Source organism: Lagopus muta, chromosome 10 (genome assembly GCF_023343835.1).
Source record: "Lagopus muta isolate bLagMut1 chromosome 10, bLagMut1 primary, whole genome shotgun sequence".
Classification (NCBI taxonomy): Eukaryota; Metazoa; Chordata; class Aves; order Galliformes; family Phasianidae; genus Lagopus; species Lagopus muta.
In genome coordinates, this window is record NC_064442.1 from 1175039 (window position 1) to 1230017 (window position 54979).

The following is a 54979-nucleotide window of genomic DNA, read 5'->3' on the forward strand; positions in this document are numbered from 1 at the left end:
TGTGGGAACAAACATAAGGAAGATGTTTTCTCTCATTTACTGCTCCCAGCATGGAGCAAAATGACCATGCTGAGCCCCACAGCCCCCCCAGCACCATGGCCTCCGTTGCCCAGCCTTGCACACTTACACACCCTTGCACACATGTTGTTTGCACCGGCTCTGAAGCATTGTGCCCCATTCCTGAAGTTCCCCATCAATGCAAGTGGGAGGCAATATTTGGAACAGCAGCATTTTTACCACTTCTTAGCTCATTTTTAGCACTTTAGCCTGTTGTCTCGTGGCGAGGAGGGAACAAACCCAAAAGGCTGCAACCAGGCACAGAATCACCCAGCCATTGGATTAGGAGTTGCACCCGCTTGTTTTGTTGTTGCTGAATTAGAAATACTTGAGAGCAAAAAACAAACGCATTTCCAATTCCCCTTAAAGAGAAGAGCTCTGCCAATAAACAAAGGATTTCCTTCTCATAAGGAGATTATACAGCCAAGAGTCTGATGAAAGATTACCGAGTTTTATTCTACCACTGAGCCTCCCCACAAAATATCAGTGGATCCCATAACAAGAGAATACCGAGCTGTACAAAACAGCCATCCTGCGATGGCCTTCTAAACAACAACTCTGTCTGCAGAGATAAACCACGAGCTGGGAGCTGGGAACTGTGAGAAAGGTTAATGCAGTTAACATGGAGCTAATGACATTAGCCAGCAGAACAAGCCCCTAATTCCCAAGCCACCCAGCAGTGACCTCTCCCAACAAAAACCCCATTTTTCCCCATTGGTGACCGAAGCGGGAGGCTCAGGGTGGATGGATGGTGCTTAAAACCAAACAACATTTGGGAGGTGGTTGGGGCAGAGGGCGCCGAGGCCCAAATTGTCCAAATGGAGATCAAATGGGCTCCTGCAAAGCCTTGGAGATGCTGCAGGGAAAACTTGCTGTCTGTGGCGGACACTGGAAAATCCTTCTGCTTGAATGTAGTCCTGCTCCTGCGTGGAGCGGTGCTCAGCTGGAGCTGCTGGGATTAATTAGCACCAATTAGCTGATGGATACAGACCGCGTGGCGCTGCAAACTGGGGCAGCTGGGGAAGGGGGGGGCAAAAGGAATCGGATCTGATCCTGTGGGTCCCGTGGTGCTGCAGGATGTTGTGTGGTCTGCAGGAGTCCCAGCAGCAACAGCACCAATGGGTGTGCAGAGGGCAGCAATGGGCCCTGGGCTCTGCCCTGGAGCTGGGAAAACAGCAGCTCCAAACCCAAACCACCAGTCTTTAGAGCAAACTGGAAGGGATTTGAGTGCATTTGGGACTGAAATTTAACTCGTAATGGGTGGCAGGGGTGTTGCTACTTGCTTTTAGTTGTGGTTATTGGTGGTGATGGTTTTTTAACAGAGCTTGTTCTCCTCCTGCAGTGTGCACCACAGTGCTCCTGGGGTGCTCAGTGCTGGCACAAAGCAAGTCACATCCCTTGGACACAGTGCAGGGAACCAGCAGCACACATCCTCCATGTGGGAAGGGCTGCTCAGTCCCAGTGCTGCATGCACTGCTCACTGTGAGGGGGCTGAGGTGCTCATGCAGGGCTGGGCTGGAGCACACAGCACAAAGCTGGCCTTCACTGCAAAGAGCTGCTGAGCAGGGCCGTTGCTGAGAGGGACCCCAAATCTTGCACCCAAAAGGGTGCTCCCACCTCATTGTGTCCCCAGGGAGACGTGCAGAGCTGGGGCAGAAGCCTGCAGTGCCACCAAGTGCCCTTGAGCTGGCCTTGGTGTTATCTGCAGACTGAGTGTGAAGCAGGATGTAGTCAGGTTCCCGGATGAGATGTGCAGCAGGATGCAGGCACAATCCCACGAGCTGCAGGGCCCCCAGTCCCAAGATGCATGCACCAGCCCAGCCTCCAGCCTATTCCTTGCTGGGATAAAGTGCCACTGGGGTGCTGGGCAATGGCCACACAAGCCCTGACCCACGATAGCAGATGGCATGGGGATGGCAAGGGGGGGCTCATGCAGCCAGACACCAGGGGACTCTGAGGTCATCCTTGTGGGGAGCAAAACCACAGCCATTGCTATTGCAAAGCAAACCAACTCTGTTGGCACTCAGGAGCTGGGCTAATTAATGGGAGCCCCTGTGCCCCCATCTCACTGCATCTGGAGTCCAGCAGAGCTCCACTGCACTTCTGCCCTCCCCTCTGCACCGCTCCCCTTCCCCTCTCTGTATCTGTGGGCTTCATTTGCTGTTGCTGCTGAGTGGTAGGAAGGAGAAGCTGCCTTGGTGCATGTAAGCAATTACAGCATGTCATTGTGGGGATGGGAGCTGCACGGCTTGGGCACGTTTGTGGCTGCAGGGCTGAAGGCTGTGTCTGCCCCCAGTGCAATGCATCACTTGCTCAAGGGAAGGTCTGCAGAGAAATAACGTGGAACCCATCCCAACTGTAAGTCTGGAGAGGCTCCACTGTGCCATTACTCAGAGCTTGGCAGGCTCTGTGCTGGGGCCAGCTGTGAGGTTACAGCCCTGCCTTCCAAATGATGACACCCATGGAAGGACACAGCCCACAGCACCAGGCTGTGCGTGGGGGTGCATGAAGCAGAGCTGTGAGGATGGATCCACCAAGAGGTTCCTTGCCCCATGGAAATGAATGACAGCTCGCCTGCGGCGTTGAGCCGGCCAAAACCCAGCACTGGATAAGTTAGATTGAAATTATTATATCATGGATACTACACGTAGCCTGGGCATGGCAAATTGACCCAGATTATCCCCGGAGTTACTGCAGCTGTGAATTATACGGAGGTTAATGTTTGGATTTCAGGCCAGATAATTTATGGCAAAGTCCAGGGATGGGTTTTTATCTGCTGCTGAAAGTTCATCTGGAATAACAATACTTGGGAGAACCCAGCGCTTGGATGCACAGAAATCCCAGGCCCTTCTGCCTGAAAGCAAAGATGTTTCCATTTAAAAGCACTGTTAGAAAGAACAAACATCTCCCTATTAGTGACTGAGTTCTCCTCTGCTCTGCCGCCGTCATCTGGTTTGGATTAGGGCTGGACACGGTCCTGCTCTGCCACGGCAGTGAGGAGGGGAGCTTGGAGCTTGTCCACTCACCCCAAGTCTGAATTGAACGTGGCACACAACTGCAGGCGAAAGGGATTCCAGTGGGCACAGGGCCATGGGACAGGGTGCAGCTCCTCCCCCTGGGAGCCCCTTCTGGCAGCACAGTGCCCTTCCAAACCATGGGAAACCACCACGATGGGCAGCAATGACCCTCAGCAGAGGGATGCTGTGGGGTTTGGGGGATTCCTGCTTCCTAGGGGAGCTCAGGAACGGGAAGCCTCTGGATCCAGCTCCAGTGTTTCTTGTGCTTGGTGCTGACACAGCGCCTGCCCGGAGCCGGATCTTGCCATAGCTGCTAATGTGATAACGTGATAAATTGGAAACACTTTGCAGAAGGAGACAGAGGGAAAACCAGAGAACTTGTCCTGTCAGCAATGGCGTTCAAGCAGCACCTCAAGGAGACAGATTCCTCCAGGAATATTCATCCCTACCTTAGGACCTGCTTCACCCCACCACTGTGCCTGCAGGAGCACCTGTAGGTTGACCTGGAGGCTCATCACAGTCCCAGATGCCAGGCTGAGCATCCCTGTGCTTTCCTGCACTGGTCTCAGACAAAGGACAAGGAACCCTTCTTGAGACGTCTGCTGGCATTTTGGAGGGAAGGGGCTGCCAAGTTTTGTGCAGGAAGAGATTGTTGGTAGGAAAGAATCTAATTCAGAAAACTCAAGGCATACAAGCAACAGAGGGAGATCGGGTTAAAGCCATGCACTGATCTCCAGCCTCAGCCTCTCAGGCCTTGGGTGCTCTGGGACCCATGGGCTGTGGGTACATCTCAAGAGCTTCCCAGGTCTCATTCCTGCCCCATAGGATGGATATGCAGCCCTGGGAGCAGCACACAGAGATGAAAGTTGGGTGCCATGCAGAGTCCCCACTGAGGACCCACACTGACCCCCATGAGCTCATTCTTTACAGTTCATTTGTTTGCATCCTCCCAGCTGAGCTCAGGCAGACAAATTTGGGTTTGAACAGAGCATGGATTTAAGGCTGCTCTGAGCCCTCTTCTGCTGGGGAAAGGCGTGTGCTGCGTTTGGACAGACAGAGGATCTGTAGCAGAGGGGAAAGTGGCAGGAGTTGGGAGCTCACCCCACAGCAAGGGGTGTGGAAATAGGACTCCATCTTAAGCAGAGAGCCCTGGCAGGAGTCCTGGCTGCGGGAAGCCAGCCCGGGCAATGGAAGGAGGGTTTTCCATAGCTCTGTTGTTTGCTGAATGTGTTGGGCAGTTACATCCAATATGCATTATAAAGGGAAACCCAAAACGCATGGCCCATTTGCGCTGCAGCATCCCCGCGCTGTGGGGCAGGAGGAGGGAGATGAGGGCGGCCCCTCCTGCCCAGGGCCGCTCGGAACCGGGGCTGCAGCACCGCCGAGCCCTGCTGGGGATCCCCGGCTGCCCCCCATCCCGTGAGCTGAGCACAGCCCTGATTCCAGGTGGCGTTGCTGTGTTACCTTCCTACAGCCCATCGGTGGGGCAGAACAGCCAACGCGTGCCAGCACGGGGCTGGACCAGGGCACGCTGCAGCACCTTTGTGGGGCTGAGCAGGAGGAGAACACCGCATTTTGGATGCTGAGCGCGCACGCCTCGCATTTTTTGTTTCCCAGCCAGCGGCACTGCAGCACCCTTAGGGTCCGAGACTGGGATGCACTGGAGCATTCTCCGAGGGCTGAACGTGGGGATAGCAGCGCTATGGGGAGGGGCTGAGATGCGCATCCCAGAGCCCAGCCCGAATCCCCGCAGCATCCGCGGCCGCGTTTGCCCCCTAGCGCCGGCAGCCGCCCCTCACAGCTCCGCGCTGCGGGAAGGACCGGGGCTGGGGCTGAGCCCTCAGACACCGCTGTTCGGATGTGCCTCAGTTTACCCGGACAAAGAGAGCTGCTGCCTTCCAGCGCTGACTCTGGGCAGACAAGGGGTTTCTGAGATGCTTCGGACATGTTGCTAAATGAGAGGCAAGGTTTAGAGCTGTTGTCTGCAGCCCCCAGCAGCAGTAGGTGATGCTGGTACCCGATACATGGACAAAATGCATTAGCTGCCGCCTCTACGAGCATTTTGGAGGCTGCTTGACCTCTCTCTTGCACCAGAAGTGCACCTATGCGTGATATACGTATTTTGTGCAGCTCCAAAGATGTGTGGTCACATCATTCTGGAAAAACCCAGTGAGATCTTGCTGGAAACGTGGATCAGGGGTGACGGTGCAGAACACCGTGGGGTGTTTCACACTCCCCTCTGGCTTAGGGCAGCTCCATCTCCCCCTGTACTCATCCCCAAGACTGCAGAGGGAACACCTGGATGCTGGGCGTGACAGCAGTGCGGCGCCAGCTGGGAGAGAAACAGCTCGTTAGGCTGAAGGTGCTAATTGGCAGCTAATTGCTTTAAAAGGGCGGGGCTGGGGGTAAGGGGAGTGCTTTGGTGCTGCGTGGAGCTGTGCTGCTCTGGAGGTGAGTAGTTCGGGTCTGCTGCTTGGAGGGTCCCCGGATGCTGCAGAAGTGACTTCTGCACCGCATCTCCCAGCCCTGCTGGTCTGTGCTGGGGGCAGGGGGTGGGAGCGAGCTGCTGGCTCAGGCTGCTCGGGGTTGGAGGGTGCTGCTCGTGGGGCTGCAGGTGATGTGATGGTGGGTTTGACCCTGTGGGTGTATCTCTGCACCACGTGTGTCCTTATGCTCTGCGGGATTTCTGTGGGGTGAGAAGGTGCTGCTGGCCTCAATGATGATGTCAGGCCAATGCAACTGTGCTCCCTGCAGGGAATACCTTTTTCATATCCCCACGTGGGACCTCTATCCCTTATCTTGACTGGCTCTGAATTAGCTATAAATCTCTGCTTTCCTGCCTCAGGTACTGCTTGTGAAGCAACCTCAGCCTGATGCTGGTTGTGCTGTGTCCCCACAGCCATGGGGGTGAGTGGGGTTGGGACACCTGAGCAGGGGCTGTGTGCCAACTGTGCTGTGCCTGTGCATCTGTTCTGCAGCTGGAGGCACTGAGTGGCCTCAGGGTTGGCACCCCTCCTCCCAGCTGGGTTCTGCTCCAGAGGGCTTTGGGGTGGGAAGAGGTGCAGCACTGCTATAGCCCTGCAGCTCCTTGGAGGATGGCTCTATGCTGCTTCCCCCCCTGTGTGCAGGGGAGAGCTGCCTGCAGGCAGCAGGGGAGCTGGCATCCTCATTTTTTAAGTCTTATTCACCTTCCTGTGAATAAACTTGGGAGGCTTAATAATGAAGTTGTTTTTTTGTGAACCTGTGGATGTGTGTTACATGCATAAAGAGTGCAGCTGAAATGGTAGAGTCAGGAGCAGCCTCCCAAATGTTTGGAACTGCTGTGGAAGAGCTTCTTTTTGGGGTGCTTCCAGCTTTGCTCTGAATTTTCCCTTCAGGGGACTTTGGAGGCTCCTCTCACCCTTGGATCAAAGGTATTCATATTTGGGGCAGATCCACTTACTGCTCAGAAGAGTAATTGGAAGGGGGGGGGGGGAAGGGCTGTAAAGGGAAAAATGCTGTGAGAGATTCCTCCCTGACTGCACCCCGATGAGATGGGGCCTGGGATGGGCTGCCAAGTGCTGCAGAGGAGAAACCACAATCCTCATTCTGGTTTGATGCTTCTAGCAGGCCCTGGCTGGTATGGCAGCAGCAGGGTAATTGAGAGCACCCCAAATGGCTTTCAGGTGTGGGTAGGCAGCACAACAGGGGCTATAACACGAGATGAAAGGAATGGCTTCTGTAAATGGATAACCTATACATCGTGCTTAAGGGAAATAAAGACTTGGACACACAAAATGAGATTCCTATATGATAGGACTGTGGAAAAAGTAGCTGATGGAGTAATCTTACACCTGAGAGGTCCTGCAGTGATGGATATAGCAGGGGTTCAGCATGGAGAGCCCAGGGATGGAGTGGAGCTGGGGTGCTCCAGCATCAACAGTGTCTGATGGGCACAGGTGGGCTGTGGCACACATGGGCAGGGATTTATTGGCACCTGAGTGCATCAAATTCCCATGTCTCCATCCTGGAGTCCTGTGGATCTCTGGTGTTGGGGGAGGATGACTTTAAAGTGTTGGCTGAGTCCTTTGCTCTTCTCAAGCATGAGTGCAACATCCAGGGATATCGTGACATCAGTCTGGTGCTTTTCCCCTCCCCAAAAAAACAAGCAGGGCTGTGTGCCCTGAGCTGCCCACATGCTGCAGCACATGTGGCACCTGTTTTCCCAGTGGCTAAGAAAAGCTGCAAACTGTTATGCTCTTCTCTCTGCAGTCTGCAAAGCTGTACTTGCATCCCCCTCTCCCAAGAGCTAAGTACAGTTAACTGGAGCCAAGAGTGGGATGGGTTCTGCTCAGGCATGGGGAAAAGCAGTGGGTTCAGCAGGTGGCTGTGCTGCTCATAGCACAGAGAAAGGAGGAAATCTGCTGTAACATGGGAAGTGCTTGCAGGAGGTAGAAGTGCCCTTTGCAGTTCTGTATGCCAGGGCATTTTCTCTATTGCAGGGTGATGCCTCTGTGCACCCATCTGTGGCCCATGTGCTCCTAAGGCTCCCAGCATGGTTTTGTAAGTGCTCCATGTATGGTTGCTACAAATGTGGCCCACAGATGGCACATAACGATGTGCTTCTCCACCTTCCTCTTGGAAGCCCTTTAAACCTGCTTGAAGGCAGATCTGCTCACCTTGGTGCTTTTATCATAGCGGTGCTGCACTTGGTGTAAATACTTCCTATGAGCAGGGAACAGAAGTCTGTACGTTCCAAGCTGTGACATGGAACAGATGCAGTGGGTGATGTGCAGCACCGTCTGCTGGAGGAGAGATAGAAAAATGAACCCATCCCTGCTCTGCCCTCCCCAGGCAGCAAGGATGAGAGCCAGCCCATGCTGGCACAGCCCTGCAGCATGCTGGCCGCGGGCAGCTCGGGCAGCACAACATCTTGTTCTCATTACACCAGGGCAGGTTTCTTGCTGATGCTGCATCCTCCCCGTGAGCCGGCATTTCCGTGCCACTGAGTCATCCCCGACGCTGGAATGTGGCCATGTGTGCACCGCCCTGCACAGCCATGCTCTCCTGGCTGTGCCCTGTGAGGAGGGTAGGAAATAAGAAATGTTAATATGGGGATTGTGAAGGTGAAACATTGCTGAAATAATGTGTGGGGGAGCTGGAAAAGGAAGCTGTTCAGGAGCTTCTGTTAGCAGGTGGAACGGGGTGTGAGCACAGACCATGTGGCTGTGGGCATCATAGCAAAGGGCTGCCTCTTTCCCATCTGGTTTTGCACTGATTGCCATGGGAAAAGCTGAAACCAAAGTAAAAGTGAAGACTTGGTTCTCCCTTGGCTTTAAGCATGCAGTGGGATTGAATTAAATTCCTGAACAGGAGAGAGCAGCTCCAGATCGGAGTGGTGCTGAGTGGCTTCACAGCAGCCCTGTGCTGGGACGTTGGAGTTTGTATGCTGGGCAAGGAGAAGGGAAGCAGCTGGTTCAGCCAGGCAGTGAGCACCTCAGCATGAAATATTCCTTGTCTACCCACATGATCCACAGTGCATGTGTGCAGATGTTGAGACAGTGCCTCAACGTGAGCCAGGAGGACGGGGGCTGCGCTCAATGCCTTCGCATTTTCCTTTTTCCAATCTTTCTCTGTTCCTCTAATTGGAAGCCTTGGGCTGGCATTTCCTGCCCTGCAGACCATGCTGTATGGCACAGCTCTGCCAGACAGGCAGCCAGGAGATGGCTCAGCACTGCAGTGAGCAGTGGGTCGGCGTCCCCTGCGAGAGCTGCCTTCCTGCTGGATGCATTCAACCTTCCTTCCCTTCCCAAAAAAATAATCTGGGAATGTGGTGGCGTTCAGCTCTGTAATAAAGCATAGATTTCATTAACAAAGAAGCACCTTATATGGGCTGTTTTCTTTCTTAAAAATCAGGCTTGTAATTCCTTGGCAGAAGCAGGGAACTTTGCACTAATACAATCTGTGCTGGTTATAGGTGTGACACCAGAGGCTGTCTTGGATGTCTGTGCCTTTCCCCATGCCACATCTCCAGCACCACTGTTGAAAGCCTGCATTCTCAATACCAGGGCATGTAGGTTTTGTTGATTTCTCTAATTTCTAATCCATGCTATTTCCAGCAGAGTCCATTTGTTTTCAAAGCAATGGCCATAGTGTCAGCAAATGCCACTTACCTGGCTTGCCTGTGCTTCAGGCTTCCTACAACAGAAAAGATGGGGCTGTTGGGGTGGCCCAAGGTGGATGGGAGAGAGGAAACTTTAAAAGCCTGTAGCAGTGTGTGCACCGTGGTTCTTGCCCTGTATTTATTATCAGCCATGGGGGGGAAGAGTTGAGCACCTTGCCCTCAACTTGTGCTCTCCAAGTAGACGTGAAGGACACTGGATGCTCTCCCAAAGGGCTGACTGCTTGTGGTTTGCATGTTGCTGACCTCCCCCCTCTGTGTTCATGTTAATGCTGGTCCATGAGGTAACCAGGAGCTGATGCCCCCAGCACAGGGATGTGAGGTCCTGGCTGTTGCTGCCTGCAGGGCAGGGATTGAGATGTTTGCACTCCCTCAGCACTGGGCCAGTAATGGCCTTAGCAGAGCACAACTGGCAGAGCCCAGCGCTCTCCAGACACCCGGAATGTGTCACATCTTTCTCCAGTGCCTAAAAATGGCTCATCTCCTGGTTCTTCACAGAGGGCTGTCTGCAGGGCGCCAGCTCTGCTCTTGGACTCAGGTGAATGGGCAACAGCAGGTCCAATTTGTTGGCCTGTCTGGTTTGGAAAAGCATTCAAGACACTTGGATGAGACACTTTGTGAAAGCATGAGGGCTGGTTGTGCTGATCTACCTGCCTCTCTGGGTGAGCAATGCACTTATTGCTATGTTGAATTGACTCAGTCTCTCCAATCCCAATCCATCTCTCCAGTTGCCCTGGAGCAGCGTGAGGATGCAGTCCCCATCTCACCCATAGTGACTTGCACCCCAGCACTGCTCCTGGCTCCCAGTGAGCCTCAGATTTGTGCTGTTTCCCTTCGCTGAAGCTTCTGAATCCCCTTAGAACTCACTTTAAAGAAAACTGTTGTGTGGTTTTCCTTTAAGAGGGGGGGAAAAAGCATATTTCTGGTTTCAAAGTGGAAAAAAACTTACGTCTCTTTTGCTCTTCCTTGTGGCCTGGGTCTGGGAGGACCTGGAGCATCACTCCCAAAAACCTGCCCTGCTCTGTGCTTTGCCAGTGGTTGGTGCCCCTTGTTCCATCCCTTGGGTGCTTAGGGGACGTGCACAGCACCCTTCTGCCTCCCCGTTTTGCAGCAGCAAAAAGGAAAAAGTTTGGGAGTCTATTTTTTAATTCCTTCTTTGCAGACGATTCCGTGCCCAGAGTCGCTTTCCTGTTGCATATTTTCCCCTCCAATATGTTCAGCAGCGTATTAATCAAGCACTCCTCTGATGTTGTGATTTTTATGGGCTGCCAACTGCACAAAGCCAGTTTGGCATCCTCTCCAAAGAATGAGTTTGAATGGCTTTACCGTTTGTATTTCAGACTGAGCTGTGTGTCACTTCAGTAGAATTAAAGTGGGGGGGGGAAGGGGGATGAGCGCCAGAACTCATATTGCACAGCAGCTCTTTCCAGACTGAGAGGAATCTCTGTACTGTGGGCAAATGGAGGCAGCAGAAGTGTGCAGCTGTAAATAGAACTTTCGTGGAGTGGGAGATAATATTAATAATAAATAGCTGAGCTTTATGCAAGAGGGTGTTTTTTTTCCTGCTGTGGAAAACTTCCCAGGGGAAATATTCTGGGTTTATTGGAGAGATGTTTGCATACTTTCAACTAAGTGGATGAAGGTCTGATGGAGCATCGTCCTCTGTGGAAGGCCGTGGGATGTGGTGCTGTATGCTGGCCCCATGGCTGAGCACCCAGCTCTGTGGTCCTGGTGATGGGGTTTACATGGACTCCATGTAGGTCAGTGCAAAAGTGCAGTGCTTGGTGTTCAGCGGGTTTGTGGCAGATGGATTGCTTGGGATTCTCGGGGTTTGTTCATCTGGAGTGAGAAATAAAGAAGGAGAGACTAAATAAATGGAGAAAATAATGCTAGGTAAGCAAACAAAGAAATTCCTCAGTAGCAAACAGTACTTTTTTTTTTCTTTTTTTTTTTTGAGGCTAATGCTCTGCAAATGCTGTGTTGGAGCTGCCTGAGCTGTGAAGTCACTGGGACAGCACCTGGGGAGGGTCAGCCTGGGCTCTGGCTGGGGTGAGTGGGCTTAATCCACGTCAGGAAGCTGTGGAGCAGTCTGCTGGGAGGTGGATGTTTACAGCAGGGGGCCAAGAGAGCTCTGAAACGCCCAGCAGTGAGCATCCTGGCTGCTGGGGCTCTGCAAGATAGATTGTAATCACATTGGTTAGGAGGGTTTTTGTAAAAAAAAAAATCAACCTGGCACAGTGCTAAGCCCAGGTGTGGAAGTGTATCCGAGCTTGGAGAGCCTTGGTGCTTGTTGTGGGAGTGCTTGGCTGGAGTGTGAGCCTGGTGGCACAGAGAGGAGCCTTCTGGCCAGGGCTGATGAATACAGCAATGCTGATGGAGTGCTGAGGGCAGAGTTCTTTCAAACACTGCACTGCTTCCAAGCTGCTTTCCAGAGGTGAAGTTATTTCCTTGCATTGCTTTGAGCCTGGAGAACCAGGAGGGTCTTCTCCCTGTCCACCCTCCCCAGCTGTGCCCAGGGTGCTCACAGCTGCTGTGCTGGGTACCACAGACTATGGGGTCCCTGTGTTGGGACCCCAACATCGCTCCCCACACTGTGCTGCAGGGAATGCTTTGGTTAGAAAGGCAATGGGTGAGGAGCTGAGTGCTTGGAGCCCTCCGGATGGCTCCCTGGGGCTTTTAGCCTGTCTGTCTGAGATCTTCCTTCTTGCTGCCTGCTTTCATTTCCAGCCTCGTGCTCTCAGACGACTTAAGGTTTCCTGGCCTGGTGCAGAGCTGCTAATCCCTGGAAGAGCATGGCTTTGTGTTTACATCAGCCTTTGTTTTGGACAACCGACTCTCCAGGGCTCTGAGCTCAGCCGGCCACATGACAGCCAGGCGTGGCAGCACCACGTGCACCTCATCCCCCCATCCCCAGGTGATCACCCCCTGCCCACCCCTGAGACCCCCTAAAGGGGGGTTGGGCTTTGTGCTGAGCACCCCCTGCCCCATCCCTCCCCATAGGGGAGGAGCAGCCTTGGGTACCACGTTGCTCTCATCCCAGGCAGTTCACTGTAGAACACACCGTGCGACCCTATCAGCCCTTCCTCTGTTTGGATTTGGGAACTGGGGGTTTTGTTTTCATTCCTGGCCTCTGTTTACATTCCTTGTATCCTGGCTTAGTCCTTCTGTAGCTCACAGAGTGGCTGTGTCCAGTGAATGACACCCTCCTGAAGGTCAGGAGAGAGGAGGTGGGAAGGCTGAATTTGGGGAAAAACTGAGCACGTGTGGGAAAACATTGGGAATGTGTGGGATGAGTTGTAAACACAAGGGGAAGTAAGTTCAAGTTGTCACCACACCGGGCTGTGCTTTTAGCTCTGGAAGGATTGTGGGGTGGGAGCTTCAGCAGTGACCCAGCTAAGATTTAGGGGTGGCTGCTGAAGTTTATTTGCAGGATTTTCCTTGTAAGAGGTGCACAAAGCCTTGCTCAGTTCAGGATGGGACCTGGGGTCATCCAGCACTGCCTCCTGGCTCTGAGTGAGGGCACAGTCAGCACAGCTTTCTCCTATCCAGATTTCTTAAGAAGCCCATCCAGGGTTGTTAATGTGGGGAAGACATGAGATCTTCCCTTTGGGAATGGCTGAGAAACATTGTGTCACTCCCTGTGCAGCTCTGCAGCCAAGTGAGCTTGCTGCCTGGATAGAGGCTGCCCTGCTTGCTCTCTCCTTGCTTCCTCCCCGCCTGCAGCAGCACTGGGTGAGGTCCTGCTCTCTGCAGGAAGGGCTGAAGGAAGCAGAACGCTGCTCAGGTGCAGGTTCAGTGCTGGGATTTGCTTCCCTTGCTAGAGGGATGGGTTTAACCTCAGGAGCGTCTGGATGCAGAGCACTGATTACAGCGTGTGTGGATCTTGGTTTGCACTTTGTCACGTGTTGGCCTTGCAGGGGCAGCATGAGGTTTGGGCTGTAAACCTGTGGCACCTGAGCCATGTGTCTTCATGGGGCTGCAGCTGCCCTCCCACACCAAAAGCTGTTGCTTTGCTCTGATTTCAAGGCAAAAATTTCCCCTCTCACTTTCTCCATCCATTTGTTCCTGGCTGCTGGAGGGCCCTGAGGACTCCATGCCACTCACGTGGGGTTGGGTTTGGTTTTGCAGCACAGTGCAGTGCCTGAGCAACCAGCAAGAGCGATGCTGTGTGCACCTGCAGGTGCAGCATCCCTGCTCTGAACACCCCTGCCTCCAGCAGAACCCAAAGTGAAGAACCCCATCATTGGGACTCGCTGAGAGCCAGGCACAGATCGCAGCACATCTTTTCCTAGTGCTCTGCCAAGTGGCTGTGCGGGGCTGGGGAGGGATGTTTGTTTCCAGCCCCACTGGTCTCTATTGGAGATGGCTGTTTTGCCCTCCCCAAAATGCTCCCATTGCAGCTGGGGTAGGAAAGATGTCAGAAATAAAGTGATGGCAATGAAAAATAACCTCCATCAGCTGCCTGGGGCTGTGTTCTGCCCCTGGGCACTGCTTTGGTGTACCCCCCCCCCCCCCCTTCACCCTTTCTCTGCAGGCTGAGATTTTGGAAAGCACTGAGTTGGATAGACCAGAGCTCAAATTGCACTGGGATCCAAGAAAAAGAAAAGGAGAATAGCACTTAATGTAAGCCCAGTTTTTGGCTTTTTACAGGATTAATATCATATGATGAATAGATGAGATTTATCTGCTGTAGGCTTTTTGGATGTTAGAGTCCTGCTGCTGAGCTTGCAGCTGGAATATCACGGGATGTCCCATAATAACTTTGCTTTCCTCAAATAACATTTTTGCATGGGGGTGAAATGCCATTATTTCCCTATTTCCTTGTTTGTGTTTTCCCATCTAGCCCTTCCACAGACAGCTGTTTACATTTTGGGAGCATGACATCAGTGTTAGCACAGCTCTTCTCCTTGAACCCTCGGCACTTGTGCTGGGGAAGCAGCACTGAGACGCAGTGATGTGCCGCAAATGGCTCCAACTCAAGCTAATGAGAGACCCCAGGAGATGTGCAAGCTGCTGGTGGACAGCTGATGGAACAGAACAGGGCTGAAGGAGAAAGATTCCCCAGCTCAGTGCAGGTTGGAGGGGAAAATCCCAGGTTCAGCTCTGTAACCATGCTTTGGGGATGAGCAGCAGTGCTGCTGGGTCAGGAGATGCTGCAGCACCTCTGCTGGGCTGCACGTGCTGGGGCATCCCTGGTGCTGTGTGAAACACGAGGCTCGTGAGCAGGGAAATGTCTTGTGCTGTTTCTGACGCCCTGGAGAACGGCATTTGTGCCTGGGAGAAGCAGGGATTGCTCTGTGCTCGTGTTGTAGATCTCTGCTTATTGATGGAGATTTTTAGCGTTACGCTCTGCTCCCTAAAAACCCTTAACTTTCACCAGACCAACCCTGCACTCTGCTCCCTTCATCTCTTGCTGCCCCCTGAAGTTCTGTTTTTTTTTTTTCCCTTTCAGATTAAGGTATGGGAGGGACAGCTGGCAGGCATGGTTAAGAGCTGAAAATGTTTGATTTTGTCCAACAGCATTTTGCTGTGGGAAGGGGTGCAGTGCAAACAAGCTCAGAGCATCTGCATTTATGAGACAGTTTGGATCCCACTACTGCTTTGATCTCTGTTCCAGACATGTGTCCTCTCCCCCTGGTGCCCCAGAATGTATATATATATGGGATGGAAGGGGGAGTAGGAAAAGGAACTGCTTCTCCTAGGCACTCCCTTGCTTCTAGAGGAGTATCTTGAGGAACTACTTCTGCAGCCCCCAGGCTGTCTGCCAGAGAGTTGGCAGGCAGGGATGCTGCTGGTTGGAGCTGTTTCAGATCTTCCCTATCAGCTGGGTGGTAAGAGAAGTGTTGGGCACACCTTGGTCTGGTGGAGCATGGTCTGTGCAGGTAGCAACTCCCTTGGATTGGAAGAAAGGTTTGGAGGGGACTTTGGGGTCTGAAATTAAACCTGCAGTGCTGAGTGCATCCTCCACAGGTCGCTCCCAGATCTGGGGAGGGAGGAAATATCACCCAGAAGATGTTGTGTAGTATGTTTTGGGCTGTCGAGCCCACCTGGAGGTGTCAGGGCTGTTGATGACAATTCTCAGGGAAACCAACCCAAGGGACATGCAGAGTCAAAGCATTCCGTAGTGCCTGGGAACAGCCCAGGAGATGCTCCTTGGTGCACTGCTGCTTTGCTCCCATCCCCCAGTGGATGTAGTGCCTGAAATGGGGTGACAGCACAACAGTGCTGACACCACCATCAACAGTGGCCCCGTGCAGACTTTTTGCCTCCAGTCCCATTGAGGCACGGGGATCCTAGAAGCATGCCATGGGAGCACAGATCCCATCCAACACAGCCCCAACCCTGACCCGATCCCTAAAGGGTGCCGTGGCCGCGTGCAGGCTGTCCCCTCTCCTGCTGTACCTCCTCCAAGCCTCACTCGTCCCTCCCACTCCCTCCCAATGCTCGTCTGCTGTCAGGGAGCAGGGGAAGGCTGGGGATAAGGAAAGGGCTTTCTGAGCAGGGCTACCACTCTGGCTGGGTGTCTCCGGCAGATGCGCGGGGCCGGGGAGCCCCTGGTGCTCCCATGGACCTTCCCAGCAGGATGCTCCTCGCCTGCTCCCTCTGCCTCCTGCCCGGTAAGAGCCCGCTCCCCTCTGTGTCTGGGAAAAGAACTCCTGCTGGCTTAAGCAGAGGGAAGGAAGGTGTTTGGGAAAGCCCAGCTTTGATGGGGCTGTTGGAGCAGGAGGGAGGGAGCCGGGTGCCTCGGAGGCAAGCAGAGAGTTAGTTAAAAGGATTGGAGTGCTTCCCCATCGGGGGTGTGGGCACAAGTGGGATTAGTCAAGCAGCTTTCTGGAGTATAGAACAGAGGAGAAATAAGTCCCCTAGACAACAGGACCTTTTTACCTTGGGTTAATTTTTGCATCCTTCATCTAGCTTATAATGTAACTTACCCTGTTGTGTGCGAAGTTGCTATGCAGAAGAGAAGTGCCTGGGATTAAAGAAGTGAAGGTCTTTAGGTCTGTGTCTTGCTTATGGATGTGCTCCTGCAGCTCTGCTTGCCTGGGATGGGGCAGAGCTCAGCCCATTGCTGCCTGCTTGCAAGAGTCTCCATCCTGCTGTGGTTGCAGCTGGCAGCTTCCTGCACACAGCCCAGGCTGGGGCTGCTCAGCTTCAAAGTGAAGAACAGAGCTCGCTCCCACTACCAGGAGCACTGCCGGCGGCCGCGCATCCCCGGCAGCACCGAGAGCTAATGCCACTGTAAACATTTCTAAACATCCCAATGGAAAGCAAGCCAACACTTTCTTTTTTGTTTTCCTTTTGTTTTTCTCCTTGCTAATAGTGCTGGATGATTTCAAGCCAGCCGCGGCGGGGCTGCTTTTCTGTGCCTAATGGGGACCATGTGTGCATGGCTCGCATGGCGGAGGGCGCGGGGCTGCCTGCGTGGAGCTGCGGGGCAGAGCGCTGCGGCCGGCCGTGCTTACGTGGGCAACAGAGTCCCTCAGTGAACTCCTCTTAAAGAGCTGCTGCTCGTAGAGCTATTATAGAGTGAGCTCAGGGCTGTGGTAAATCTGTGTTTCTGCTTTGGGCTGAATAAAAATCAGCCCTCGGGTTGAGGTTTCTGCCCGTGGGTATCGTTGTCTGTATGGTGACTGAGGGGGATGGTGCTGCTGCTGGGGGTGACAGAGATGCAGGAAGGGTTAACACTGCTTCCATCACGATGTGGTGGTCTCTGAGCCCAGCCAGACCCAATGCTTCGTGGCTGTATTTCAGTGTATTTTGCTGAGGACTAACTCAAAACAAGCCATGCGAGGGCACTGAGCTGGGATGTGCGCTGTTGGGAACTGTCCCTTTGCTGTGCAGGCAGCCACTGAGTGTTCTGTTGGTCTGCAAGGCATTCACCTGGGCTGGGAGGCCCTGAGACACCGCCATGTCCCTGGTGCTGGTGGGCATGGGGCATCCTTCAGGGGTTACTCAGTACTGGGGGCATCATGGTGCCCGGGGGCCACCAGTGCCATACATCCTGTGGACAAATAGCTAAAATCCAGGCCGAGGGCTTGCTGCAATAAATCCTCCAGGCACAGGCTGTGTTGCAAGAGAGGTGATACTTACACCATGGGGACTTGGTGTCTGAGCAGATATGAAGATAGACGACTTCTTCAGGAAGTCATCCTTAGATGCAATAATTTCTGTCATTTCACAGCATGCATTTGTTTTCTTGCATTAGTTTTCTTGTTCAGAGAAGGCAAGTCAGCTCATCCCTTCACCAAAGAGCCACCAAATGGTAAAACTCTCATGCTTGCCTTGTGGGACATATTTGGGGTGGTTCAGGTGGGGTCACAGGGGACCTCCAGCAGTTGTGCCTAAGGCTTTGCTGATGGGAACTAAATGCTATGTGGCTGCAGAACCCAAAGATCAGGGCTAGAATGTCCCACACCTTGAGTCCTCCATCCAACAGCCAAGGTTTGGCCACTGGAAGTCAGTGGGCAACTTGAATGTGGGAAGTCAATCTCCATCCCAGAGCCTTATGATGAGCCTCCCATTGCTCCCTAAGCAGCTCCCCTGGGAAAGGAGCATTTGGAGAGCAGCTGATATTCATCCCCCATGGCTAGTTGTGTTATTCCTGGTGAACACATTGCAAATGAATAATCAGTGTGTTCCTCGATGCTGTTAAACATGGTCTGCTGCAATTAATGCAGCCACACAGCTCCTCCCCTGCTTTTGGGGGGCCAGAAAGCTGAACTGTGGAAGCACAAGGTACTGCTGTAGCTAGTGCCCTGGGGCTGTTTGTGAGATGTTTTGTGGGTAACCAGGAATGTTACAACACATGCATCTGTGATGACTGATCTTCTGTTCATCCCCAGTATTCCCTGGCTCTCTATCTGTGGCAGCCACCGAGCTCCGTTTGTTTCCTAATAACTGATGACAAATGCTGGCTTTGAGATAGAGACCTGGATAGGAATTTGGTGCTTTCAGTGTTTCATTCTGCAGAGTTTGATAGAGGCTGAGGCTGGAGGGAGGCATAGGAAAACGTGGTCCACCCTGTTTCTCCTTGGAGCCTGCTAGCTTTTGCCCAAATACTCCATATCAACCTCAAAGTCTTCTCTAAGCCGATCCAGAACGTAAGAGTAAACAGTATGTGTGACAGATGGATTGCAGAGCAGTGTCTGATGCCACCAAAGCCCATGCGGCAATGGGGATCTCGTCATGGGAGCCTGGCTGGCTGCCCTGGACGTGCTGGGGTGGTGTGGGTCACAGTGGTTCAGTGGCAGTATCTTGTGTGTGCAGTCCCATACTATGGAGGTTGTCTTTCCTGCATGGATTTGGGCAATAAGGAAAGGGATTGGTGCAAGGACAGCTCTTGGGCTAAAGAGCCCAGAGGTTGGTCTTCACCCTATACTTCCACATTGTCCTAAGCTGTGACGGCACTAGCTTTGGGGGTGCCCTCAAAGTAAGAATGAATTTATTCTAGCAGCTCCTCTACTCAGCTCTGATCTCCTCAGATTGACAGTTTGCAGCAAAACAGCGAGCAGCAGCCACCAACTTGGGGCACTGTGGCAGAACCTTCACCCACCCCATGGGGACCAGGGGTAGATAGGTTGATGGTTGGACGATGGGTGGATGGTTGGGCTAGATGATCTTAGTGCTCTCTTCCATTGCTTATGATTCTATGACCCAGCTGGGGGCACAGGCACAGATTTGGGCAGGAGGAAGGTGCAGAGACCGTGAGAGCATCCCTGGCACAGGAGTGGCTCAAAGCTGCACAAGGAGGACTTATTTTAATTCTTTCTGGCAGCAAAGGTGCCTTTTTTTCCCAAGCATTGTTCCTCAAATGTGCTTTATTTCCCCCCCCCTTTCATTATTTGACCTGACAAGAATCAAAAAGTTTCAACTCAACAGAAGTTCCAGTTCGGAAAGGAGGTATTTGAGGCTTCCTGCCTTGGCGCGATCGCAAGCAAAACATGTGGGTTTTGGTCACATATTTATGACAGTGATGTCACTTCTGACAAGAAAATGAGGCTGAGCTCTCTGGGTTGCTAAATCTCCTTGACAACCTTTCAGAGAAACTTCCATTAATTTAAGCCGGCTTAAATCTTGACACATTTATTTTCTTTCTTCCTACCTCGAATGCACCCACATCTGTCTGCTTTCCTGAATTCCTTCCCTCCTGTGTCCACATACCAGCAGTGTTGCCATCCATTGTCTGGAAGCTTTCTTCCTGACCGGTTTGTTTTTCTGCCTGGTACCTGCTGGAAGCATGGGGCATGCTGGCCATCAGAGCCCACATCTATCTCGCTGCAGCTTTGGGAGCCAATGGGTTTAAACTATGGGATTGGGTCAGGGTTAGCTGCAGTCCCTTATGTCTACACAGACATTATTTATGTTAAAAAAAAAAGAGCTTTAGGGTGCTTTTAAAGAGCAGGAGCAGCAGATTGGAGCCCTAGCAGTGCTGCAGAATGGGGTTTGGGCTCCTTGGGTGGGTGGTGGTTTTTGCTGTCCAAGCACAGCTCTGCTGTTGTGGTCTCTTTCTTTCCATCCCTGCTATGGGACTCGGTGGAGACATTTGAATATGGAGAGAAAAAGATCCCAAACTGCTGAGTTCTAATACCTCAATCACTGGGGAGGCATCCCAGGAAAATGTGAATGCTGAGAGCAGCAGAGCTGCACCCCTCCCAAGGATTTCAAGGGGATCAGTAAGGATGGGAGGGAATGTTTTTACCATTCCTTTCCTTTTTTCCCCTTCTTTTCCAACCCTAAATGCGATCTAACCAAGCTCAGCTCCCAGTCTGGCTTCCCCCTTCATATTGCCTATCATTTGGAGCAGCAAACCCCACAGGAAACTGCTTTTCACCTTCACTCTCTGCATGCATGCATTAATTGGCCTACCTCACATTTCTCCCTGTTTCTCTCTATTCAGAGACTTTTGTGTTCTATGAATTGCTTGCACTCTCGGTACTTTTTCTTCTCCAGGCTGCCTCTTGCAAACAGCTCAGTTGCTCTTTATTTCTCCAGGAGCCCAAAGCTGTGCAGTGCATCAGAGCAAAGAGCCATAGGATGGGTGTCCCCAACTTCTCCCACCATTCCTGCTCCCCATAACCTTCTGCTTTCGTGCCAGCTGCACTGACAGAAGAAAATGCTCCTTCAGTGCAAAGCTGGAGGATGTTCTCACCCCCTGTGTGCCCTTCTGTCCCTCTGCCATGCTCTGTGCCTGCTGCTCGACTCCTGCATGTCTCCAGTGGGCAATGGTTAACACGAAGGAGGTTTTGATTTGTTTTGCAATGTTAAATCAGGTCAAACTACCACAAAATGTGCTGGCTCTCATTCTCCCCAGTCTCCTTTTTTTTTTCCTTGCTTTCTAGAATTTCTTTTTGTAGGATTATAAAGCTTCTTACCTCAGCTCTCCGTTGGCAAGGCTGCGTTTCTCTGTTTATCAAGCCAACATTGCCAATTTGTCACTATGACTGCAAAAAAAAAAAATAAAATCAGGTTTAATCCTAACATTCCTACCTACAAAAGCACTTTCCATCCTAAATTTCCTGCCTGGGAAGCAGTTTCCCAACCTCTCCTGTTGACAACCCCTTTGTTTCTGTATGAGTACTGAACGTGACCCTTCTGCTGCCTCTAAAGCTGCCTTATGGGCAATGCCAGGATCCTTGATTTGTGGCAGGCTCAGTGGTCCAGCAGTTACTTGCTGCCTGGAGGCCAACAAGCTGGGGTGTGCTGAGTGCCTCCCTGCAGCACAGCCACACCAGCTGTAGAAAGGGGAGATTTTGACTGGATATAAGAAAAGGTTTTGTGTTTTTGTGGGTTGATAATAAGGATAGTGAGGCACTGGCATTTGTTGCCCAGAGAGGTGATGAATGCTCTGTACCTGCAGACACCCAAGGTCAGGCTGGAGGAGCTGTGGGTGTCCCGTTCATTGCAGGGGAATGGGGCCAAATGGACTTTACATGTCCTTTCCACCTCAAGCTGTTCTATAATTGTTCTCCCTGGCATCCCCCTGGTGGCATCAGCTTCTGGTTGCATGTGAGATGTGACTCTAACTGTTGTCTCTTTGGTGCTGCAAAGCCCCTGGAGAAGGCAGGAGGTGGTCAATGGGGATGGCTGTGTGCTGGAATGCAGTCTCACATCTACATCCTTCAGTGGCTGCAGGAGGGGTGGGGTGAGTGCATCTGGGGTCTCAGCCTCCCTTCGATTGCAGGTCGTCAAGGTGATGCTGTGCCACCAAGCTGCTGTGATGTGATCAAACTAGTTTTTTGCCATTCTGGACAATGGTGTTGGGGTTGGAGGCAATTCTGGAGAGCATCTGTGTTCGTACTGGGGCAGGCTATGTGGGATATCCGCATGGATGGGGCTCCACACAGCTCTGGTTGACCTCTTCTGGGTCAAGGGTCTGACCACCCTTGCTGTAACAAGTGCTTTCTTTTTCCATCTCTGCACTGTGTTTAATGGGATCCTTCTCTCCCCAGGGCTCAGTGACACCTTCAACATCGACACCAAGAGGCCCAAAATCATCACTGGCTCTAAGGATGCGTATTTTGGCTACACAGTGCAGCAGCATGACATTGGGGGCAAGAAGTGGTGAGTGAGTACTGAGAGGAGGGGTCTACAACACCCTATGGGAACGTGCCTATCTCCTGCTCCTCCCAACCTGCCGATCTGGGGCAGGCATTGCTCAGGCTCCATAGGGTAGCAAGGTTTGGTGTTGCAAGACTTAAGCAAGGTTTGAGACTGGAAAATGCAAGATTTAAGCAAGGTTTGGTGCTGGATCCAAGTTATGTGCACAGAGCAGGGTTTGCAGGTGCTGCAGGGGCTCTCGTCCCACTCCAGGCAGGTTCACAGCTCCCCAGGGCTGCTCAGCCTCCAGCACTTGTTGGAAACCCATCTGGGCTTTGGGTTAGGGCCATCCCATCTATAAAATGTTATAGAGTTTCCACTGAAGAAGCGATGTCTGCAGAAATTATCAGAGCTGCCTGCTGCAGCTGGGATGAGTTTTGCTCAGGTATTGGAGGATGGGGTAGAAAGATGTTGCAGTCCAGGAGGCCACCCCATCCCCATGGCAGAGCTGGGTTCTGAGCATGTGATGTAGCCCCCAGGGAGTTCATGGCTGGGTCTCCTCCAAAATATGGTCATGCCTAGCACTGGAGCATCCCTATTGGTGCACCCCAGTGGTCCATGAGCAGGTTTTCACATGGCACTGGGGACCCTTTCCATCCTCAGGACTCTTTCCCCGCTGTCCAACTTGCACTTGAACTTAAACCAGGAATTCCTTCACCCTTTCTGTGCTTGAAAACATGGCTATTTACCCAAAGCAAGGCTTTCTTGGAAGGATAAGGAATTTTGGGCAACCTGCCAGCAGGGCTGATCATGGCCAAAGCCACCGGAGCAGGGAGTGAGCACAGCCATGAGGCAGCTCCTGTAAATAAAGGACGTTCCAGCAATTCCCTCAATGCACAGCCTGGGAGCAGCTCACTGTGCTGCTGCCTTGCTGGGAAGATCTCATGCATGGTCTGGCTCCATGTGATGCTGGGGCACATGCCCCTGCAGCACAGCTGCTCTGAGCCCAAAGGAATTGCTCTTTTAGCCCATTTTCTTGCCTTAAACTCTCACAGACTGTCTGCATTCAGGCCACAACCCAAACAGAAGCTGTGCTGCTGAATGGAGGTGCAGCTCTCGCCCCACCAGCAGTGCCAGAAGGGAGGCAGAAACTTGCCAAAAATGTGAGGCTGGGGCTAAGCCTAGGAAAGAGCTGATCAGAGACTGCAGTTCTTTGAAGCAGATAAGGAGCAGGACAAAATGTCTCTGCCATCACATTCCTACCTCTGCTGCTCTACTTCTATTTTTCTTTTACTCCTTCAAGTGCCAAAACCTCAGCGGGGAGCAGTAACCAGTGAGGATGGTGTGTGCACTCAGGTGCCATCCTGTTCCTCCAGTGACAAAGTGACATCCATTTGAACCCTATTGTAGGGGTCCTGTGTTAGTATGGGGTTGGGCTGGGTGCTCTCCATGGGTCCCTTCCATCCCCTCCAATTTTGTGACAGTGGTAGCAGGGAGCCAGCCCAGCTCGCATGTTCTTCTCCCACATCTCCCATGTCAACATCTGCCAGCACTTAGCTGTCGTTTTCATAGAATCATAGAGTAATCCCAAGTTGGAAGGGACCCATAAGGATCGCTGAGTCCAACTCCTGACTCCACAAATGACAAAGTTTTTCTCCACCGCATGAAGAAATAGATGTTCTCTGCCCTGGGTAAGCGTAGGCATATACATAAATACAGTGTGTATTAGAATGGGCAATTACATAGTATAACATGTCTATTAAATGTGCACGTCATTAAAAATGAAGCCATCGTGACTCACTCTGGTTAAAGGAGAAATGACTGAACAAACAAAATGTCTGTAGTATGAACCAAGGACACAGAGAGCCATGTGATAATCATTGCGCAGAGTCTCAGCCAGGCTGGAAAGCTGCCAGGTGCAGAAGGAATGGGAGTGATATGGCAGAACTGTGGCTAGTGGAAGGCAGGAGTAGAGGCAAGCAGCACCCAGGAGCTCAGAGGAGTGAAATGGCTGTGTCTGAAATGTAGCTCCTTCAGGAGCAACGGCTCTGACAGCGCTCAGCCATACAGCTGCCAAATATTGGATGTGGAATCTGAGGAGTTTGGCACCTCTGCTCCAGTCTGAACTGTTTTAATGCTGCTTTTGGCCATCGTGGATGGCTGCAGGAGGATTGCAAAGCAGCTGATGTATGTGTGAGCGAGAGTATAGGAATATTTATGCGTGCGTACACAAATGTAATTCTGCAGGTGTATTTGGAGTTGTGGCACTTTCCCTCGCAGTAGCATCCAGACAGCTTGCACGTGGGGCTATGACAACAGCTCTGATAGTGGAAAACCTGGGAGGAAAGAATCCCGATTATTAAACTCTGGGGGAAGAAGCAGTTGGAAATGCGCTGCTCCAGGAGCTCTCTGCTTTGTGGGGTCACGTTCCCTGCTGGCAGGCAGCAGTGCCTCCCAGACCTCCCTCTTGCTGCTTCTCTCCCTTTTTCACGAAGCTGGAGGTGTGAGCTGTGCTCCAAGTGTGCAAATGGAAAAAATGACAGCAGGCTCCCAAATCTCATCCCAGTGTGCGCTGAACCAAACTCTGCGTGGATCTGGTGTGGGTCTGAGCATCCCACAGCCCTGTGCTGGTGCCTCAGGTAGTGTTGTGATACTCACTGGGGTCAGTGCTTCCCCTTGAGACGTGGGCAGAATTTTGGGGTTGATAGAGGTGCTTTAGGGGTTGGGTGATGGCAATGTCCCGAAGAAGTGAGCTGCTCCTCTTCTTGCACTGTGCCATGCAGTTTAGGAGTATTCAAGGTGTGGATAGCATGAACCCATACAGGCTTGTTGCTGTAGGTGCATTTATTTGGGAAAAGTAAGGATGTTCAAGCACGGAAATGGGGAACTGAGCATTGGCACAGGCAGCTCAGGGCAATGGTGGATTCACTGTTCCTGGAGGTGTCCAAGAACCATGGAGATGTGGCACTTGGAGATGAGGTCAGTGAGCACAGTGGGATGAGTTGGGGTTGGGCTTACAGATCTGAGAGGTCTCTTCCAATCTTAATGATCCCATGAATCTCAGCAGGCACGTGTATATCAAATACGGACCAGAACTGCATGGAGTTCAGAGGGAAATGTTGTTAGAGATCCCTTTCCCAAGTGCTTCTCTCAGCTCTCCATCACTTCAGCATCTCTGGAGCTCTGTGATGCAGCAGGCCCAGCCCTGCCGCCAGATGTTCTGGATTACCCCCTGCTGGCTCCAGCTGGATGTGGGGTGGGGGCTGGGGCTGCAGCCTCACAAAGCCCACCCTGATGAGATTAGCACTGTGCTGCCGACCCAGACGGGACTTTCCACTGCACCACCTGGGAGGGATTTATAGGGAAAGGCTGAAGGCAGGTGTCTGCGGCAGTGTGCGCAAGTGGGGAGATGTGAGTGGGCTGGGGGCACTCTGTGTGTCATCTGAGTGTGCTCCCAGCCAGAAGCCCCAGCTGCCGCCCTTGGCTTTCCATCATGATATTCCAGACACCCACATCCTTTTCCCCATCTAAATAAAAAATGTGAGGCTGGGAGGAGGTGGCTGTGCCACGGGGCAGCAGGAGCATCGCTGCTTGCGTGCTGAGTGTTTCTAGCTATCCAAAAAAATGAGGCATGAGGAGAACTGGCTGTGGAAGTGAAACATTGTGAATAAACATCCATTAGCCTTCTGAAGCCATAAAAATAATAAATATAGCATTCTCAAGCAGGCTGGGAGCGGAGCTTTGCTGATGCTGCTGGCGAGGTGGCGTTGTCCCAAGAGCATCACCGACTGCTGCAGCTCGTGCTGCTCTGAATCCTGTGTGACATGCAGTGCTGCAAAGCTCTGCTCTGCTGTGGGGTTTGGACCTACAGCAGCAGAAGGGCCTCTAGGGATGAACCCCCCCCCCAGTGCCCACAGAGAGCAGCCCCAGCAACAGACGTGACGTTTCCAGTCTGAGCACTCGTGAGGGAAAAAGGAGGAGGGAGAGGAGAGAAAAGTCTGCTCGGTGGATTTAAAGCTGTAATTGTGCTGATCTGGAAAAACAGTTAAAGGGTTTGCTATTTCCCTACTACTGCGAGGCTTTCTTGGCTGCAACTCTCCTGTGGTTTGGCCAGTGCCCGAGTGCTGGGATTATTTTGGTGAAAGGGTACATAGCTGCAGAGCATTCCTTCGGCGCGGGGAAACGTCTGCTCCTGGCGCTCCCTCCCACCGTGCCGGGAATGGGGGATGTACTGCAGCCCCAATCTACTCCTGTGCTCAGTGGGCTTTAACTGTGAGAACCCCAGGGCTCTGCTGGTAGCGTCGCCAGGCTCCTCAGGGCTGTCCCAGGGCTCCATGGAGGACATGGTATGTTAGACATCCTTGGAGAAAATCTTTAGACTGGTTCTCACCAGCTCTAGAGATGGATGGCATCAATCACAAGCTTATGCCCTACCATTTGTATTTATTATAATAATTATTATTATTATTTTTGTTTTGAAAGCCTTTGGTTCAGCTGAAAAACAGTCCCTTGTGATCCTTGTGGCAGGTCTTGCAGAAGGGAGGACGAAGTCCTCCTGCAGTGCTCATGGGCGCATTCTTTCAGCCTACCTCAAATCTGGGAGGAAAAGAGGAGCTATAGATACCGTGCAGCTGATCTTTATGAATGGAGGTGATGTTACTCCCTCCTATCCCATATTGCTTGACCATAAAAAGGCTTTTGTGGTCATTTCTTTGGTGTTTAGGATTGGGTGGTCTCGGAGCGCTGCACAGCAGCAGGGTGGAGCCAGTGACCTAATGGTGGTTTGGGAACCCCCAAGAGCATCGTTTTCTGGTGATAATGGGCAATTAGGGAAAGCGAGAGGCAGTCAATGAGAGCCAGTGTCAGAGATCAGGGTTTGCTTTGGAAACTTCCAGTAGAAATCAGTGCTGGGGTCAGGATGGACGTGGTGCCTGATGCCCCAACCAGCCACCCCAAACATCATGGTGGAGACCCGCAGCCCAGGGGCCTTGCCTGTAAACACTCCTGGGTTGCCATAGCCCTGCATGAAAGGAAAAAATTACACCAGGAAAAACAAGAAAGTATCATTATTTCTGACCACAGTATTCTGCGAGTTCCTCAGCCGTGTTCTGCAACACACCCATCGTACACTATTTTAGGGAGAACTCTGCTCATTTTGCTTCTTGCAATGTCTACAGGACTGCTGTGGCACAAAGGACGGCTGCATGGCTTGGTCTTTGGCCCCATGTCCTGTTGGAGGCCCCTTGCCATTGCAAGGCTACAATGGGTGGAGGTGGCGGGGCCATGGGATGCACACGGGGCTGTGCTGGGTATTTAGGAGCATCCCCTCCCAGATCAACCTGAGCAGCTGGTTGGACTGCAGATGTGTTTATCTTTCATTTTGCAGTGAGAGGGCCAGCATAGAGAAAAATATCTCAAAGTCCCTTCCCCTCCTGTGTCCAGTCCAAGCTGCCACAAACCAACTGAAAGTTTTCCACTGCTGAACTCTCCCTTTCCCGAACCCCTTTAATAACTTCTTCATCCAATCCCATCTTGAATAAATTAAGTACAAGTGAGTTTGCCTTGCAGGAGATTAAGTGTCCCATTGATTGAAAAATCCTGTGAAAAGCATAGTTTCTTCTCCATTCCTTCCTAATCCCTGCATTCCCAGATCACCAGTGACACATACCTTCTTTTCCTGACTTCTTTCCATTTAATCAAAACGTCCTGGGGGGCTCGGAATGAGCTTTGCAACCTCTCTATGCTGTGTGGGGAGTCGCTCCCTTAAGTCATAAGGTCACAGGGGGCTCCCAGGCATCCTTAATTTGAGGTGCAAAGCAGTGATCACACTTCTGCCTGGAGAGAGGTGAAAGGGATGAGCTCTGCGACACGTTCTCCATTGGAAGAATGGGTTCTCCAACCCTCAACACCTTCAAATCACAGCTGAATGGCTTTTGGGAGGTGTGCTCCAGCCAAGCATTGCTTCCTGGGTTCATTACTGAGATAACCTGCATGAATTAATGTCTGTGGTACAGGAAATTACACTAGGTAGTTTGGCTAAGGGGAGAAAAAAGAGAAGCATGGTTTGGCACCGAGCAGCTGGGACTTCAGTTGTTCCAGACACCGCAGTGCTGCTGTCTTTCAGGTTTTGTGCTACCACCCATGTTCCCATGCAATGAAACCGTTTGAAACAGTGCAAAAAAACCCCACCAAAACAAAACAAAAACCCAGCAACAACAACAAAAAATTCCTCCTTGAATGCTCAGATTTGCATTGTTTTGGTGTTTGATGTGAGCCTCGCGTGGTTTGCAGCCATGGCTCGTGCAAGACCATGAAGCAGGACAGAGCATGGGTTTAATGGTCTGATAAAAGCACAGATCCAGAAATTCAATTCTTACTGCATCATCTGAGAAGACACAACGTGGGCATTTCCACCAACATCGCTGTTTTCAGCTTTTTTCCCAGGGAAGAATGTTAGAAATATGTCCTCAGTCATGTTGCTCTGAGCGGTTTATGCGCTTCACATTAAATTCCTTTTTTTTTCTGCTTTTGTTTTCTCCATAAGGACCGCATGAAAAGGAAGGCGAGGGAGGCGTCGTTTGGTTCTTGTTTGCTCTTAAATCTTCCTTTATTAGCCAAAGCATGATGCAAGGCTGCTGCTCTGGGCTTTGCAGAGGGCTTTGCTTGCTTAGGACCACTGGGAGTGCTAGGGGAGAATTTGAGGTGACCCAGGGTTGCACATGGGAAGGGATAGCAAGGTGCCCTCATTGGATCCCAGTCATTTGAGATAGAGCATTTTAGGAAGTTTTGTCATTATTTTCTTTATTTATGGAGGAGAAGAAAAAAAAAAAGAACTGTTTAGACCACAAGTTTACAAAGCAAGATAAAGGGAGGGGTTGGTAACCTGCAAGCTGGCATCGCTGCCTTGGGGAGACATTCCCCTGACCCCACAGCCTGCGCCATCACCTTCCCAACAGCAGCAAAAGCCTCCTCCTGAGCTGCCAAGTTTCCACAGGAGTTTGACAGCTTTGGCTAATTAATCCCTTCTATTTAACCCGAGAGGGAAAACAATGCCATTGTCTTGGGAAGGCAAAAAATCTGTTTTGGTGAGCTTCTCAACCCCTGCCTGCATTTCCGCTACATTTAGGGCAGTGGCTGCAAGTATTTGGGCTTTCTTTGAGCCTGCAGGCGTGATGTAGGGCTGGGCAATGGGTGGGATGGGCTGCCCTGCCATCACCGCTGTCTCTTGCTTTACAGATTGCTGTCGAATGCTGGTGATTATTAATTAACAGATAATGTGATAATGGTGATATGGGAGTATTAATTAGCTCAGAGATGCCCAGGTTGGATTTTCCCATGGGGAGGGTAATTCCTGGGCTGGGGAGCACATATCCTGCAGTCCCAGAGGGATCCTGGACACACTGCACAGGTGGGCCACCAAGGTGAAGGTGCTCCAAGTTCCTGTTAAATCCCATCTGTGTTCAGCTCTTGGGTAACGAAGAGCAAACAAATGAGGATCATCCTTTGGGACGCCTCAACATTGACTTCTTCTCATCTTTTCTGTCTTCCACTGCAACATCTTTTCGCATTTCGCATTCGTTGCCTTCTCTTTTTCTGACTGTAATAATGTGTGGGCTAGAAGCAGAGAGACACAAGCAAACTCCTCCTACATGTCCAGGAGAAGGTACACAACCTCTGGATGCCATTGAGCGTGGTTCCAGATGGTTGTTATTTTATCCTAATTAATCTCCTCGTTAGCAGCGAAGCTGTAAGACAGGAAGTATTTCCGTGGGAATCCTTAAATACTTCTTAGATTTTGAAGGTTTTCGGTTGGTGAGCAATCCCATTTAATAGTGATGGAATAAAAGAATGATTGCTTACTGTCTTTGTAGAGGCAGTGTTTAAAAAAAATTACCGAATCTGGCCTAACTGGGAACATCTGTGCTGGAAAACAGTGGCTTTGCCAGCTGTTGTGTAGGGCAGCTCAGAACAAAAGAGGTCCTGTGTGTTCAGCAATCTGGATGGGGATGGCTGCATCCACCGATGGGTTCTTAAAACAAAATGCAGTGGACTAGATTTATTTTGGGCTAACACGCTGGGAGCAGAAGGTGCCAGAAACCCGTGGTTCAGGTTATTTTTGAACTGGCCTGGAAAAAAAAAGGGATGAATTCCTCAGGTCCTGCTCTTCTCCTCCTTCGGTTTGCTGCTTTGTTCCAGTCTGGTCAAGTCCACAAGAAAGTGAGAAAAATGCCTGCAATGTCCCAGACGAATCCCACAGCCTTTCTGGCACTATGTGTTTCTATCAGCTGATAAACCTCTGCTTATTTCAGTGTACAGATGGATGCCCAGCATCCTTGCCTGCCCCTGAGCTGGTTACCACCGGACCACTGTGGGCTGATCATAAGTGAGCAACCCCAGCATGGAGCAAACCTCCGGAAAATTCACTTTTTTTTACCTTTTTAGTGGAGAATATTCCCCATGCACCTCAATGTGAGTCACAGTTACCTTTTCCTTTGGGTATCAGGCAGTGCTTCCCAGCAGCACTAAGGCACATGGCCAGTTTGTAGGTTTGCATGGGACTGGTGGGGACCGGGTCTGATTTTGCAAGAGCCAACAGATGAAAATGTTTTGACCACATCCTCGCACGGAAGGATTTCTTTGTTTGTTTTTTTCTTTCCATTTTTCTGACAAAATGTCAGCCCTGAGACACTGACAGGTGCCTTTTTTTGCAGGCTGGTTGTGGGGGCCCCCTATGAGACCAATGGGCAGCAGAAGACAGGAGATGTCTACAAGTGCCCACTGACCAGCGACGCTCACAGCAACTGCACCAAGCTCAACCTAGGTACTGCATCCCAGGGCACGAGGGGTGCTGGGTCATTATTTCAGGTGCTTGTGTGACTCCTGGCCATGAGCTTTAAGCACCAATGGGATGAAATGAAGCAAGTCAGGATGGAGTTAAATAGTTGGATTTAGTTAACAGAGCTTAAATTGTTTGATTCATTTGGTCAGGAGAAAGTCAGCAGTGGGTAACGACCACCTCACACACCAGCAAAGAGCAGGATGTCCCAGGCTGGGGGATGAGTTCCCCATATTGCCCCATGTCAGTGGGAATGTGAGAGCCTGGGACTTTCCCAGGGTCTTGAGAAACATCTCTGGGGCTTAGGGGCAAATTCTCGGGTGGTTTCACAGCAGAGCAGGAGTTTGCACTTTATTTATCATCATTATTCATCTGAACTGTTATGGGTTCCTACCAGAGCTGATAAGAGAGAAGGATCTTTGGCTCATCCACAGTGCTTGATTGATTGGAAGCAAATAGGGTTTAGTTTGAAAACATTGTGGTTTCTTATTATTATTATTATTTGTTTTGTTTCTTGAGAACTTCAAGATTTTTCCAGTGAATAAATCTCTCGTGTAAATCTGAATTTTGCTAAAAAGCAAGCTTTTTCCATTGGAAACAAGTTTCAAATGAAAAAAAAAAATCCGTTCAGAGAGCACCCTCTATTTTTATTATTTTGACTACTTAGCACTGAGGCCACCTGAGTAAAAGCAAGCCCAGGGCTGCCCTGCAGTGACACCAGGCATTCCTGCATGGCCAAGAGAAGGACAACTGTTGGCTGCCACAGGAGCCAGCAAGGCTGGCAGGAGCATCGCCCCGTTGTCTCCATCATGCCCATCATTCCCGTTTTCCCCAACATTCCCATCGTCCCCATCATCTCCTTTGTGCTCATCATCCCCATTGGTCCCGCTTTCCCCATCATCCTCATCATTCCCTTTGTCTCCCTTTTCTCCATCAGCCCCATGGGCCCCACCTGGGTTCCCAGCCCAGGTCAGTGGGCATCAGTGAGGGTTAAGTATCCTCAGCTTGGGTGGAGGTTGTTTGGACGAGCTCGTGAAGCTGCACTGGGGGAATGAAAGGGTTAGACGGTGTTTTTGTCAAAGCTAAGTGCTATTCATGTTAACCAAAATAAAGGGTTGCCCCATGGGCCGTTCCTGGTTTCTGGACTGTGACATGGGAAATGAAAGAAAGGCACAAATATAAATGCATGCTGGCCCAACATTAAAGGATGAGATGCTAGAGCTGCTCAGAGGGGTTTCTCTCCTAAGGACTTCCTACGTAAGAGTCTGTGACTCACAGTTTCATTCCCAGAAGACGTTTCTCTTTGTTTGTTATGGCAAGCAGGAAAAAAAAACAAACAAAAACACCTTATCTTGACAATCTGCTTCAAAAACAAAAGGGAAAGCACAAACTCTGCAGCTCTCCGTGTCCCTGGCACCCATGGCAGGGATGCTCCATGCAGGCAGGCAGCAGCTAACCGTGTCCTCTCTCCAAAGGAAGAGTCACTCTGTCCAACGTGTCCGAGCGCAAGGACAACATGCGCCTGGGGCTGAGCCTGGCCACCAACCCCAAGGACAGCAGCTTCCTGGTGAGAGTGGGGGGACTTTCTGCTATGCACATGCATGAACGCATGCAGATAGGCTTGTGCACGTGTTTATATGCATGTTTACAAAGATTTGCACGTGTGCAAATGCTTTCCCAGCTCCCAGCGTGCCCTGTTGGTGGTTCAGGATCTGGGTGGCAGGCAGCTGCAAGTCTGCATGGTGGTGATGCTGGTGGGCACGGTGATGCTCCAAGCGATGCTCTGATCTCCTGCTTTCCCACACAATGAAAAAGTGCCATTCCCAGGACCATCCCTGATGCTGTCTCCTGTTCCCCCAGGCCTGCAGCCCTCTCTGGTCCCACGAGTGTGGCAGCTCCTACTACACCACTGGGATGTGCTCCCGTGTCAACGCCAACTTCCGGTTTGCCAAGACAGTGGCCCCAGCGTTGCAAAGTAGGAGAAACTCTTGTGTGCCCTCTAACCCTCCCTGCGTGGGGTTGGGACTTGATGTTCTCTAGAGGTCTCTTCCAACCCCTACAATTCTACTGTGATCCTATGCTTGAAGCTAGCATAACTTTGTGCTCCCTGAGCACTTCGATACCACTGAGCAAACAAAGCTCTGTTGGTGCTTGAGAGAAGGCGAGATAGCAAAGGAAATTATTGCAGGGCAGTGATTCAAAGGGGGTTACGAGCACAGACATCTGGTAAACATTTTCCTTCTGACTGACACCCGGGGAAGACAAAAATACCTTATTCTTCCAAAAGCAGAATGAAAAAGCATCCAGAATATTTTATCAGCGCAGCTCAGAAGGCAAAATAGGGAAAGAATTCAGCACTTGGCCACACAAAACAAAGAGCTCATTGACTGGAAGCTAAATAACCTGGCCCCAATTTGTAGATTCAGGGGCATGATTTGATTCTGAGATATTAAACAAGCTTCCTGGCTTTCCTGTGGGTGGTGGGAAATTGCAGAAGGCTGTCCCAGGGTCTCAGCTCTGCAAACGCTCCTTTTCCTCAGCCTGGCATAAGAAAAAAACGGGGAGATTTGGGTGGTGGAGGAGTAGTGTGGATCCCAGCACCAAATTTCAGGTGTTGCTTCCCTCGTTACGATCAGATGCTTCTTGCTCTCATTGCAAATGGGTGTTTTATAAAGAGGACTGTGTGATACAGGACAGAGGGCCAAATCTGAACTAGAAAATACACTGTGGGATGTTATTCAGACTGCTATTGGCAGGGAGGATGCATGTGGCTTCTTTATGCCCTGTTGGAGTGAATACACCCAGAAGGGCTTTATGAAGGATTGAAGTAAGATGTTTTTTTTTCAAACAAATCATCAGTACCTGATGGTGAGGAATGGGGCCGTAAATCCCCACTCCTCAAGGGCTGCCAAGGCCTTTCAATGCCGCGCTGCGTATCCTTCACAGGATGCCAGACATACATGGACATAATCATTGTTCTGGATGGATCAAACAGCATATATCCCTGGGTTGAAGTTCAGCACTTCCTGATCAACATCTTGAAAAAATTTTACATCGGGCCCGGCCAGATCCAAGTAAGCCCTGATATGCTGCTGTGTTGTGGCTTTGTGCAAAGTCTCTGCTTGGACAAAACGCTGTGATCTGGCACTGAGCGTTGGATGCATGCGTCGCGATGCTGAGCCCATGGAAATAATGCTCACATTAATGTCCCTCAAGGAGCTATAGGGAGCACAGACGACCAGGCACGGGGAGGATGAAATCATATGGAAATGTAGGAGCACTGCCCTGGGCAGATGCAATCGTGCAATTATTTATGCAGGGATTTTGCACAGCTCTGTGATAAGGAAAGGAAGGAGAGAGGTGTTATGACCACTCCTGATTCCTCAGCACTTTGCACAGATAACCCCCAGTGGGTCTTATCTGGAGATGACGTGGTTCTGCACTGGATCACAGCACGGCTGCATCATCCCACACCTATATACCCAGAGTGGGCAATAGCAGGCAGAAAATGGAAACAAAATTGAGCATTATCAATGGTCCCATAGGGAGAAAACTGGAGCAAATAGAGATGTTGAGGGTGGCTGCAGGCTGCTGGGGAGGTTGGGTCCCAGCGGGGCTGGGGATGCTCAGCTGCTGCCTCCACTAATGGAGCACAATGAGCAGTGAACTGCTGTGTCAATGTTCTGAATGGCTTTCTCTTCTGTAGCTGAGCAAAACTCCAAACAATCTCAGATCCAACATTTCTGTTGTCACTGCTAGCCTCAAAACCTGGCAAAATACCCCTTGATTTTTTAGTATTTTCCTTTTCCCTTTTTTCTTGGCCCAACTTCTGCTTGGGTTGCTGTTCCCAGCCTATGCAACACGAACACATCATAGATCTGCCACTCTGTGGGGCTGGGAAATCATCCCTCGGGTTGCTGTGCCCCACTATGCAGCAAGCTGTGCTGTGACCTGTCCGTGCTCTCTAGGTTGGAGTTGTTCAGTACGGAGAAGACGTGGTCCACGAGTTCCATCTGAATGACTACAGGTCTGTAAAAGACGTGGTAGCAGCTGCCAGCCACATAGAGCAAAGAGGAGGGACAGAGACCAGGACTGCCTACGGGATAGAGTTTGCACGGTAAAAATCCCTCACGTTCACCTTCGTTCCCATGAGCTTAAACTCAGTGTCTTCTTCCCTTCTCTCCCTCGTCGCGCTCCATCTCTCCCTGCAGTCTGCAGAGCGCGGGCACAGGGACGCAGCCGGGATGCAGGGGACGCGCTGGGGTGGCTGTGACCCCTGCGGTGACTCTGAGCAGCCCAGGGCATCTCTTCAATTGCAGCTCGGAAGCATTTCAGAAAGGTGGCCGGAAAGGGGCAAAGAGAGTAATGATTGTAATCACAGATGGAGAGTCGCACGACAGCCCAGATCTGGAGAAGGTGATTGAGGACAGCGAGAAAGACAACGTCACCAGATACGCGGTGGCTGTGAGTACTGGGCTGCTTCGGGACAGCTGTGTCCATAGCATGAAAAGACCTGATCTTCACATCCCTACCTCCACCCCAGGTGCTGGGTTATTATAACAGAAGAGGAATCAATCCCGAAGCCTTTCTGAATGAAATTAAATTCATAGCGAGCGACCCTGATGACAAACACTTCTTCAATGTCACGGATGAAGCGGCGCTCAAAGACATCGTGGACGCCCTGGGGGAAAGGATTTTCAGCCTGGAAGGTGAGCAATGCCTTCCCTGCCCTCCCCAGATTCCAGCCCAGTCAATAGGAGCTAGAATGGCAACAGAGCATAGATGTGGCGCCTCCACTCGATGCTCGCGCCCTAGAATGCCCTAGGTTGAGCAAACAGGGGTGAGCTTTTTGGTTTTCGCCACTGAATTTATCTCCATTTCATAAGGAAAGGGCATGCTGGGACAGGCCATCGAAACTGAAGATGGAAGGCTTTCACTGAATATAAAAGAAAGAGGATTTTGGTCAAACAGTTCCTAACCTCCCCACCAGCTGTCTCAGCCAGCCCAGTGCTTCTCCATGGCACAATATCTCACTGGTTGAGGAATTTCATCCAGTTGCAACAAAACAAAACCCTTTGAATCCACACTTTTTTTTTTTTTTTAATGTGATCCTGTAATTTGCAGCTACGAAACAAGGCAGCTGCACAGAGGCAGTGCTCACACTATTTATTCTGTATTTATTCAATCGCTCATTAGCAGCACAAGTGTGTGTAATTGTGGTGATTGAGGGACATTTGTGCCAGCTGAGGTCATCTGTGCTCAGCAGGGTGGAGGTGCTTTCATCCCATCCAACCCAATGTCATCCCCTGCAGGGGAATTTTGTATTAAATCCCTTCTTTTCCTTCTTAAGGAACCAATAAGAATGAAATCTCCTTTGGATTGGAGATGTCCCAGACTGGATTCTCATCACACATTGTGGAGGTAAGAGGGTAAAACCACTTTGCTCTTGTAAATACCTGTGGGTATTTACAGCTGGGGAAAAGGGCTGTGAAGGGGATCGGTGGGTGCTGCATCAGCACAGGCTGCACAGGCAGTGCTGAGATCGCTGCTCCTGGGGGTGTTACAGAGCTGTGGGGCTGTGGCACTGAGGGACGTGGGCACAGTGGGATGGGTTGGGGATCCTGGAGGTCTTTTCTAGCCTCAGTGCTTCTATGATAGCCTAGAAACTGGGTGTTTAGGGATCCCACAAAACCAGCCCCCTTGGGTCATGGAATCATAGAATCACTGAGGCCCTCGCTCATGGGTCACCTTCACCCATACAAGTAACAAGTAGAAGAATTGTCTCTGATACGCAAGAAATAGCATGGCAAGAGGCTTTAAAAATAAAAGGCAACCAAATGAGATGCAGTGCGAACCTCCTGCACGCTGTGCTGACTGCGCCATCTCTGCAGGATGGGATCCTGCTGGGTGCTGTGGGTGCCTACGACTGGAATGGGGCCGTGCTGAAGGAGACCAGCAGTGGGAAGGTGATCCCACTGCGTGAGTCCTACCTGCAGGAGTTTCCTGAGGAGCTGAAGAACCACGGCGCATACCTCGGTGAGGCGGCTCGGCTGGGCTCTGCAGCTGGGATTTGATGCTCAGTAATAGGAAGCACAACATGCTTCCCGAGTTGGGAAGGGTTGCCAATGTCAGGAGTAATGTCCATCCGTACAAGACCTCTGGTAACCCCAGCACCAAGGGAGAGCCCCACAGCAACTGCATCACACAGCACAAATGCAATTTTAGTGCAGGAGGAGCTCAGGCCCAGCTCACCCCAAGTGCTTACTGGAACAGCTTAAAAAACACTGATGAAATTTCATGCCCAGGGAGGAAATACCTGCTGTGCTAATCTGTTCCATGTGTGGGAGTCCTGCAGTGAGGATCCCGGACTGGTTTGCAAAACGAAGTCTCTGCCCAAGCTATGAGTGCTGAGACTGGGGGCTGTTCACCCACCAGGACACCAAGAGCCCCAGGCACTCATTTCCTTACTGGAAGCGGTGGGAAAGACAGAAATAGCAAGAAAGCCCCAGTGTGCCCTGCCCTGGGATCTGAGTGCTTCAAGGTTGATGCTCTGCTTAGAAATATCCCCCCAGGAGGGGAAAACGTAGAGAAGACAAAGCCTAAGGTAGAGTCAGTGCCCAAGGAAAAGGGGTCTGTGAGTCCCACCAGCCTCCAGGCTCTCACATCTCAGCCGGCTTTGACCCTGGGAGAGATCTGAGCCAGCCTCAGAGCCAGCTGTGCTTTGAGACTCTAAAATAATTTGTAGGAATCCAGAGCAGGCTGCAAGTTTGGAAAAGGGTGTTTGTCAGTTACAGCGCTGTGTGAGCTCCTCCGCAGCCACCAGAGGCGACCACGGGGATATAGGATGGGAGAGGCAGGAGGCAGATCTTGCTCACCCCACACCTGCTCCACAGGTTACACCGTCTCCTCTGTTGTGTCCACTGCACGCGAGAGGCTCTACGTCGCGGGAGCACCCAGGTTCAACCACACTGGGAAGGTCATCATCTTCACCATGCACAGCAACCGCAACCTGACCATCCACCAGGCGCTGAAAGGAGAGCAGGTAATGTGAGACACGGCTGCCATGCCGCTTTCTGCTCCTCCTCTCCCTGCGTGCAGCGTGGATTTGCCCAGCTGCTGTGTCCTCCCATACTGATGTTCCCCGTTCATTTTGTATCATAATGTGTGAATAGTTGGGGATCTCCGGGCTTTTGCTGCACACGCAGCCCCAGAAAGTGTAGGAGAGGAGGGGACTGGAGCTGTCCTTGCAGGCAGGGTCACTGTCCCCAGGTGCTCCCATCTCCCTCTTGTCTCCCCCAGATTGGCTCCTACTATGGAAGTGAGATCAACTCTCTGGATGTGAATGGCGACGGTGTCACAGATGTTCTGCTGGTGGGAGCCCCCATGTACTTCAGCGAGGGCAGGGAGAGGGGCAAAGTCTACGTCTACACCCTGCAAGAGGTACAAGCATGTCAGTGCCACCACAGAGCTCAGCATCATGGCTCATTATGGCACCCATGTGCCACAAACCAATTATTTTGTAGGACTCACCTCTCATCTATTTCCCTTTCCGGGTTTTCCAGGCTTTCTGCTGACACAATTTCCCACTTTCTCCTTGCAGAACCACTTTGTCTCCAGCGGGGCCCTCGAGGACCTGCAGAGCTACCAGAACTCACGCTTTGGCTCCTGCATTGCTGCCGTGCCTGACCTCAACCAGGACTCCTACAATGATGTTGTCATTGGGGCACCTTTGGAAGATGACCACCAAGGAGCGATCTACATCTTCCTTGGCTTTGAGGAGACCATCCTGAAGAAGTACAAGCAGGTACAGCTCCCAGGGCTTTGGTTGGCTCCATTCTTCACCAACTTCACCCAAGGACACTGATGGTCATTGACTTCACCAAACCCAATCTGAAGTCAAAGTCCATCAGTGTCCATGAACGCAGCAATAGTGCGTTTGGCCATTGATTTACATGGGCTGGGAGTTTATGTTGTTTTTTCTTGTTGCACAGTCATCTGTTATTTTCCCTTTTGGTGGGCCCAAGACAAAACAAATGCACAGTATGGAGAACACGCTCAGCATTCAGAGCAGCAGTTTGCTTTGTATAAAATATTAAAAATACTCCTGAAGAATAGCAAATGTCAGCACAAATCTTTTGGATCGTGTCTCCAAAGGGAAATTTCTCACATCCTCTGACAAACTAGATTTGATGCAATTACTTGGGAATAGGTATCCCCAGTAACCCAGTAACCCGAGGAGCTGGCACGGCAGACCTTGGTGCACCCATGCTCACACGAACACCCCACCTTCACAAATGCTGACTTTGCAGGCAGAGGTACAAACCAGGCTGGATTCTTTCCCTTTTGCTTTTCAGCGAATAGCAGCTGCAGACCTCAGACCAGGCCTGATGTATTTTGGATGCAGCATCCATGGACAGCTGGACCTGAATGAGGACGGGCTCATAGACTTGGCTGTTGGCTCCCTGGGGAACGCTGTGGTGCTATGGTTAGTCCATCTCATTTGGCACTGTTCTCTGCCCAAAGTCCATTGCAATGTGCTCATGTTTTCAGGGGAAAATGATCTCCCAGAATCCTGACCCATCTTTCCAGAATAACACCCGCAGTTTGGTGGGGCTGTGGGATTCCAGATGAAGTTGAGTCCTAAAAGAACATCAGGGATGTTTTACATGGAATCTCTTCGTTAGTTCCCTGGGAGTTTCAAAGCCATGTATTTACCTGTGATGGTACCCAGACTCTTCCTACTCTTATTAAATAAGACAATAATTTCAAACATTGATTAACACTTGGGAGGTTCCTTGGGGCTGTTAGGATACAGGTAGCTGCCCCAGTGGAAATGCTTTACCTGCACACCCCCTGATGCTGCAGAAGCACTAGTGTGCATGCAAGGCACCAAGTCCTTCTCTCATGCTCATAAGCAGGGGGCAAATGTGTAAAGGAGACCCTATGCTTCCAATGCTACGCAGCTGAGCTGAGAGCAGGTCTGCATGCTGCCTTGGGTCTTCTTGATGTTGAGAAAAAAGTGTGAAAAAGGTGAATCTAGAGATCTGGGCTTTCTGTAGGATGCTGTGGTCATGCACAGGTGCTCCATGCTGCAGCAACTTACTCACCCCTCAGGTCCCGCAGCGTTGTCCAGATCAATGCCAGTATCCGCTTCGAGCCCCCCAAGATTAACATCTTCACCAAGGACTGTAAGCGCAATGGGAAGGATGCCACCTGCATGACAGCCTTCGTCTGCTTCACTGCCATCTTCCTCTCAGCACACTTCCAGACAGCCAGCGTGGGTAAGCAGTAGGCAGAACCCTCACGTGCTTGTATAACCAAGATGTTATAATTGCAATATGTATAACCAAGATGTTATAATTACAATATAATCAAAAGAGTAAGGCACAGCAAACAGGGATCACAAAAGAGAATAAGTAGAAGAGCTTACCCTTGGGTTGAGCTCACTAGAAGATATCAAAGAGGAGGATCTCCAGAAGAGATCCTTCCCCTCTGGTAGCCAGCTCTTAAATAGGTCCAGGAGGGGTGGAGCCTGGCTCCACCCCTTCCGGCAGCACAGGTGAATTGCCTTCACCTGTGCTCCTCTGGCTGACTCATGGCTCACCTCAGGTGATCAATCAGAGGTTCAGGCCGTGACTCAGCAGTTCCCATACACTCCACCCCTTCACGGCGTGAACCAATGATCAGGTTAACAAAAGGGTAAGCTTTCCCTAATACAGAGATCCGGTATATCGCGACGCTTATACAATTTTATCACGACGTATGTTGGTACAGTTCAAGACAAGTGATGATTAGTGGATATCCATACTCTTCTATGGGCCAGTGCTCGATGATGTGCCTGGAGGCATGAGGTCCTGAGGTGCAAGTCCATTCTATGTTCCATCAGTCCCATGCAGACCATCACCGGGTGTTGTACGTGATCTGACAGCAACACTGGAACGCTTGATGGCATTTTGTTCCTTCCGGTGGTCCTGAAGGCTCACAGACTCACGGGGAGTAATACAGATGTTTTACAGGTACCAGGAGGGGAAGGTCTGCTCTCCAGGGCAAGATACAGGCCGTATTTCTGTCTTGGGTCAACACTTCCGCTTGTACTGGGGCACGTCCTGGCCGCCTGTACCACACCTTTTTGCCGGATATCTGCGGCTGCATAACGATATCAGGCACCAAAGGAGGTGTCCTGATCTGCCATAGGGACATGATGGGGGTCCCTTTAGCAATAAAGATCGGAGTGTTGACCATAATATCAGTAGGCCATGTACCTATTACTGGAGGGACTACTGAGCCTCCCACCTCCAATAGTCTCCCCCAAGGTGCAAGTAGGCCACACCACTTGGGTCCTACCTGCACCTTCCAGGGCCATTTTATTTTATGGGTACCTGGCTCTAAGTTTTCAGGGGCAGGGAGCAGAAGATTATTTTCATTACCAATTTGGGGTCTTACCTGATGATCAGTGCCCGTAATTTGGATCCTAAGCGGGGTGGCCCATGTCGTCTGCAACATTCTCAGGGCACTGGGTCTGCCATCTCGAGGTCTTTCATTCAGGTCCCGCAGGGTTTCATACAGTCTTTTTGTCCACCCCTGCAAGGACTGGGAGTCTGTCTTCAGGGCAGCCTTAAGAATACCATTATAACGTTCGATGAGGCCTGCCCCTGTTGGATTATATGGCAGGTGGAATCGCCATTCGATGTTATTTTCTTCTGCCCAGCGCTGTATCGTTGCACCAGTAAAATGAGTCCCTTGGTCGCTCTCGATGACTTGAGGTGTCCCGTAGGCAGACATCAGTTTAGTGAGTGCCTTGATGGTATATGCCTGGTTTGCTTTCGGTACTGGATAGGCCTGCAGTAGCCCACTTGCAGTGTCGACACAGGTCAGGGCATATCTTGCCCCTTCGGAACGAGGAAGGGGCCCGATGTAATCGACCTGCCATCGCTGGAGAGGATTGTGTCCCCTAGCAAGATGGGCTGTTGTTTCGGGCAACGATCTCGGTCTCATCTTGGAGCAAGCGTCGCAATCCTGGCATGCCTGGACGATATCAGATAGTTGTATGGGCAGTCCCCATGCTTTAGCAGCTGCCCACATTGTCTTTTGTCCAGCATGCCGTAGCTTCTGATGTAGCCAGCGGGCGATGTTCTCAGATGGTGAATTCTCAATCCATCGAACTCGGGCCAATGTGTCGGCTTCATCGTTTCCCGGTGACTGTAGGGGCTGATGACCAGAAACATGGTAGACACGTACAGTCCTGTGTCTGACCGTATTCCATATATCTAACCACATGTCTTTGCCCCAGATCGGTCGGGCGTGGATAGTCCATTCCTGGGTGGCCCACTGTGCAATCCAGAGAGTGAGCCCCCGGTACACAGCCCAACTATCTGTGCAGATGTTCAGGATACCATCACCGGGTTCCTTGGTTATAACCATCCACACGGCTCGCAGTTCTGCCCATTGGCTGCTCTGACCATCCCCCTCATCGAACCAGATTGTCTCGGTGGAAGGATGGTATGCTATTGCTCTCCACTTGCTCGGGTTGCCCTTGCTGGACCCATCTGTGTACCAGGCATCTTCAGGGATAGGATATTTTCCCTCGTGAACGGGACTCTTCTCTGGTGGAGCGACCAGTATTTCTTTTGGTGCATCACTGTGATATGTAACTGGGCCTAGGATCTTCTGAAGTTCTTCTTTCAAGGGGGATGAAGACAGACTGCTCCTTTGGCTGAGATAGGCGACCCATCGTGCCACTGTTTGTGCTTGGGCCACCCCTGTCTTAGGAAGGTGGGTCAGATCCTTCACCCACCCCTGAATTGGCAGAGTGGTCTTGACTATAACTGCAGCTGTCTGAGTTATTGGCTCTACTGCCTGTAATGCCGAATAGGCAGCCAATAACTGTTTTTCAATCATACTGTATCTTTCTTCTGCTCCGTGCCAAACCTGAGACCAGAAACCAATGGGGGTCCGAACAGAACTCTGGCGCTGCCACAGGCCCCAACCGAAGCCGTCTTGAGTAACATGAACGTCCAACTCGGCTGGGAGGGTAGGATCGAATATACCCAATGCCTGAGCTTGTTTAACTGCCAGTTTTGCTTGTTGGAAAGCATCCTGTTCGGCTTTCCCCCAGTCCCATAGCTGCCCCTTTTTTGTGAGTCTGTATAATGGCCTTAGCAGCTGCGCTAGGTGAGGTATAAAGGAACGCCAATAACCCAATATACCTAGAAACTCTTGCAGCTGCTTTGATGTTGTAGGGACTGGAAATGCCTGAACCTTATCTATAACAGCACTGGGTAGCACTTTGGTCTTTCCTGACCAAACCACCCCCAGGAATTTTACGGACAGGCCTGGACCTTGCACCTTTTGGGGATTTATAGCCCATCCCCTTTGTTGCAAATAGGCAGTTAATGAATCAGCTGCCTGTCCTACTACCTCCAGTGAGTCGGATGTCAACAGGAGATCATCAATATAATGATATAGGTTAACATCATCAGGTTTTCTCCAGTCAGCCAGGTCACGCGCCACTAGATTATGACAATACGTTGGTGAATGCACGTACCCCTGTGGCAGGACCTGAAAGGTCCACTGCCTGCCTCCCCACGTAAACGCAAACTGATCTTGCGATTCCTCAGCAATTGGGATACTGAAGAATGCATTTGCTAGATCTAGGACACAATGATAGGTTTTTATCTCCCTACTCAATGTGTCCATTAGGGAAGCAATATTGGGTACGGCCGCATGAATAGGCGGCGTGACCTTATTTAATTCTCTGTAATCTACTGTCATCCTCCATGTGCCATCCGACTTTCGCACTGGCCATATGGGGGAGTTATACGGGCTGTGTGCAGGTCTTATAATGCCCACTTTTTCTAATTCCTGCACCGTTCTCGATATTTCATCTTGCCCACCCGGGAGTCTATACTGTCTAACATTAGTAATCCGGCGCGGTTTTGGCAGGCAAACAGGCTCATGTTTCGCATGGCCTCTTAATATTGCCTGCACCGCCCGGATACTGATACATCTTTGTCGAAGTCTGAACTCTCCCACAGTTGTTTGGAGAGCCAGACCCCATAGAATGTCTATGCCCAGGATGTATTCTTGGACTGGGGCAATAGACACCTTGTACTCCCGGGGTGGGAGACGCCCAACCCCCAATTTTAACCATGTTTGGGTGACAGGAATAGTCTGTCCCCCAAAACCACCAATCATCACTCTGTCGCCATGAAATTTTCCTGGATCTCCATAGATAATTGATGTTTCTGCTCCAGTATCCACTAATGCCATAACTCTCTGAATATTTTTTCGGGACCAATAAATTGTTAATTCTACATAGGGCCTCCGGTCCCGTCTGGAGGCCCTACGGGGACTAACACCCCTTGTCAGTGCATGAATTGTGCTAGGGCCAGTTCTTTTGCTTCTGATGGCTCAGGCATTGTGGCCCGAGACACCTGAGGTGGCTTCTTTTTCCTGTTTGGAACAATAAAATCTTCTAGGTTCCATGTTGTTGTTGGAACCCTTTCTATAGCTCTTACCCTGGATTTCTTAGGGTAGCTCTGGAATTTTTGATTGTCCTTTAGTTGTCTCCAGAGCTGGAGAAGGACGTGATTGGGTTGGCGGTCGATCTTAGCAAATTGGACCCCAGCCCGAATTAAATCATTAAACATTTGTTTTCGGGATACCCTTATGGGTCCCGATCGAGGAGCTCGAGTAGCCGGCATTCTGGTTTTATTTACCGGCAGGACCTCTGCTTCCTCCAAAAACCGAATATTGCGCCTAGTCCGCAGGCGTTCTGTTTCTCCCAAATCGGCAACTAACTGGGCAACCTGCTGGACTACGGCTTCTGATGCTACAAGGGGATTTAATATTGAAACTAAGGTACCGTACAGATGGGAGGGAGCTTGTTGTAGAATTAAATCTCTCATCCCTGCTGAAAATTTAACCATATCAGGGCCATCAAATGTATCTTCATAGATGGCCTCTCTTACACCCAGTTCACGGATATAGTTCTGAAGGTCCTCCATGGAGGACCACATACCTGTATGTAACGGTATGTCTGATTTATTTGGCCATACCATACGGCAGGCCGCCATTAACCATTCCAGTATGGAATGGTTTTCATCACGATATTGATTGCCCACGTATAACCTTTGCCTAAGAGCAGGATGGACAGTCATGGTGGCCAACTTAGATATTTCTGGGCCATTCACCACGACACTTTCTGCCCCAGAATCCCACAGTCTCAATAACCAAGCCGGCACACTTTCTCTGGGCTTCTGCCGAAATCGTTGTACTAAATCCATTAATTCTGTTGCTGTGTATGGCCGAGCTGTCACATGTAAATGAGTGTGGGCAGGGGGCCATTGATCAGGTGGCACCCCTGCCGGTCTGTCCTGTACTTTTTTTGTTTTTTGGGTTATCACAGGACGGACCTCCAATGGATCAGTTTGAATTGGACATTCAAGGTCTGATTTGGATTTCTTGTTGTCCTGATCAACGAAGTCTGTTGATTCAGGAGCCTGGTCATCATTTATTGAAATATTACGAATTTGGCTTACAGGAAGATGTAGAATTGGCTTCTTCCCCGTTAAAACGCCAAGTTCGTGCTCTAACTTTTCAATGCGATCTTTCAAAAGTTGATTTTCGGTTTCTAAAGTATTATTTCTTGAGTCCGCATGATTTAAAGCGGTTAATAGTGGCCATGCCACCATGGAGGCAGCCAATTGTCTTTCTTTGGTGATGAGAATGTCCTTGCCAAGTCCTTGAAAATAGTCTGCCATGCGATATGGGGAGAGATTGCCCATAACACGTAAGGGACCCCATTTTTCAATGATGGCAGCTAACTCGTAATAGGGCGATCCCTCAAATCCTGGGATCTGCCCTGGAATCATTTTCTCTAGGGGAGTATTGTTCTCCCCCTTGACCCATTTATAGAAGTTCCACAGGAAAGACATGTTAATTTCAGTATAATCAGCCTGCCTGGCTCGCCAAGTGTATAACCAAGATGTTATAATTGCAATATGTATAACCAAGATGTTATAATTACAATATAATCAAAAGAGTAAGGCACAGCAAACAGGGATCACAAAAGAGAATAAGTAGAAGAGCTTACCCTTGGGTTGAGCTCACTAGAAGATATCAAAGAGGAGGATCTCCAGAAGAGATCCTTCCCCTCTGGTAGCCAGCTCTTAAATAGGTCCAGGAGGGGTGGAGCCTGGCTCCACCCCTTCCGGCAGCACAGGTGAATTGCCTTCACCTGTGCTCCTCTGGCTGACTCATGGCTCACCTCAGGTGATCAATCAGAGGTTCAGGCCGTGACTCAGCAGTTCCCATACACGTGCTCCTTAGAGAGCTCCCGGTTCACCTCTGCCCCTGGACACAGCTGCCCCACTGCTTTGCAGCCAACAGGACAATGGGACGTGCGCGGTCCCACAGAGCTCCCCTTGCTCTGTGCTGCAGCAGCAGGACACATCTGCACTCCAGATGTGCACACTTCCGATCAGCTCGGAGCAGCTTTACTGATGAGCGCTCTGCTTTGAAAGCACCGCGTGCTGCTGTGACCCCACATCCACCCCAGCGCCTGGGATTCAGTGGGGGTGAGAGAAGCTCAGCCCCAAAGCTGGCAACAAATGCTCTCAAAGGGTGCTCCAGACTGGGAAAAAGTTGGCCCTGAGCAAAGCTCACGTGCCACCAACTCTTGGCTTCCCCACATACCGGGTGTGGAGTTGTCCTGCTTGGCACCACTTGAGAACACTCAGTTGCTTTGCTGTAGTGTACCTGGGAGAGCACAGCACACCTGGGCAGCAGCACCTCCAGAGCAGTTACAGGCCAAGGTGTCAGTGTGTGAGCTACATATACAGATATCCTGCATATAACCCCACGCTTTTGTTGCAGAGCTGAGGTACGAGGCGGCCATCGATGAGCGGCGGTATGCCCCGCGGGCGCTGCTGGATGAGAGCGGTGAGCGGCACGCACAGCAGGCACTGGTGCTGCCAGCAGGGCAGGAGCACTGTGAGACGCTGCGCTTCCATGTGCTGGTGAGTGGGGCTGTGCTGGGGTCCTGCTGCTGCAGGGCTGCATCTGCAGGAGGGAGGATGCTCTCCCCTTTGTGCAGAGCACCGATGCAGCAGCATGCATCCATAGGGTGATGGCTGAGGGCTCTGTGTGGCTGGGAAGGAGCCTGGTTGCTGAGCCTGGATTTATTTGCGCTGGGTTTGATGTCATCAAGGATGGGTCACAGCCATGGAGCTGCGTTGCATTCCAGCTTGCTCTTGGGGATGGAATGCACTCCGTGCCTGGCTCAGGGTGGTTCTCCCACTCCAAAGTCAATGCAAGTTCACTTTTTCCCATTGGAAGCCATTCAGCCCCTGCTGCTACTATCTGCTGCATCCCAAGCCTTGTGGTATCCTCCCCAAGCACAGGAGCCGGCAATATCCTTGATGTCGTGCGTGGGGAGCAGCTGATGCACAAATCTGGCCAAACTCAAACATTCTCAGCAAATGATGAGAATTCTTTGGAGGCCAAGGAGGCTGCCAGACTGGCCTGGCCCCAAACCCCAGCCTGAACTGCCACGAACTTCTGGGAAATTTTTGGTTCAGGAGATGGAGCTTGGAGATTGGGATTTAGCTCCAGAGGCATCATACTTTGAAGCAGCCTCGTGCACATAATGTGTTTGGGGCATGGCATGGGGGGAGTTTATGGAGGTGCAGCAATGTGTGTGCTGTTACCACCTAGATGAGCTCCAGGGATGGACCCCGGGGCAGCTCTGGTGTGTGAAATGCCCAGGATCAGCCCCTACCTGCACCACTGGATATCCACATGGGTGGGTGCTGCTCAGCACCACAGGGCTTGCAGTGTCCCTGTCCCTAGGTGAGGGTTAGCTGGAGAGGGAGGATGATGCACAAAGGACACTGTATTGCAAATTCTTGTTTCATAAAATAACCACCCGTGCCATCACGAGCAGTGGGCTGTCTCCTCAACATTGCTTTCTGCCTGCTGCAGGACACAGCTGACTATGTGAAACCAGTGACATTCTCCATTGACTACGAGCTGGAGCATCCTGAGAGTGGCCCTGTGCTGGATGATGGTTGGCCCACCTCACTCCGGGTCTCGGTACGTGCAGCATCCTCACGCAGGGCATCACTTAGTGGGGTGGCTGAAATGGTGTGGGCAAGGAATCCTTGCTGTCTGCTGCGAGGTGTCCCTGTTCCTTGCAGGGGAGTTGGACTAGATGGCCTCTAAAGGTCCCTTCTAACTCAAATACTTCTATGATTCTATGAAAATCTACCCAGCAATGGCACCCTGTCAAAGCGCCACATGCTCAGTGTTTCTATTACTTATTCCTAGGGAATTTTGCCATGGGATTTGGGAGTTCTGGCTGGAGGTGCTGCACTGTGGGGATGTGCATCCATGATAGCCCTGGTTTTAAGCAGATGTTACCCATGGGAGCTTAGCTGCAGGAGGGTGTGTGCATACCAGGCATGGTTAGTCTTGCCCAGCAGTACTGGAAGCTGGGTGGGACTGGTGACTGTCGAGGACTTTGGTGTCTGCAGTTGGAATTGAAAGTCTAATTTAGCGGTCAGTGGGCTTATCCCCAAAGGAAGCATCTGCTGCCTTACGCTGGGGCAGCCACCCCAATCCCTCCCGTGGTCAGCACAGCCTGATGCTCTCCAGGGCAAAACAATCAGTGGTCTGTTCTTGCTGTCCCCACCAGGTCCCTTTCTGGAATGGGTGCAATGAGGATGAACACTGTGTCCCTGACCTGGTCCTGGATGCCCGAAGCGATGTGCCCAGTGCCATGTGAGTTGGCCATGCCGGGGGCTGGCTCCCCAACCCCAGCTGCAGTGCAGATCCCACACCGAGCACCTGGATGCTCCTAATATGGGTGGCATGGGGTTGGCAGAGCACAGAGCAGTCCTGCTCCACTCCGAGCATCTCTACTCTCAGCTGGGAATGGATTGGTGTATTTCCAAACAACTCCTATCTGATGCCATGGTGATGGGGCCCCAGAGACAAATCAGAAAATAAGAGGGGGATAAATGCCAGGCTTGACTCACACAGCAGAAATAATTATATGCTATGTCTGATCCCTTAAAGAGCTTTGAAAGGTCCTCTCAGGGGGCTTGGGCCTCTCCTCACGGGGGTGGCAGTGGGTTCTGCACTGAGCTCACGGTGGTAAAGAGGTGACATCTGTTGAGAAAATCACTTTTGAGGTTGTATGTTGGAACAGAGATGTTCCTTCACGTCCCCCAGCAAGGCTGCAGGGCTTCGCTTGCTCCTGCAAAGAAACAAAAAAGAAAGCAACACCCAGGGATGTGAGAAACTGATGCCATGGGATTTACATCCTGCCCCTGCCCTACAGGGAGTTCTGCAGCAGAGCCCTGCGCCGTGCAGCTCCCGCCTGCTCTGCCTTCAGCCTCTCCTTCGACACTTCAGTCTTCATCATTGAGAGCACCCGCAGGAGGGTGGCTGTGGAGGCAGTGCTGGAGAACCGCGGTGAGAACGCCTACAGCACTGTGCTCAACATCTCCTTCTCCAGGAACCTGCAGTTCGCCAGCCTCATCCCCAAGGTGCGCTGCTTTGAGCTCCAGTGGTTGGGAGAAGGGTGCCCTACGCCCTGTACGTTTAGCTCTTCAGTGTTTGTTGCTGCTTTAGCTCCTTGTTTTGGAAATACAACAGTGTTTTTCATTTCAAGCGAGGTTATCAAAAGGTTGCTCTGTTTGTGGGCACCTGGCTGCCACGGCTCAGAAATAAGCAGATTGCTGACAGAGGTGTGGGGGCTGTTGGAGGCTTGGAGCTTCCCAAAGAGCTGGAGGTGTTTGGGCAGCAGGGACCCAATCCTTGAGCTGAGCTGATTAACAATTACTTCTCATCTGGTCAGTGTGCAGGACAGTATCTCCTGACGATCAGAGTTCACAGGGAAGCATAGAAAAATCTTGAATATGGTGCCAAGAACAATCAGTTTCATTCATTCAGCACTGTAGTTAAGCTTTGGAAGGGGATTTGGATGGGAAAGCTGAAAGGGGCTTGTTGGAAATGCTGCTCTCCAGGAGCCGTATGGGGGGGCTGCCCCTGCGGTGGTGCATGGGGAGGCTTTTCCTTGCCCATTTGTTAAATGTCTCTCTCATGAGGGATGTTTGCCCACTCCATGAGGAGCATGGCTGTGAGGTGGTGCCCGCAGCCAAACCCAGTGTCACAACTGCCCTGCATCCCATTTCAGGATGACACAGACATCAACATTGACTGCGCGACCGAAGAGAAGCACCCCAACAAGAGGGTCTGCAATGTGAGCTACCCCTTTTTCCGTGCCAAAGCCAAGGTAATGCCATCCCCTCAAGAAACCTTTGGTTCGGGGGGCCAGGTATGCCCAACCCCAAAGCCAGCTGTGGGCTCTGCAGCCCAAACACAATCGCAATTCCATTTCCAAGACAAGGAGCCAACTTTCCCACCTTCACTTTCCACCATGCATTTTCCTGCCTCAAATTAACCAAGAGCAATCAGCTCCCTGCCTGCTCCCACAGCAACACCTCACTGAGCTGCCCTCCATAAAACCTTCCCAGCCCCCAAATCTGGCCAAAGCTGCACCGTGTCAAAGCCTGGAAGTGATAGGAGAACGCCAGGCACCTCAACAGCTCCCAAAAGGGCGTTTTGGATGCTTGTGGCAGGGAGCGAGCAGGGAGAAGCTCCCCATGACCTCCAAGGGCTGAGAGCGCATCTGCATGGCATCAGGTAGCCCCTGTCCTGCCAAGACAAAGACAAAGCTGGAGATGGAAATTTGGCCGGCGAGCAGCGGGAGCTTTAATATCATAATCAGCTGTGCGGTCCCAGACAGCTTGAGGTCATCGCCATGGCGCTCACAGATGTGACACACATCACATGTTATTGCCATTGGCTCCCAGCCCCACCGGCCGACCCCATACTGCAGATGTGCACTGCAGCCCTGCACTGCTCCCCCCAGCCTTTCCTGAGGGGCTGCTTTGTTTTCCGGCCTCAGAGAGAAAAATGCAGCACATCAGAAGAAGGGAGCAAATCCTGCACGTCCCCAGCACGGCCTCCTTTCCTGCTGGGAAGATGGGTCTCTGCGCTGTGCCCTGCAGCATCTCCCCAGTGGTACAAGAGGTTTTTCCCATGTAACGCTTTCTCCCAATACCCACAGGTGGCTTTTCGCCTGGATTTTGAGTTCAGCAAGTCAGTTTTCCTGCAAAGCATGGAGATCTACCTGGTTGCCAACAGGTTAATGCTAGCTGCACCCCCTTGCTGGCTGCAGCATCGCTCCCCTTCTGCCTGCAGCTCTTTGCTGGGGGGGTGGGTGGGGAGGGGCCCTGTGGTGCTTTGCTCAGCGCTGTGTTTGCTGCATCCAGGTGGGGAAGAACTGCATGGAAACACCATTGCTGTGTGTTCCCCCTGCTCAGTGCCCACGGGGCTGCTCTGCTGCTGTCCATGTGCAACCTTCCACCAAACACCTCACAGTTTTGGCCTCAGGCTGATGACAGCTCTGCAGTAGAATTGCTTCTCTCTGTGCTCTGGCTGTAAAGCAGAAGTGGACCCTTTGCCATTGCACTCCTGCACCCCACACCACAACAAAAATACCTGGGAGCTGCTCACGTTGTGCTTTGCTGCTCTTTCAGTGACAGCGAGGAGAAGGAGAGCACTAAAGAGGACAACGTTGCCCACCTCAACTTCCAGCTGAAGTATGAGGCCGACCTGCTGTTCACCAGGTGTGGGGCAGGGTGATACAGAATGAGGCTCTGCATCGCTGCTTGGTGCTGTGCTTGGAAAATCAGCAGTGAGAAGCAAGGAGGGAGCTGTGTTGTGTTAAATGCAATTATTCATAGGGGGAAAAAAAGCAGCTTTCTGTAGGTAATAACGTTCCTAGCATGTGTTCACAGCCTGTGCTGGGGCTGTAAAGCTGCACCTGGGCTGGCAGCTGCGTGGTTTGCAGTCACCTCTCCAAGCAAAAGAGTGTGCACGGAAAGCTTTGGGCATCTGCTAGAGCAGAGTGTGTCCTCTGTCCAAAGCAAGGAGGGAGTGAAGGCACAGCTGATAATTTATTAACCTGATTGCAGGATGAAATGTGGACTCAAGCAGCACATTCTCTGGCACTGCTTGCTGTGATTCCAGGAAGGTTTTCTAGACCTTCAGTCACTTTTTATTTTTTTATTTTTTAAACACTAGAGGCTCTGGGGCAGAGAAAATAAATCCACTTAATTATTGACAGTTAATGTGAGCATTCTCTGTCCCCCTCTGTCACCACAGGACATCCAGCCTGGACTACTACGAGATCAGATCCAACAGCTCCCTGGAGAGATACGACAGCATCGGTCCCCCCTTTCACTGCATCTTCAAGGTAAAGAATTGACTGCATCCCACCCCCGTGTCACCGCCCCGCTCACCTCCCATCCCTCATCCCTACCCTTTGCCCTTTCAGCTGCAGAACCTGGGCTTCTTCCCCGTGGAGGGGGTGACCATCAAACTCACCGTCCCCGTGGCCACCAGGGCTGGCAACCGCCTCCTGCTCCTCACCGAGTTCCTGGTGGACCAGGTAGGGAGGGGTCCGTCCTGGTGAAACACCTTGGTGTTGGGTTTGGAGGTGAGGATGGAGATGCCCCATGGTGGATGGCCCCATGTCATGCATCACATCACGGTCACTCTGATGTCCCCACTGCAGGCCACGGTGCAGCAGTGACAGCTCTGAGTGACAGGGCAGTGTCAGGTCCACCGCTCCCACCAGGATGTAATGAGGTGGCACCAGCACATCTCCATCTCCTTTTCCCACAGGAGAACACAACCTGCAACATCGGGGGGAATAACACCGACTACCGCCACACACCGACGGAGGAGGACCTGACCCGCACCCCGCTCCTGGTAGGCACTGAGCCCTGCAGAGGAACCCTGGCATGGGGAACCCTGGGGCTGTCCCTGCTCAGTGACACAGTTAGGGCACAGAGCGTGCAGGGTTGATGCTCCTGATCCACCAATTCCCCCTTTGCAGAACCACAGCAACTCCGACATCATTTCCATCGACTGCAATGTGAAATTGGCCCCCAATGAGGAGATGAACCTCCACCTGCGTGGCAATCTGTGGATGAAGTCACTGAAAGCAGTAAGTCCTCTAAAGGCAAAGCCCTGGGGCGCAGCTCCCCAGCCCCATGGCCGGTGCTCAGCTCCAGCCTCTCTTTGTGCAGCTGAAGTTCAAGTCACTGAAGCTGACCACCAATGCTGCCCTCCAGCGACATTTTGGGAGCCCCTTTGTGTTCCGTGAGGAGGATCCCAGCCGCCAGGTGAGCCCTGGGCTGGGAAACCCGTCGGGGTGGGACAACCCTATGCAACCCCATGGCTTTGGGGTTGTTCTGATCTTGCTGGAAAAGCATGGTGATGGCTGGCAGAAGGGCTGGAGTAACCCATGCTGGGCACACAACACAGCTCCAGGCAACCCGCATTGGGTACCCGCTGGCTCCAGCATTCCCCAGCATCACCTCCATTCCTCGTTCCTGCACCCCAAACCCACATATCTATCTCTGTGCTCTTTGCCTTCCAGATAACGTTTGAAATCTCCAAGCCAGAGGAGTGGCAGATCCCCATCTGGATCATCCTGGGCAGCACGCTGGGGGGGCTCCTGCTGCTGGCACTCCTGGTGCTGGTGCTCTGGAAGGTGAGCAGTGCCCTGCGGGGGGAGGAGGGGAGGCGTGCTAGGGGGACTCGTGGCTCAGTGCCTACAGCACCCACCTCTCATGTGGCTGCTGAGGAAAAAAAATGCAACTTCGCACCAAGGGTGCCTCTATTGGGCGTCACAACAGCGTCTCTCTCCTTTTTTTCCCCCACATCCATTGTGTTCACGTTCCAGGCTTCAACCGCCTGACGACATCCCTTTAAAAGAGAGGCGTTCCCCCGCAGCCAGCCCGAGTGATGCTGGGGTTTTTCTCTTCTCTCTGATCCCTACAGCTCGGCTTTTTTCAGAGCGGCAGCCGCCGGCGGGAGGCGGAGGAGCAGCAGCGGAGCGCAGCGGTGCTGGAGTGATGCTGGCGGGGGGTTGGGGGGCCTCTCGCTGCCTCCTGGGCGCAGCGCCCACCGCCCCTCTCGGTGCTGGGAGAGCCGGGGGTGCATCGGGACGAGGGTGCTCGCCGTGGGGGGGGTTGTGAAATCTCCTCGACAGCTCCAAAACCCGAAAGAAAACACAAAGATAGGTGGCAAAGAAGAAGCCGTACATCCACCCCCTGTTTGGTGGCCCTAGGGGAGCGCAGCGAGAGGAACTTCAGCCTGCCTTGGGCACAGCTCACCCCTGCAGCAGCACCGATGGGACAAGCAGGAGCAGACCCAGCACACAACGTGGGGCTGCAGCACCTCCGTGGGCACCACCTCGATCGCATTCCTTACTTCTCAGATACGTATACCTTCCAATTTCCATCATGGAGCTGTGTCAAACCCCAGGGCCCAACCTGTCCCATCCCTTCCCCTAAAAAAGGGGCAGAAGGACCAAAGTTTGGCTCCATCCGCAGGGCAGCGCTGGGGCAGGCAGAGGATTGGAGTTGCCTTCTCCTTGATGCACTGAACACAAGCAGTCGCAGAGCGAAGCACCTTAGGGCAGAGTGGTGGCTGGCCGTGCTCAGCACCCAGCAGAGGGTCAGTGCTGTTCGACAACGCTCTTCCTTTATGGCGTAGCAGAATTTATTTATGCTGATGTTAATGGGGACGGAGGGGAAGGAAGCTACGTCCACCCAACGTGTAACGGCGGTTGGTAAAGAAGTTTTTGGGGTGGTTTTTGGTTTTGTTTTTTTGTTTGTTTGTTTTTTATTTTTTCATTTTGTGTTTTGTTTTGTTTTGTTTTTTAAAGGATTAAAAATACGGTATGTGAAAACTGAAGGCCTCCTGTCCTGTTCTGTGCCACTGGGGGGAGGTGGGAGCTGCTTCTCCCCATGGACTGAGGGCTGTGGGTGGAATTTCCTCCCAGGCCCAGGGCTCTGCACAGCACTGGAGCTGTGTCAAGCATGGGAACCACTGCTCACACCAGGCAGTGCCTGCAGAGGTGGGGAGGAACATACAGACACACATAAATTTCCATACACAGGCGTCTGTATGCTTACACACACACATGAATGTATATAGGCATGCACATACACTTACAGAATCACAGAATTGTAGGGGTTGGAAGGGACCTCCAGAGATCATCGAGTCCAACCCCCCTGCCAAAGCAGTTCCCTACAGTAGGTCGCACAGGTCGGCATCCAGGCAGGTCTTGAACATCTCCAGAGAAGGAGACTCCACCACCTCCCTGGGCAGCCTGTTCCAGTGCTCCATCACCTCACTGTAAAGAAGTTCTTGCGCATGTTTGTGCAGAACTTCCTATGCTCCAGTTTCTGGCCATTTCCCCTTGTCCTGTCTCCACTCACCACT

General features: G+C 51.6%; 1 protein-coding gene across 3 annotated transcripts; it reads left to right on the forward strand.

The window, feature by feature from the left end:
* Positions 1-15681: 15681 nt before the first annotated feature.
* On the forward strand, positions 15682-54437 carry ITGA11 (integrin subunit alpha 11). Of its 3 annotated transcripts, none has more exons than XM_048956222.1 (30): positions 15682-15851; positions 21684-21795; positions 30483-30592; positions 32083-32174; positions 32468-32582; positions 33554-33681; positions 34576-34724; positions 34927-35071; positions 35151-35316; positions 35958-36028; positions 36499-36643; positions 37501-37649; positions 37907-38047; positions 38208-38411; positions 38962-39092; positions 39722-39888; positions 46484-46626; positions 47591-47701; positions 48303-48388; positions 48951-49158; positions 49809-49907; positions 50745-50821; positions 51217-51306; positions 51845-51935; positions 52017-52130; positions 52367-52453; positions 52581-52691; positions 52774-52869; positions 53127-53240; positions 53820-54437. In XM_048956222.1, the coding sequence occupies exons 1-30, from the start codon at positions 15800-15802 to the stop codon at positions 54135-54137; spliced, it is 3822 nt and encodes a 1273-aa protein (XP_048812179.1). In that variant the 5' UTR covers positions 15682-15799; the 3' UTR covers positions 54138-54437. The 3 variants fall into 3 exon arrangements, with proteins under 3 accessions (XP_048812179.1, XP_048812180.1, XP_048812181.1); XM_048956223.1 differs by having other exon boundaries at positions 53531-53937; XM_048956224.1 differs by having other exon boundaries at positions 53546-53937.
* The last annotated feature ends 542 nt before the right edge of the window (positions 54438-54979 follow it).

What these genes read in the sequence shown, in the direction of transcription:
- ITGA11 (XM_048956222.1), top strand. Translation starts at nt 15,800, where the DNA reads ATGGACCTTCCCAGCAGGATGCTCCTCGCCTGCTCCCTCTGCCTCCTG. An exon ending in TCGGGCCCGGCCAGATCCAA is followed by an intron (nt 33,682 to 34,575) that starts GTAAGCCCTGAT and finishes CGTGCTCTCTAG; the next exon opens with GTTGGAGTTGTTCAGTACGG. An exon ending in AGCGATGTGCCCAGTGCCAT is followed by an intron (nt 48,389 to 48,950) that starts GTGAGTTGGCCA and finishes CCTGCCCTACAG; the next exon opens with GGAGTTCTGCAGCAGAGCCC.